The 72,089-nt window shown below is 36.8% G+C and overlaps 1 protein-coding gene and 1 non-coding gene across 8 annotated transcripts; both read left to right on the forward strand.

Annotated features, from left to right (window-relative positions):
- The first annotated feature begins 17,493 nt into the window (after positions 1–17,493).
- LOC148846163 (BTB/POZ domain-containing protein) lies at positions 17,494–55,408 on the forward strand. 7 transcript variants are annotated; one of them, XR_016102561.1, is made up of 9 exons: positions 17,495–17,832; positions 21,177–21,303; positions 43,898–44,414; positions 44,544–44,677; positions 44,799–45,244; positions 45,381–46,544; positions 52,489–52,641; positions 54,647–55,281; positions 55,377–55,408. XR_016102561.1 is itself a non-coding variant. In XM_088956159.1 (8 exons), exons 1-8 carry the CDS (start codon positions 17,732–17,734, stop codon positions 55,092–55,094), a joined length of 3,090 nt encoding a protein of 1,029 aa, XP_088812285.1. In that variant the 5' UTR covers positions 17,495–17,731; the 3' UTR covers positions 55,095–55,408. The 7 variants fall into 7 exon arrangements, 6 of the variants coding, with proteins under 6 accessions (XP_088812286.1, XP_088812291.1, XP_088812285.1 ...); XM_088956159.1 differs by having other exon boundaries at positions 54,647–55,408; XM_088956160.1 differs by lacking the exon at positions 52,489–52,641 and having other exon boundaries at positions 17,494–17,832; positions 54,647–55,408.
- Positions 26,618–26,688, forward strand: TRNAC-GCA (transfer RNA cysteine (anticodon GCA)). The gene has a single exon. It is a non-coding gene; the product is annotated as a tRNA-Cys (tRNA).
- Positions 55,409–72,089: the final 16,681 nt, after the last annotated feature.

The raw sequence follows: 72,089 nt of genomic DNA on the forward strand, positions 1-72,089 counted from the left end.
TCTTTAGTGGGAGCTGTCTTTGGAGTTTTCCTTGGGTGTGAACACCTTCGTTGGGAGTTACTACTACTCCGTATCAGGTATATCCCTCTCCTACCTTTTGGTTTCAGATCTGGTTCGGTTTAGGTTCAAGATTGATCCTTGAAAATGCAAATTTTCTAAAACAGGGAATGTGATTCCCACATGGGAGAGAGAGAAATTTTTGAAATTTCACCCCACCTACCTGCAGGGTTTGGCTATCCATATGATGGATCCCTCATCTCTTTAGTGGTATCAAAGCCTGGCTCAAGTCTTGAACCGAAATAGATCTGATCTGAACCTGTGCAAATGGGCAGAAGGTGTTTTACTTGATTTGCACAAATAATTGATTTTCTGGGAAATCGGTTCCCAGATTAAGGGTGGTTGATCTTAAATTAAATCTTTATAAATCTGAATTATATTTAGAATAGTTCTTTATATTTTTTCTTGATTTATGGGCTATTCGTATGGTGGAGATCGAACTCTTTAATGGTGCAGAAAATCTGCGATTTTGTAGTTCTATTACTTTTGGTCTATAATTAATTATCTTTTTAATTTACAGACTGAATGTATAGGAATTTGATCTGATGTAATATTAATAAAAAATTAGGGTTTTTCTATTTTATTTTTCAAGATCGAAGTTGGATGCGCAGGAGAAGGAGATTTCATAGATGGAGAAATCGCTATTTGTGATTTGCAATTTGTGAAACTGCAAACTGTGATCTAACATTTGTTTTGCAGGTTGCAGTTGTACGAACATCCCTAGTTCTGATTTTTATTTGTCTTTAATCAAAAACTTAATTTTTTAGATCAATTCTTGAATTATTTCTTGAATTAAAAATCAAACCCTAGACCCATTCAAACCAGATTGGACCAAACTGGTTGGACCAAATCTGTGGTTCGATGGGGCTGATCTCAGCCCTAATTTCCCACTCTTGGGTCAAGAGATTGATATTTAAATGCAAGACCTAATTCGGCCCACACCTGTAAGACCCAATTTTAAGATGTTAAAACTACTTAAGCCCACTAACTACAGAAAAGCTATATGGGTCGAACTACTTAATGCTATTCAGCCCATGTACCTAGATACTATTAATCAGTAATATTATGGATTAAATTGGGCTTTAATGATGGACTTTACAAATATTAATTGATTGAATCAATTTTATCCTTGCATGTGAGGTATGGATGTGTGATGTGCAACGTTCGTGGCCCATAAGCACTTGGCCCATGCAAATATGGTAGTGGCTCTTGTGCACACCATGGCTAAATGCACATTATTGCCATGGTGTCCCTAAAGATCATTGGATGATCTCCCTTCTTGGTGGGCCCCACACCTATTGAAGAGGAACTGTGTGGAACCCTAGCCATTTAGGGCCCACCAAAATATGACTTTCTGAAAGTCAATGGGAGCCACTTTGGTTTGACCTAAATTAAACTAGGTCGTAATAACTTTGTTCCCTCCTAAAATATGAGTGCATGTGATAGGGAGATTCATATGATGAACTCTCTAATGGCCTTCCATCATCATTAGCATGAAGATGGGTCCTTCAAATAATGAGGAAACACACCATAAAATTGGGCTATCCATTTGCTGTTAGATCAATTGGAATGTTTCATAAAATGATAGGAGCTTCATAGACCAATGTGGGAGGGGCCTATCCTAAAATGGAAAACTCTCCCTTGGTACCTTGGCGTTCACGAATATGATAGGTGAGCACTCACTGGACAGAAAAAGTTTAACCTAAAACGGCAATGAACCTTGTCTGACAGAGGCCAAAGGGAAAGCTCATACAATGAGTGGATATGATCCTTCACAAACAGGTGGTAGGGTTATGCTGCTGAAATAGTTGGCTCTATGCACCCTATGTGATTTCCCACATTTTTAGAGACAATTCGCAGTCCCTGTCACTAAGATGGGAAGGAAATCTCGAATATGAATAAATGGAAATGGAACATAGATTAAAAGTTATATCTATGTAGATAACATGAATCAAATTAGGTTGTGGACTAATGTTTGCTTTTTATCAGAAATGGCAAACGGACAATTCACAAAGCTGTTGGATAACAACAAACTAAAGGGACCTAACTATGTTGACTAGTACCGTAATCTTATGCTAGTCCTAACCTTTGAAAAACTAGATAAGTTAGCTAAGAACCCTATCCCGGAGCATCCGAGTGATAGGGCTTCTGAGGCATTGATGAGACAAAAAAGAACCATATTTCGATCCAGGGCAAGAAAGAAGGCAATTGGAAGAAAAAAGGGCAATTCCGATGATTTTGCACAATTTTGGCAACAGTCAGTAATCTAAGCATAACTCTCAATTCCGGACTACGAATTGGAAAATTCAAGAGGCATCAGAAAGCTAAAAGAAAGTCCCACAACTTTTATGTTTTGGGTTTTGATAGATACAAAGACGAAACTGGGCACAAAGTTGGAGCAAGTTTGTAGCAAAGCACATTTCACAATAGAAGCCCAATTCGCAGAAGAGCCTTGTAGCAGCCCAAGACATTAAAGCAGCCCAACTCGAATTCAAGAGCTTAGAGTCCCAATTTCGAATGTAACCTCTAGGAAGAGAGTCTTATTAGATTTAATTTTTTGAATGTAATCCTATAAGATAAGAAGATTGGATTAGATTACTAGATAAGAAATATGATAGGATTAGTTCAAAACAAATTAGGACTTTCTAATTTTAAAGATAATCTCCTAAAGGGAGTTGGAGAGAGACCCTCCTCCTAAAGCTATATAAAGGGGGGGTGTGCGGACCAGCTCTAAGATCACTCAAGCATCCAAGAAATCATCAAGCAATTCAAGCTACCAAGAACAGCAGTTCGGCCTACTGAGAAGCAGAGCATGGAGGGATCGAAATTCATGAGCAACTAAGCTTTCTCTTTCTAGTTCAAGGGGGAGGTTCGATTGTGTCATCGTGAGGTTCTGTATTTAATTCAAATCTTGCTTTTTAATTCAAGTATTCATTGGTTATTTGTTCATATTCTCATTGGATGTTAATGTTAATTAGTCTGACAAATTAATTAATGTTGATTTTCCTACTGCTATCCTTGGTTCGATGATCTATAATTGTCACGAATAGTGGTACAAGTAGCAATTAGGTTAATATCTTTCTGTGTCAATTGTTCGTGACAGCCTTTGACCAATGTATTGACATATTTTAACCTAAAGGGAATCGATGGAACAAGATTCGGTAATTGTAGCTATCTCAATTATTGTTATTTTGGTTTAACTGTTTTCACAAAGCTTAATGCTATAACTAACTGATATGGAACGCTATCGTACCCAGTCGATTAGTGATAAGTGTTGATCGAATGCTTGGTTTGGTCAGCTGATTTAGGAACACACAAGGTTTATTATGGCTATCCTAATAAATCTAAGGTTAAATGCTTGAATTGCAAAACCACCAAAGTCTGCCTATGATCGATGGCCAATTGACTAACCCAAACCCTTGGACCAGAATTCGGTAACACTGATTACTTCTTGTTAGTTGAACTTGCTATTGCCTTCTTGTTCATTTAAATTTTAGTTATTGGATTTTCCCACTCAGTTATATTATTCATTCAGCTGAGAGATTATTTTTTTTAGCTCCCTGTGGGATTCGACCTAGTACCACTATTACTACAAATATTTTATTGTGGGACTAGTACTAATTTTGAGGGCTTCGACAACCCGTCAAAATTTTGGCGTCGTTGCCAGGAAGCTACTTTAATTTCTTAGCTTGTTACCTTCTATTTGTGTTAACCTTCTTTGTTTTATGACTCATGCTTCTCAATGAGGTAAACTAGAGTACAACTTCGAAATTGAGAAGACTACCTGTCATTTAAGGAAGGTGGCGAAGCAAAGGAAGAACCGTTCACCTAAAAGGGTGAATTCTGAATTCGACCTACCAACTTGTGATCAGCACATCCTCGAAGAGGAAGAAAGGATGGCTGATAGAGAGAGAATGCTAAGGGAGTTGGTTGCACCAATCATGAATCAACAGCCCCTGTGCATAACATATCCCACTCTCAAGGTAGCCTTTGAACTAAAATCTGGCTTGATTCAATTACTTTCTATTTTTCATGGCTTTCCAGGTGAGGACCCTCATAAACATCTCAAGGAATTCGATGTTGTCTGTTCAAGCATGAAACCACAGGGTATGACCGAGGACCGGGTAAAATTAATAGCTTTTTCATTTACTTTATGAGATAAAGCAAAGGGTTGGTTATATATTCTTCTTCCCGGTTCGATACGTACATGGGATGAGATGAACAAAATATTTTTAGATAAATATTTTCCTGCATCCCAAGCTGCAAACATTAGGAAAGAAATATGTGGAATTCGATAGTTTGGTGGTGAGACATTATACGAATATTGGGAAAGATTTAAACAACTTGTTGTTAGCTGTCCACACCACCAAATATGACCCCTACTCCAATTACTACAATCCGGGGTGGAGGGATCATCCAAATCTAAGCTATGGGAACCAAGGAGGATAGCAAAAATATCAGCCCCAAATTTCAATACCTATCACAGCGCAAGGCCAACCCTCAAATTCAGGTATGTCATTAGATGAAATAGTTAAGGCTCTAGTTACTGACACTCAGCAATTTTAGCAGGAAACAAGAGCCGGCACTCAGAATTTGGGGAACCAAATCAGCCAACTTGCCACTTCCATTAGCAAGTTGGCGGCACTGAACTCCAAAAAACTACCATCACAAACGGTAGTCAACCCAAAGGAGAATGCAAGTGCAGTAGTGTTGAGAAGCAGAAAGGAGTTGCAGCCCCAACTGAGCTCACCATCGAAGGCAGCTAAGGGAGGCAAGGAAGAGGAGAGACATGGGTCAAACGAAGACCCAATTGAGGTAATATCTGACCCCCCTCTCCCTAAGGTTACTAATGTTGTTACACCACCTTTTCCTAGTAGGTTGGAGAAATCCAAGAAAGAGGAATATGAGCAAGAGGTGCTAGAAATCTTTAGGAAGGTGGAGATCAATATCCCTTTGTTAGATGCTATAAAATAGATCCCAAAATATGCAAAATTTTTGAAAGAATTATGCACTAACAAAAGGAGGTTGCGAATTGATGAGAAGGTAAGAGTTGGAGAGAACGTTTCAACCGTGATCAAGAGGACCTTACCAGAAAAGCATGTTGATTCAGGTATGTTCACTCTACCTTGTGTGATTGGCAATAAAAGAATTGAGCGTGCCATGCTAGACTAAGGTGCATCTATCAATGTCATGCCATACTCGATTTATTGTGCCTTGAGATTAGGTCCTTTAAAAGAAACTAGAGTTGTTATTCAATTAGCTTATCGTTCTAATGCCTGCCTAGAAGGGATTGTTGAGGATGTGTTGGTGCAGGTTAACGATTTAATTTTTCCAGTTAATTTCTACATCTTGAAGATGGAGGAGGATACAGTCATAAGTTCAGCCTCACTTCTATTAGGCAGGCCATTCATGAAAACGGCTAAGACCAAAATAGATGTTGATGAGGGTACCATCTCCATCGAGTTTGATGGGGATAGTGTTAAATTTAATATTTTTGAAGCAATGTAGTACCCTAATGAATGTCATTCGATTTGTTCGGTTGACACTATTGATTTAATTGTGCAGGAAATTTTTGAAGAAGATATGAATGAGTAGCTCAGGTTGAGCACACAATTGGATACGAAGGCCCCTATTCCAGATTTGAACCCACCAATGATGGATGAAAGGGGAGAACACCGAAAGCTGCATCCACGAGAATAAGAGAATCCGGTTCATGATTATTAAAAATAGGGAAGTTTGTTTTTCCTTTTTGTGAACCTAGTAATGAGGTACGATCAAGGAGTACATGACTTATCTGAAATCATTTCCAATTAAGCTAGTCCTAAATTCAGGTTTAAGTAAATAGGGTAAATACTTCACCATTGTCACAATTGGTAGGATGGAGCATAAAATGCACCTACCGGTCAAGTAATCTAATGGTAGGATGGAGCATAAAATGCACCTACCAACCAAGTCATCCAATGGTAGGATGGAGCATAAAATGCACCTACCCGCCAAGTCATCTGATAGTAGGACAGAGCATAAAATGCACCTACTAGCTAGCAATTCAAACAGTAGGATGGAGTATAAAATGCACCTACTGACCAAGTAATCCTAAAGTGAGATGGTGCATAAAATGCACTCACTTCTTCATATGAAAGAAAAAGAAAATAAAAAGAGAGAGAATATAAAAAGGTTTTCCCTAATTTACTACCTGGTTTGCAGTAGCAAAAAAATTGGATTGACTAATGAATGAGTCGCGTATGGCTTGGTTGTGTTGATTTAATGGTTCACAATATTTAACCTATAACATTTGGGGAAAAAGATGAAGGAGAGTTGAGTTTAAAAATTGGTAGGAAAGTTAGTTAGTTTTTTTTTATTTTTGTTTGAATTTTGTCTTGCCCGAGGACGGGCAAAGTGTAAGTGTGGGGGGATTTGATGAGACCAAAAAGAGCCCTATTTTTATCCCCTAATATTCACTTTTTTACATTTATTTAACACTTAAATGGACTCGTTACTCTTGTATTTTGATCCAGGGCAAGAAAGAAGGAAATTGGAAGAAAATAGGACAATTCCGATGATTTTGCACAGTTTCGGCAATAGTCAGTAATCTAGGTGTAACTCTCAATTCCGGACTCCGAATTGGACATTCAAGAGGCATCAGAAAGCTAAAAGAAAGTCCCACAACTTTTATGTTTTTGGTTTTGACAGATTTGGTCTGCATCAAAGACGAAACCGGGCCCGAAGTCAGAGAAAGTTTGCAGCAAAGCACATTTCACAACTGAAGCCCAATTCGCAGAAGAGCCTTGTAGCAGCCCAAGATAATAAACCAGCCCAACTCAAATTCAAGAGCTTAGAGTCCCAATTTTGAATGTAACATCCAGGAAGAGAGTTTTATTAGATTTAAATTTTTTAATGTAATCCTATAAAGATAAGAAGAATGGGTTAGATCACTAGAAAAGAGGTAGGATAGGATTAGTTCAAAACATATTAGGACTTTCTAATTTTAAAGATAATCTCCTAAAGGGAGTTGGAGAGAGACCCTCCTCATAAAGCTATATAAAGGGGGGGGGGGGAGTGGACCAGCTCTAGGATCACTCAAGCATCCAAAAAATCATCAAGCAACTCAAGCTACCAAGAAGAGCATATCAGCCTACTGAGAAGCAGAGCATGGAGGGATCGAAATTCATGAGCAACTAAGCTTTCTCTTTCTAGTTCAAGGGAGGAGGTTCGATTGTGTCATCGTGAGGTTCTGTATTTAATTCAAATCCTGCTTTTTAATTCAAGTATTCATTGGTTCTTGTAAATATTCTCATTGGATGTTAATGTTAATTAGTCTAACAAATTAATTAATGTTGATTTTCCTACTGCTATCCTTGGTTCGATGATCTGTAATTGTCACGAATAGTGGTGCAAGTAGCAATTAGGTTAATATCTTTCTGTGTCAATTGTTCGTGACAGTCTTTGACCAATGTATTGACATGTTTTAACCTAAAGGGAATCGATGGAATAAATTTCGATAATTGCAGCTATCTCAATTATTTTTATTTTGGTTTAACTGTTTTCACAAAGCTTAATGCTATAACTAATTGATATGGAACGCTATCGTACCCAGTCGATTAGTGATAAGTGTTGATCGAATGCTTTGTTTGGTCAGCTGATTTAGGAAAACACAAGGTTTATTATGTCCTAATAAATCTAAGGTTAAATGCTTGAATTGCAAGACCACCGAAGTCTATCTATGGTCGATGGCCAATTGACTAACCCGAACCCTTGAACCAGAATTCAGTAAGACTGATTATTTCTTGTTAGTTGTACTTGCTATTGCTTTCTTGTTCTTTTAAATTTTAGTTATTTGATTTTCCCACTCAGTTATATTATTCATTCGGTTGAGATTATTGTTTAACTCCCTATGGGATTCGACCTAGTACCACTATTACTACAAATATTTTATTGTGGGACTAGTACTAATTTTGAGGGCTTCAACAATCTAAAGACAATGTATGAAGAACAGAACCGTTCTACTCGTCAAAAGGTCTTGAAGCAGTTCATGACCGTGCAAATGTCCAAGAACCAGCAGGTTCATGACCATTGTGTTCGGATGATGGGCTATATCAATGAACATGAGGCTCTTGGATCTAGACTGGATCATGTGACCAAGGTAGATGCCATCCTGAATACTCTGCCCTCTACCTTCAATCAGTTCATCATGAATTACAACATGAATAAGCTAAATGTTAACATTCAGGAACTCGACAATATGTTGTAGTGGGCCAAGGAACTGATTAAGAAGGATGAGTCTCTTTCTATGCTTGTTGAAGTTAGAAAATCGGGACTGATTAAGAAGGATGAGCCACTTTCTATGCTTGTTGAAGCTAGCAAATCGGGACTGATTAAGAAGGATGAGCCTCTTTCTATGCTTGTTGAAGCTAGCAAATCGGGCAAGAAAAAGAGGAAGGCTCAGAAAAAGCCTTAGAAGAAAGCTACCAAGTCTAAGAAGCAAAAGAAGGACAGAGCATCAGATGCTTGTCACTTCTACAAGCGGACCGGCCACTGGAAGAGGAGCTGTCCTCAATACCAGGAATCCAAGAAACAAGGTAATTTCGAATCCTGTGTCATAGAAACCAATTTGTTGGTAACTTCGGTTTCCTAGTGTATTGACTTCGAGGCTTTGACTCATGCATATAACTCATTGCAGGGGTTCAGGATAAGCAGAAGACTGAGTGACGGAGAAGTAACTCTTAAATTGGGGACTTCTGCAAGTGTTGCAACTGCGGCTATAAGAACTGTAGAATTAATTTTCAGAGAATGAGCTATTGTACTAAAATATTATCTTTATGTATAGAAATTGAGAAGAAATTTGATTTCTGTTTCAAAATTGTGTGCGGATTGATATTTTGTTTTCTTTAGTAATACAATTACTATCAAAAGAAATAACAAATTCATCACATACGGAGAACTTAACAATGGTCTCTATGTTCTCCTTCCTTCTTTGGATACTAACATAACCGAAACTACGTCAATCGATATCCCCAAGAAAAGAACATGTGATACATTTAATCCCACGTGCCTGTGGCATTACCGACTTGGCAATATTAACATAGATCATATCACAAGGTTGGTAAAAGATGGCCATTTGGATTTTCTAACTGTCGAAGATCTTCCCACTTGTGAACCTTCCCTTCAGGGTAAGATGACGAAACGGCCATTTAACAGTAAGCCTGAAAGATGTACGGGCACACTTGACCTTATACATACTGATGTATGTGGTCCCCCAAGTGTTAGGACACGTAACCAGCACGTTTATTTTATAACATTCACCGATGACTACTCTCGATATGGTTACGTGTACCTAATGAGGCACATGTCTGAATCCTTTAAAAAGTTTAAAGAGTTCAGATAAGAGGTTGAGAAATAGTTAAGGAGAGAAATTAAGACCCTTAGATCAGAGAAGACAACAACAGTAAGACTGCACCATCTTCTACTCTTGCGCCCTCCTCCTGTTTCCGCCATTGCCAATTCATTCTCCATTGTAGGAGCGACCAAGAAGGGTTTTGATATTAGTTTTTGGTGAAAAACTGATCTGAAGTTGTGCTCACATACCCTCCATCGAATTCTTGTTGAAGGATTCGGTTCTTGTGAAGAACCACCTGTTGATTCTGCTCCACCCTACGTTGTGTCATCTTTAGTGGGAGCAGTCTTTGGAGTTTTCCTTGGGTGTGAATACCTTCGTTGGGAGTTACTGCTACTCCATTTCCGGTATATCCCTCTTCTACCTTTTGGTTTTAGATCTGGTTCAATTTAGGTTCAAGATTGTTCCTTGAAAATACATATTTTCTAAAGCGAGGAATGTGATTCCCACATGGGAGAGAGAAAAATTTTTTAAATTTTGCCCCACCTACCTGTAGGGTTTGAATATCCATATGATGGATCTCTCATCCCTTCAGTGACGGTAGCCGTAGATTGAATAGATAGCTTGCAGGAACCCCTCCTGACAAGATCTGGGTGTCCTTCCCTTCTTCAACCCTTGAACCCCTTGAGACACCTTAGCCTTGAACCGGACGAATTCAGATCTACAAAGCACAAAAACAAACAGAAATTAAATCTAAAAGAGTAATGGAATAAAAATAACAAAAAATAAAATAAAGAACATAAAAGGTGGTTGATCAGATCTAGTGGCAGTAGTTGAAGATTGGTTGAACAGCTTGTAGGAACCCCTCCTAACAAAAACTAGGTGTCCTTCCCTTCTATAACCCTTGAACTCCTCAAGAAACCTTAGCGTTGTGAACTGGGTGAATTGACCAACCCCTTCATCAGGGTCCCTGGGGTCCTTTTAATGGAGAAGGGTGGATATAATTAGAATTATAGAGAAAGAGGAGGTGGTAGCTGGGTTTTAACAAAAATATGGGTGCCCTAGGGTTTAGAAAGAAAGGTTAGCATGGTTCTAGGGTATTTCTAAGGCTGAGAAGAAAAGGAGAGGGTGGCAGGGCTGAGATTTAATGGCTAAAAGATGAATGGTGAAGATTAGAGGTTAGGTGGCTCCCTTGAGTTAGAATGCTGAAAAGAAAGTGCCCTAGAATGAATGGTGGAGATTAGAAGGGATGAAAGGTGGAGATTTAGTAGCTAGGGGTGGCTAGGGTTTGTTAAGGAGGAAAAGAATGAGTTAGAAGGCACCCAAGGGTTTGCTAAGGAGAGGGGAGCATGCTAATACAGTACGAGGGGCACCATTCTGGGTTTAGCAGATAGGAGACTCCCTCTTGTACTTAGTTTTTCACAAAAACACCCCATCTCTAAGTTGGACTTCACACCAGATTCCCAAAAACCACATTTCAGCTATGAATCCTCCCAAGTTTTCTACAAGATTTGCACAGAGACCCTCAAAGGTCACAATATTGAATTTAACTGGGAAGATGGCACATTTTGACTATTCTAAAGCCAAAAATACCCCTCAAATGATTCCCTTATGGCATCGAAATACAGAGTTATCAAAAAGCCTCTTATATCTTGGACTTCAACTCCATAGAGATAGATCGAAAAGGATAATAGGATTATCATAATCTATTTACATTGACAAGATTGTCAAAAGATATAGCATGGAGAACTCTAAGAAGTGATCTGTCCCTTTCAGACACGGAGTCACTCTCTCCAAGGGTATGTCTCGCAAGACTCCCGAGGAGATTGAGGGCATGAGAGAGGTTCCCTATGCTTCATCCGTAGGGAGCATCATGTATGTCATGTTGTGCACTCGGCCAGACATTGCTTAGGCTATGAGTGTGGTACGTAGATACCAATCAAACCCATGACAGGAGCACTGAACAATTGTAAAGAACATACTTAAATACCTTCGAAAGACAAAAGAGTTTTGTCTAGTATTGGATGGTAGTTCCACTATAGATCCTAGGGTATACTGATGCCGATTTCCAGTCAGACCCAGATGACAGAAAGTCTACATCTGGTTACATCTTTATGATAGGGACCCATGTAGTTAGATGGAAAAGCAGCAAACAAGGGTCCATAGTAAATTCCACGACCGGGGCCAAGTACATTGCTGCAAGTGAACCTGCCAAAGAAGTAGTATGGATGAAGAAATTCTTTCAAGAAATAGGAGTAGTTCCATCCAGCACATCACCCATTCACTATTGTGTGACAACACTATAGCCATTGCTCAAGTTAAGGAGCCCCAAGCCCACTCAAAGTCGAAGCACATCGAGAGGAAGTACCTTATACTGCGGGAGATTGTTGGTAGAGGAGATGTCCAAATTCAGAAGGTAGCCTCAGTGGAGAATGTGGCAGACCCATTGACAAAGCCACTAACACAGGAAATGTTATAAAAACATGTGGATAGTATGGAACACTGACTTATACCCAATTAGACCTAAGTGCAAGTGGTAGCTGTTAGACAGTGTATGCCCTTAACTCCAATCAGATTAAAGTACATATGACATTTATTATAAATAAATAAAAGTACATAATTGATTCATGTTATATCTGGTATGTTTCTGTGTAATTACCCTTAAACTGGACACTTATGAGACTCGTGTTAGTTTAGAATGTTCTTAGTCGTTAGATAGACTTGGAGAGGTTTATCCTACCAAGGTTGACACCAATGTGTTGCCAAGTCGGTTGGGGTGGCTTGTCTCAGTTACTAGGGTTAGACCCGAAAAACATGTAGTGCGTGTTTGTTAGAAACATTGAACCGGACCAATTTCTAGTAGTGCCCTAGACCTTGGAGACTAATGGGCAAAACTAGAAAGTTACACCTCAACCCTAGACTCGATTATGGTAAAACACTAGATGCTGGATTGGGTTGTCTTTGATATGCCAATCAATGAGATCTTAGTGGGGGTCAATGATAACCCTGCATTTTGATGCCTTAAGGGCATTAATTCAGGGGTATTTTCGGCCTTAGAATAGTCAAAGTATACCATTTTCCCAATTAAAATCAATTATGTGACCTCTAAGGGTCTCTGTGCAAATTATGTAGAAAACTGAGAAGTTTTCTAGACTGAAGTGTAGTTTTTGGGAAGCTGGTGTGAAGACCAGTTGAGAGAGGGGGTGTTTTAGTAAAGTATTGAGGATAGGAGGGCGCATCTTATCTACTAAACCCAGTTGGCGCCCATCCTATTGTATTACCATGCTCCCCTCTCCTTAACAAACCCTAGGGAGCCTTTTTAACCTAATCTTTTCACTCTTAGCAAACCCTAGCTGCCCCTAGGTGTTTAATCTCCACCCTCCACCTTTTTTAATCTCAACTAGTCATTTTAGGGCTCTCCTTTATAACTTTTAAACCCTAGGGCACCACCTATTCTGCTAATCCTCACCATTCAACCCCTCACCTCCAAATCTCAGCCACTCCCTCCATCTTATATCCCAACCATTCAATCTAGGGCACCACCTATTCAATCTAGGGCACGAATAATTACGCCCTAGTTCTTATTTAGGTCAAACCAAAGTTGTTCTCATTGACTTTCTTAAAGTCAGATTCAGATGAACCCTAAACGACTAGGGGTCCACACAATTCTTCTCAGGGAGAAAGATGATGTGGGGCCCATCAAGAAGGGAGATCATCCAATGATCTTAAAGACACCATGGCAATGATGTGCATTCAACCATGGTGTGTGAAAGAACCACTATTGAATTAACATGGGCCAACTGCTTATGGTCCATGTATGTAGCACATCACACATCATACATCACATGCATGAAAAATAACACAATTGATCCAATCAATCTTAATCATCTATAAAACCCTAAATTAGTTAGGTCAAATCAGTATCAACCCATTAGAGCCCGTAACATTATCTAGGTATATGGGTTGATGCAAAAGGCAGTTCGGCCCATATAGTTGAATTAGGGTTGATGTAGTTTTAACTTAATTAAACTGGGTTTTACTAGTTGGGCCGAATTGCACCTTGTAATGGGCCATCAAACCCCTGGTCCAAATCAGTATTTGGGGTTGAGAATAGACCCCTTACTAAACCACAGGCTCGGTCCAACCAATTTGGACCAAACTTGGGTCAAAGTGGCCTACGGTTTGCCGTCCATTGCAAGAACAATTCAAGGATACGATTTGAAAAATAATGATGGTTGATAAAAGACAATCAACAATCAGTCTTAACAGTGGGTTGTTCATGTGGCTGCAAATCTACAAGAAAGAGGTTAGTCATAGTTTGCAGATTTGTTTTCTGTAAATCGCATATTGGAGATCTTCTATCTGTGCAAATGTCTTCTTTTCCTCCACGCGAGCCAACACTTCTTCCAATGAAAAAAATAGAAAAAACCTAATTTCTTTATTAATTTACATCAGATAAATCCTATACATTTCGTCTAAAAAATAAAATATATATATATATATATAGATCGAATTGGATAGAATGATACAACAGGATGCGCAAATTCTTGGTGCCAATAAAAGATTTCGATCTCCACCATGCGAACAACCCATAATTCAAGAAATAAATATTGAGCATTTCTATAATTATTGCAGATAAATAAAAAATTAAATTTCAGATCATTCACCCATAGCTGAGAACCGAATTCTCAGAGAAAACCCTAATCTGCGTAAATCGGGTAGAACCGATTCTACCTATTTGCGTAGGTTCAAATCAAGTCTGATTTTGGTTGAAGAATGTGAACTTGGCTCTGATACCACTGTAGGGATGGGATCATCATATGGATGCCTGAACCTTGTAGGAAGGTTGGACAAATTTTCAAAAATTTTCTCTCTCCCATCTGATGCTCGTATTCCCCAATTTAGAAAATTGCATTTTCAATGTTCGTTCTTGAAACAAAACTAGACCAGATCTGAAACCAAAAGAGGGAGAGGAAAATATCTTATACTGAATTAAAAGAAACTCCCAAGATAGGTGTTCACGCCCAAGGAGGATACCAAATCTGCCTCCACTAAAGATGACACAATGTATGTTGAGGCAGGATCAACAAGAATGGTTCTTCAGCAAGAAGCTGGGATTCTTCACCAAGAATCGAATAGGGTGGTGTGAGCACGACTGTAATTGTTTCTTCACCAAGAAACAATATCAAAAATACTTCTTGATCACTCCAGTAGGTGGAGATCGAATTGGGGTGGCACCAAGAACTAAGGGAGAGAAAAAACTACAGAGAGAATTGTTGTTCCTTTTGTGGAATTATCCCCCTATTTATAATCCTTTCACTATCAGCTTCCTAATTTGATTAGGAATGAGATTTCCTAATCTAACTCTTGTATTTAGATCTAGACTCTCAAGTTGATAAGACTCATCTTATCCAACTACTAATCCCAGTCAGATTATAAACCCAGAATGGCCCATTTTAATTAAACCATTTAAACCCAATTCGAAATGGGCTTTAGGCCCATTAAGTCATATTGCTTACATAACCCATTATGTCCTGGCTAGTATGGTTCTCTTTGTATGGCGTGAGACCCTAGCATTGATCTATACATTGGCCACATGGGTTCGGCCCAACCTTTGTTATAAGGCCTGGCCAAATTCACTATAGATCATAATAAACCCTTGAGTCCATCACCATGGGCTCTTAATGGACCCAACATTTACACTAAATGGTCCTTGGGTCGAGCCATCTTGTAAAGGCCCAAGGACTGTGGGTAGATGCAATATTAGCCCATCGGGTATTACCCTCAATGGTCTTACACTTAACCTCTTAACCCATAATGATCAAACACTGCCCGACAAGAGAGGACCTCTCCCTCGGCTACAAGGTACAGTGTTGCACTCTCTACTCACATGGATCCCTAGAATTAAAACCTTTTGCAAACATTTTGTGAAACCATATCATATAAGTATATCCCTATATAAATGTATTTTGCAAAACAAATTTCAAACACATTTAAAATCCACTACCGGTAGTTTAGGTTCCCATCATAGAGAATGCATTCCTCGATCATTCACTTTGTCCGACAAAGGGGCTGATCCTGTCACTCTGATCACTCACTCAGGTGAATTCTCGGATTGCCTCAACATACCTAGGTTTTGACCTAGTAAAGGATCTCATTGATTGGCATATCAAAGATAGCCCAATCCGACACCTAGTGCAGTACCATAATCTAGTCTAGGGGTCAGGTGTAACATTCCAGTTTTCTCCATCTATCTCCAAGGTCTAGGGCAATATTGGAATTTGGTTCGATTCAAGGTTTCAAGAAAAACCACACTGCATGTACCTCAAGTCTCACCCTGGTAGCTGAGACAAGCCACCCCAACCAATTTGGTGGCACATTAGTGTCAGCCTTGACAGGATAAATCTCCCCAAGTCTATCCAATGGCTGTGAAGATTCTAAACTAACACAAGTCTCATAAGTGTCTAATTTAAGGGTATTACACAGAAACACACCATAATAACATGAATCAATTGTGCACTTTATTCATTTACAATAAATGACAATAAGTACATCAATCTGATTGGACCTAAGGGAATACATTATCTAACAGTCGGGCCGAGTAGTTGAGAGAGCAATGCTAATATGAGCAGAGTAATACCAAGGGTGTTGGAAATTCAAAAGTCTGATATTTTACCTTGAGTGGAGTTACCTTTTTATAGCTGAAGATCTGTGTCCTGGTCGGATGAGGCTTTCGAGGTTGTTGGGATGAGGTTGTCCGCCGAGGTCTTTGGGATAAGGCTCGATCCCTAGCGGAGCTGTCCTCCTTATCTGTATGACTCTCTTTTGTCTTGATCTTGCTTGTCCGATGTAATGGTGCCAACATGGCTGAAGTGATAAGGCGGCATGGAGGTGACACATGGCACCCATGGCCAACTCAACCATAACCCAAACAGTAGCTACAATTTTGACAAATCTGAACCTAAATTTGACAACCATTCCTCTCCATAGTAAAGACTAAGCAAAAGAAGAAATAAAAAAAACTACAAGCATTAGAAAATTTATAGAATAGAAAACAAAAAGAACAAGTCAGAATTTGACCTTAGTTGATTAGTTGATCTATCATTGCTGCTAATGCTCCTCGTCGTCCATGCCAAGTCGTCGACAACAACCACATCTTAGACAAAAACGACCACAATGTGGGCATCAATCTTTGCTGAAAAGTTACTAATAATACTAAACTTTGTGAAGAATGTTGCAGCAGCAAAGGTTTCTCCAACTTGTTCGTTCACCATTTTGCCTATGCAAAGATATTAGCACTAAACTTTGTGAAGGAAAGTTGTAGTAGCAAGATTTCTCAACTCCGGTTTCCATTTTGGCTCTTCAAAGAATACACATAAGAGAAATATAGAACAAGGCAATGATGAGAGTTAGGGACTTTCGATCTTGGGTTTAGAGTTGGATTTTCAAATGAGAAAGGAGATTTCTTGGAGAGTTTGTTGATATTTTAGGGAAGGGGATTTGTTGGAGGATGCCCTATAATTTTGAATGGGAGAGAAGATTTGTTGGAATGTGTGTAGGCTAGAATGGTTTTACCTTTATACCCTTAAACTATTAAAGAAACATAGATACAATGGGGTTATGCATGTAAATTTTTATAATATATTAACATATGTAATTACAATCGGTTCAAATATATATCAGATCGAATCAAATCAAATTTAAATTCGATTTGATTAAATAACTAGTATGAAAATTAAATTCAAATTTGACTATTTATTTGATTCGAATATTCAAATTCGATTCGTTTAAGTCAAATCTCGAATTCGGAATCAAATTTCTGGATACTATTTACATGCTAGTTGTAAGGAGACTGAATCTGCTCCTCACACAGGGTGGCGCCTCACATCGACCTCACACGCACATCCTACCATGCATTGGGAACATCTCCCATACTTCTAAGTTATTATTAGGGAAGAAGTTCCCAATGAGGATGGATGTGCCTGTGAGGCGCCATTTGTGAGGAGCAGATCCCGTTTCAGTTGTAAGCCTTTTTTTTTTTTTTGGGCTGTTTCTTCGACCTCTTTTGATAGCTTTTATGGGGAGCGCCTTTAAAACATCTACCAGCTACGGGGACTCACGATGACTCACGAGTCATTAACAATCGATAATGGGCCATGGCTTGTAGCGACGAAGTCTAGAGGCTACGCCTCGTCCTCGGCTCCTCGCTTCTCTCACATCATATATATGTCAGTATTTGGATATTGGCTCCAAGTGTTTGTCAAAATACCTGAAACACATAACTATAGAACTTTACAGGAAATTCTTTAGGATTTCTTGATCCTCGAGCGAAAAGAAAACGCCATGAAATCATTGAAATATGGAGCGGGGAAGAATAAGGGAGTGAGCAATCACATGCTTACTCTCCATCAACGTCTCCTTCACGCTCTCAACCTTGGAATCAAGTAATTATCTCTTGAACCTTTGTGTTCTTTACAGTTCCTTTTCTCTGAATTTTTTTTCTTCTTTTGCTTCAGAAATCTGTTGACTATATAATGCGGAGTTTGTTGTGACTGATTATATGTCTCTAGTCTTTGTTCTTAATTTTATGGTAGAACAATCTTGGTGCTAAATTGGACAAAGGACAAACTCCAGGCACTCCAGAAACTTCTCCAGGGGCTGGCGACCTCTATTAGGATATACAAGAGGCTAAACAAACCCTGAGCACCAGTCCCGACAAAGCCCAATAACCCTAACCTCGGGTATGGAAAATTCTGGCCTTCTCCTGATTTTTTTTTTTTGGCATATGCACTAGGAAGCATTTAAGGCAGCAAAGAGGATTTCAATCTTCTCCAACGAAAAGCCTGATGACATGAACAGAAGGGATTAGCACCTTCAAACACCCATCTACTTTACTGATCCTAGGTATACATGGGTTTACCATCATACCATGCAGAGAAAAGAAAAAAAAAACTCTAATTTCATACCGAATTGATGTTTTCACATCAAATAATCCAAATAAAAATCGATATAAGTGATGAAATCAAGAGAGAGTTGCAGCAAAGTAGAGAGAAGAAAAAAGAAGAGGAAGATTGGCAAATGAACATCCAACCATTGGTTTCTATTTGAGGCCCCATAAACGTTTTATAATAATTTCTCTAAGTTCCCTCTTAACTCTTATCTCTTAAGAGGAATCTTACAATTTTAAGAGGAAAATGGGTGTTTGTTTCCCCTTATCTCTTATCTCTTAAACATACAACCTTTTGTTTTTCAATGATACCCCCAAAATTCAAACAGAAATTCTCCTATATGAGGTTAAAATGGATATTTGACAATTTTTAGAATTCAGAATTTAGAATTTAGGATTTAGAACAACATTCTCTTCTTTCATAGTTCTGAGGAAAGAAAAGTTCACTAATACCAATATACCTCTTAATGTAATTATTGGACTTCTAGATGTCAGACATTAGAGCAAACGAACAGGGCCTAACTGAAAAATTACAATTACAGTTCTGCCTTTAATAAGTTGAGTGGGACAAAAATTAAATAACTAAAGAAATAACGAGGCCCAGCCCGATAAGAAATAGACAATGTGTAAGGGCATGGACACGCCCAACGCTATTGGTTTACCAAGGTGCCCAGTCCTGGATATGGGAAACCCTTGCCTAGGTTCTGAAAAAACCTGCTAAGCTACCTCCTTAGCATTCATATGTTAATATAAATAGAAAGACTAGTCTCAAGATGGTGACACGTGGTGGACTGCGTGTGAGACCAGGAAAAGCATGTTCTTCAGTACTTGACCTTCCCCATGTCCTTGTCCGTACCCATTTGTGCTGAGCTGGCATAACTAACTGATATGCTTTCTGACAAAAGAAGCCTTGCATCACAAATGATCTGCATGGCAACCTTTTTTATATATAGGGGTGACAGAACACCCTATGGGAGACATTTAGACATTCATCAGTTCCATCAACCTTGTTCTCCTCATCTCGGTGTACACCATCTTCCTCTTCAAGAAACCGTAACTTTCCAGTCTGCAACTTCCTTTCAGTTTTCTCGCAGAACTTCCTGATTCCACTGCTTTCCCCTCCAGAGTTGCAGAGACCTCCATTCCTTGCTCCCAGCAGCCCTAGGTCCCATCACAATGGTGTTCTTGTTCCAACTTTCAGAAATCCAACAACCACTTCCTCACCACCGTCTAAGACAATTAAACAACATTTTAGTTTCATCTATCAACATACATGAATCCTATTTCACCAGAATCAATGAACCATAATCCTGTGATTCTAGGATTCTGATTAAACTGAACTACTGTTAGGAGTTAATTTAGTGAACCATAACTGTTAAGCCCCATATTGTGCATGGCATGATCTGTATGATATCTCAGAAGATCAGGACATTCTGGTTCAAGATCTATTCTTCTTTGTGTACCTTTCTCTATAAAACCCTGACAGCTTATGCTTGATTACATTAAGGGGGCGTTCCTTTTTTGGATTTTGAGAGGGGGGAAAGCTGGTCAATGGGATTTTGGTTTCCATTGACCAAGAATCCCATGTTCATTTTTCAGATTAATGTGGGGACCAGGGAAGGTTTATTTTCCAAGGTACCACTTACTCAGGTAAGTGATACCCATCTCCTAGGTGGATAAATAACTTTCCCACCTAGGAGGAAAGTTGCTAACACTTGAATGGGATGAAAATGTCCCTTTTAATAATGCATTTTTATGACTAAAATGGTCATTACCTTATTTATCTGAGAAATAAAAGAACATGGGTAAATGCACTTACCCAGGTAAGTGTTTCCCTGGAAAAACTTACCTAGATAATTGCATTTACCCGTGTAAGTAACTTACTGAAAAGCGAACAAGGCCTAAGTTGAAGAGGTTGCCTTTAGCCTTTGTATATGTATGTATGTTTGTGCAATTGCTCTTTGGTTTTGTCATCAATTTATTTTCCTTTTCTGGTTTTATTGTTCTTAATCTTATTTTTTTTTATAAGTAAACGTAGTACTTCAGGTCAATATACTGGTTACTTTTTAAGAATGTGGATCTGGGTACATGAAGCCTGTTTCACCATATCCAATGAATCATATTCTCAAGATTCAATGATTCTAATTAAACCGAATTACAGTAAAGAGGTAATTTAGTAAACTATAACTATTGATTCCCATATTGTGCATGAGCTGTACGATATCTTCAAAGAATAAGACATTCTGGATCAAGATCTATTCTTCTTTGTATACCTTTATGGATAGGCTCTGTAAAACCCAGACAGCCTGTACTCAACCACATTAAGTTAAAGAGGTTGCCTTTAACCAATGTGTAACGTGTGTGTTTGTACAATTGCTTGTGGGTTTTGGTTTTATCATCAATATATTTCCCTTTGCTGGTTTCTTAATCTTATTTTAATTTGCTAGGTGTTGGTATGTTTTTGTTAGAGAAAGTAGATTGAGATGGCTTAGTGACGTGCATAGAAGACCATCTACAGAACTTGTTAGAAAAAGTGATCTGTTACAAGTTGAATGGGTTAAAAGAGCTAGGAACAGACTGAAAAGGACTTGGATGGGAAGTAATAAGAAATGATTTAAGCACCTATAATTTAACAATGGATGTGGCATTGAACAGAATGGAATGGGGAAACAGGATTCATATAGCCGACCACATATAGATGGGACAAGGCTTAAATGATGATGATGAGGTGGGGTATGTGTTGGTTGACTTCTAAACTTGAGTGTAGGGTCATTCATCAGCTTTGGACAATACATCTATAATCCCACTTTTTGTTTAATATAATTTGTCTTGCATTGACAGATTTTCTAGTAAAGATGGAAGGAAATGGCTCTGCCTAGATATTGAGATACAGAGACTGGCTATTCGCTCAATCTCTGCCTTCATTGATTGTATTTCTATAGAAACATCACAACATCCACTAGTAAAGGTACTTCATTGTATCCACAGAGAATCACTGAAAATAAATAAATGGCAGGTTTGATCACATTGATCATTACTAAATATTAATTTGTATGGGCAAAGCTTAATGGTTTCTGGTGCTTCAGATTTTCTTCTTTGCATGGAAATGCAATTTTTATTTGTATTTTGTTAGAATTAGTTGACAGGGGCATACTTGTCTTTTTATAGTTGTTATTTCTTTTTGATAGACTTTCTTTAGTTGCTATTTTCTCTTATATATCTGTTTTACTTATCAAGGGGCATTGTTGTTTAGTAAATGTTAATACATATTGGGTTGACATTAAGGAGAGTTTGGTTCGACTTCTCCCTGTTTGTTTACCCTTCTTATTTTTTTATCTTTTCTTTTCACTTTATTTCACTTTTCTGAAGTTGGCACATGGTGTTAGAGCAATAAAATCAACTTGTCATTGTTCATGTCTCTCTTCTTTGTGCCCTAGGAATATTCTCTATTCTTTGTAGGAAGGAAAATGGACTCAAGAGGATTGATCACTCCTTTGGAAAAGAGGCTTTAATACCTCAGGTTGTAGTGTTGTGTGAGTTGGTGGTGGTTTTCTTAGGTCCTTTTTCTATGGTGTCTCGATTTGTGTGGTGAGTGATGCTCAATGTGTGGTGATTTTGTGGTGGTTTGTGGTGTGGTGACATCTTGTGGTATGTGATGTTTCCCTAGTGTTAAGTAGAAGTATGGTGATTCTTGGTGTTTTTTTTTTCCTAAGAGAAATGAGTGCAACAATAGGTGTATACCAGCTGTTTGAAAGTTTGCGTAAGTGATAAACCAGTAATTTTTTCTCACACTCATGGCTTCATCAAGTGGTAACACTAAACCTACTGTAGTTATGCTAGTAGAACTCTGAAACCGACATAAAAGAATTACTCTCTTATGGAGCAACAGTGTTTAGTGTTAGTTTTCGCTACACAGAAGTTCAGACACTACATCTTAGGCCAGAAAGTGAAGTTAAATACTTCATACACTGACCCCCCACTCTTAGGGAGACTTGTAAAATGGATGATGCAGTTAAATAAGTACAACATTGAGTACACCTAGTCAAAGGCAATCAAATGCCAAGCTGTTGTAGACCTCCAAGCTGCCTTCCCAACCAAGGACAATTTCCCCATCTTTGAAAAGGTACTTGGAGAACATTCATCAAAAAAAAAAAAAAAAGGTACTTGGAGAACTCCCGATCATAGCAGTAGTAGAAGATGGAGAATAGATCCTGACATTCGACGGGAGTAGCACAAACTCCTCCGTAGGAGCCGGAGTTACATTGACTTCACTTGTTGAAGATACTTCAACTTATTCATTTAAATTACAGTTCCCCTGCTCACATAACATTGCCAAGTATGAGGAGCCATCTTCTTTACCCGTACACTAGTAATCAGAACTGTGACCACAACAGCAAGAGGAACCAGAACTACTGACTGCACCGGCTCCGTATCTTCTTTCTCCCCAACCTCAGACGAAGGATCTGGGAGATCCTAGGCATCACCCTCAATAGATTGCTCCTGTGCCTAGGGCGCGGGGATGTCAGAAATGGGCACTAAATAATCAATTGGCCCCTGTACTGTTGACCAAAAAGATCGAGGCACCCTTGTTGCCCTGCGCCTCTTCTGGGGAGTGGGATGTCTGCTCTCGTCCCCTTCAACAGTAAGGCGCTTACCCTTACAGTCAGCACTGAAGACCCCCTGCCTCCGCAGCAACCTAAACCACCCGAGGGGCATCAGATTGAGAAAAGGCCTCTTCTTCCTGCTCAGTTGCATGACCTGGTGGCTGGGCCATCACATGACGAGGGCGGGGATTAGCAACCATGAATAGTTGCATCTCGCAAAAAAGGGAACACAAATAACTAAGGCGGACAGATTTACAAACTTCAACTCTCTTGAAATCAGCTAGAGGGAAGTGTGAAATACTAGGAAAGTGAGGAAACACCAAGTCATTCCGACGAGTCCAGAAGACATCTTCACCTCCCGACTGCAAAAATTGCGAACCCATGTCTCGTCATAACCAAACTGATGGAGAAGACGGTCAGGACGATAGGCTGCCACTTGTGCCTCTCTGGCACAATCAAGATAAGCAAGAACCCTGGGCTAGAGAATAAGGCGTGCGATGCGAGTGAGAGCATGGTTGGCATCGACGACACATTGCTAATCACCATCTTCGGGGACATTAACCCCAACACAGAATGGCATAGAATGACGGATGAGCCGAGCTTACAGTCGTAGAACAAAGCCTTCGTGAGAAGATAGCTTCAACTCAATTTTAGCAACACCAAACTGCTTTCCCCTCTTGGCACGAGCCACCGCTTCCCACGACAAACATCCAGAGTTGCATCTTCAGTTTGATCCCCATCCAGGGTTGCCATGGTGACAGTCAGAGGAAACAATCGACGAGGCGTGACACTAAGCGGGAAACTCTCACAGATGAACATAAACAAAAAAGGGGCAAAGACGTATGAACACCGACGCTTACAAGTTGGATCCATTATCTGATGCACGGTGTTGTCCATTTGGTCAAAGAGATAACCCAAGAACATAGATGCCAACGACAACTGATGACCATCGGCTACAAGAACAAAAAGGGGAACCAACACCGTCCGGAGGTCGTAGTCTGGATTACTGGGAAATAAAAACTGAGACACAACATATAGAATGAAGGCTGCAAGATGACACTGACTATCCCCCTTTTGAACCATGATGTCGTTTGTGCCCTTGCTCTCGAACCAGTATGCAATCAACACTTCCAAGGACCATTTCCCACGATCCGTAGACTTGTCGATCTGGCATTTGAAAATATGGATCTCCTCTGACAGCTCTAAATTCAATTCAGATAGGCTGCTAGGGATAGACTCTACATATTGAAGAGGTTGGGAAGACATGGCTCCCCCCAACGAAAGAGCAGCAACATCTTCGATGGTGATGCCGAACTCACCGAAAGCACCAATGAACGTGTGAATACGGCAGCACCAATGAGAAAGGAGAGGTTTCATGTAACTAACCCCTTCCATGGAACAATTGACGAAGTGAAGAAGTCCGGCACTACGAAGCAATCGACAAAACATCAGGCTGTCCAGTATATAACGCACCTAATCTAAATAGTTCATTGGTGGCTTTGAATCATTCGTCCTTGGTTCATGACACCAGTGTCGGTTCGAGAAAGAGAGAGAGAGCAGAGAGAAAGACAAAAGTCTAGATGTGCTAGGGTTGATCATCTGATCGAACCAACCCAAAAAAGATGTTTATATATTAAACTTATGTGAATGGATAAGATTGCCCTTACAAAGAGAATAAAAAGAATCTGTACACTAAATTACACACCTATTAAAGTACAAGAAAGAAAAAATAAAGTATAATTATAAAACTACCCTTTAGTAGTTCTTCTACACTCCCCTCAAATTGATGTTGGGCTAGAAGCATTAGTTTGTCAACAAGGAAATTGTGTCGAGCTTTGGTCATGGCTTTGGTGAAGAGATCTGCAAGCTATAGACCCGAGGAAACATGTGGGAGAGAGATGCGACCCACGTGTAGGAGGTCATGGATGAAGTGAAAATCCACCTCAATATGTTTAGTTCTCTCATGAAATATAGGGTTGGTTGCAATCTTGATGGCACTCATGTTGTCCGCAAATAGAGGAATAGCAGATGAATGATCAATATTCATGTCATGAAGGAGTGCCTTAAGCCAGATTATTTCACTGTAGACTGAAGACATGGCTCTGTACTCAGCTTCAGTAGATGACTTGGAAACCGTTTGTTGTTTCTTGCATTTCCAAGAAATCAAAGAATCACCAAGGAATATACACCAGCTAGTAATAGAGCGACGAGTGTCTGGACAACCGGCCTAGTCAGCATTTGCATAAGCTCGGAGCCGTGTAGATGAAGAGGATGAGAAAAATAGGCCATATGATAGTTTACTCCGTACATAACGAATAATTCGGAGAACTGCCGAATAGTGAGGTGACGGGGAGCTGAAACAAACTGACTCACAATATGAATCGCATAGGAGATGTCATGTCTAGTCATGGTTAGGTAGATAAGGCTACCTACAAGTTGTCTATACAGGGTAGCATCAAGAAGAAGATCACCCTCATCTTTACTCAACTTATAGTTAAGCTCCAGAGGAGTATCCACATGTTTAGAATCAGTCAAGTGAGCAAGAGGCACCAAATCAGAAGCATATTTATGTTGGTTGACAAAGTAAGAAAGTATGTGATTGGTCCAAGATCTTTCATTTTGAAGGAGTTACTAAGCAGGAGTATGAGATTGGTAATACCATCCACATCATCTCCAGTAATAAGGATGTCATCAACATAGACCAAAAGAAGAGTCAGTCCCTGAGCCCGCTTGAGAGTGAAGAGAGAGAGTCTGAAGCGCTCTGCTGAAAACCAGCTTCCAACACTACTGTAGGGAAGCGATCAAATCAAGCTCGTGGAGCTTGTTTAAGGCCATATAAAGATTTCTTCAATTTACACACCAAATGAGGATTGTCATAGTAGCTGGGAGGTGGTTTCATATAAATTGTCTCCTGTAACTCTCCATGGAGGAAGGGATTCTTAACGTCCATCTGATGAACTATCCACTGTTTGGGGTAGTAATGGATAGTAGTAAACGGATTGTTGTCATTTTGGCAACGAATGCAAAAGTTTCATCATAGTCAATTCCATACTCTTGCTTGTAGCCTTGAGCAACCAAACGGGCCTTATATCTGTCCAGAGTACCATCAGATTTGAGATTTATAGTGTAAACCCACCGACTACCAATTATGAAGGCATCTGGAGGAGGAGAGACGAGATCCCATGTGTCATTTTCCAATAAAGCCTGAACCTTTGATCCATAGCTTCTTTCCAATGCTTAACTTCTACGACCTGGCTATAAGACTTAGGAATATCTGTGGATGACAAAACAGCTGAGAAGGGGCTATGACTTGAAAAGAAACCATGGCGATTAGGTGGAGAATTTGCACTTATAGTGATGGTGGATGGAGAGGAATGACCAAACACTGTTGCTTGAGGTGGAGGAGGCATAGGCAATGGGCGAACTGGATGCTTCTCGAAGTACATCTGAAGAGGCGGAAGAGAAGGAGAATCACCTATAGATCCAAAATCATGTAGAACAAAGATGGATGGAGCAGGTAATTTACACATGTTCAAAGAATGAGAGATTCTCAAGTAGGTAATTTACACATATGTTCAGTAATCTCTGTTCTTCCTCCATTTATCAATTGGATTCAATAAAAAAAAGGTTCAGTAATCCCTCAAAAAGGAAATATTTCTATCTATTTTGTATCGTTTTGGCGGCATGGCCGAGTGGTAAGGCGGGGGATTGCAAATCCCTTTTCCCCAATTCAAATCCGGGTGTCGCCTGATTCAAAGAGGGGGCAAGGTCCAGTTGAGTTTGCTTCGTTTATTGTTTAGTTCAGTCTTAATTTAGGGTTTATTTTGTAAAATGAAATTTCAATAAAAAAGGAGTCTCTGTCTCGTTACCGAGGGCCTCGTTTCAAAAAAAAATACGCCATTTGGGGACTTTACCGGGACTAACTAGTAAAAGGCACAAGATCTCTGGGACTGAATGCCATGTTGTTTAATATAGGTTTGAAACTCACCATCCTCACCATCATAATACTCTCCCCCTGAATCTGACCTCAAAATATTTATGGTGTTTTTAAATTGGGTCATTACCATAGCATGAAAGTTTTTAAACATGGAGAAGACTTCTGATTTCTTTCGAAGAAAGTAAACCCATGTGTAACGAGTACAATCATCAAGGAATAATACAAAGTACTTATAACCCAAGCGTGAAATGACTGGAGACGACCACACATCACTATGAATGAGATAAAAAGGTGTAGATGCATGTTCAATAGAGGATGGAAAGGGTAAAACATGACTTTTACTATAGCAGTAAGTTAAACAAGATTTATCAATATTCTTAACTGAAGAAGTATTCAAAGGCAAACAACCAAAGGAAAACAAATAACCCAAATTCTTAGCATGAGTGTGACCCAAACATCTATGCCATAAATGCCACACATTATTACATGAAGAATAGAAGACCAAGGAAAAACAAAAGCAAACAAGAATCCGATGAAGATCTCTTATTCTCGAATTCCAAAGCAAATAGCCTCCCAAGCCTATGCCCCTTCCCCTTCAGTTCCCCAGTGCACTGGTCCTGAATGAAACAATCATCATGAATAAATAAAACATTATTACCATCATCAACAAGTTGTCCAACAGATATTAAACTAGTAGTCAATTTAGGGACAAAGAAAGTTTTGGGAAGATGAAAGTGTTTGGTCTTAGAGGTGGATAAGAACAAATCATTACAACCATATATAGGTAAAGAATCACCATTGGCAGTAATGATATGGTTGTCAAAGGATCTAGGTTTAGGAGATTGACCAAAGGAGGCCCCCGTCATGTAATTTGAGGCCCCTGAATCAATAATCCACATATGACATGGAGATGAACACATAAAAGCAGACTTACCAGCCAGACCAAAAGCAGAAAAGCAGAAGAAATAGCTGAGGACTTAAGCTCACGGATCCTTTCTTCAGTTAGATTTCCCTAGGCATCTGATTTGTGGGTTGATGATGAGGTGGCAGCATCAGCAGTAGCAGATTCGGTTGAGGCTTGATAAGCCTTAAGGTGTCCTTCCTTAGGAGGCTTGGTTGGACATTCCACTATGATATGTCCTTGCTGTTTGCAGTAAGTACAAAAGTTCTTCTTGTAGTTGGATGCCACATGACCAAATTCTTTGCATTCATAGCATTGCAACTTCGGGAAGTCTTTCTTACCCTTCTGTTTGGTGGCTAAGAACACAGTATCAATCCCATGTTCATTTTTTTTATCATGTGCGAATAAAGTAAGAAGACGTGTTTCCTCCCATAACAACTCTCAAAGAATTGTATCTAGTTCAGGGACTGGTTCTCTATTGAGAATGTTGGATCGTAGAGTTTCATAGTCAGGCTTGAGATGCATCAAGAAATGCATGGTCTTTCTCTTAGTGAGATGTTTCTTCATGGTCTTCACACAACAATCTATAGAAAGATCCCCAAAGTGAGCCAGTTCATATTCAGTCCAAAGGTTTATAAATCCTGCATAGTATTCCTAAATCCTCTTCTCCCCTTGAACATAGGAGAAGATATCGATTTTGATATGATATTATCTAGACATGTTCGATTGCTGATATACCTTTTCTAGGTATTCGAACATGTCATGGGCAGATTTGAGACCTCTCATCGGGATACTGACATCCATTGAGATAGACCCAAGGATCCATGATGTGACCTGAGCATTTTTGGTTCTCCACCGTTTCAGCCCTATGACATCACTTGCGTCGGGCATGGGAGTGGGACCGTCAATGTAAACCCACATGCCTTTCCCTTCAACAAAGTATTGAAAATGAAATTTCTAGAGAGCATAGTTGCTCCCATCAAACTTGACGGAAATAAATTCACTCTTTTCCAAAGCCATATTGAACAGTAAATAAGTAAAGATAGATCTAGTCGAGCAGCAAGGAAGTAATAAAGCTATGAGAATCAAAGAAACTGATAACAAAAGCCTCTTACAGTCACCAAAAATCGTCAAAGTTTCAGTAGATGATGAAAACTTGAAACACAGCCCAAAAAAGGAAAGTCTGGGTGCAGCCGCCCAGAAGAGATGTATAGATCTCTCTCAAATCTTCTCAAATCTCAATGAAATTTTCAGAATATGATGAGAGGGCCTAGGCGACACTTCCTTTCAAATCTCACTGCAAACTAAAGTCGTATGAAAGAGATCTAATAAAATCTCTCTCCTTGGATGCACAAAACAGAGAAAACTAATCTCTGGATAGATCAAAACAATCTAGATTGAGTCGGCAGTAACAACAAATGTCACACTGATCAAAGAGAGAAGAAAAGAATCAGAGAGTAGCCTGCTCTGATACCATGTCAGTTCGAGAAAGAGAGAGAGATCAGAGAGAAAGACAAAAGTCCAGATTTGTTAGGGTTGATCAGTTTGATCAAACCAACCCAAAAAAGATGTTTATATATTAAACTTATGTGAATGGACAAGATTATCCTTATAAAGAGAATAAAAAGAATCTGTACACTAAAGTACACACCTATCAAAGTACAAGAAAGAAAAAATAAAGTATAATTACAAAACTACCCTTCAGTAGTTCTTCGACAACCGGAAGGATACAAAACGCTCCAAGCGACTGTATAAGCACATCAATTCCTTCCCCTCCATAGCATCAAACTCACCATCTTTTCCCCTCGACACTGGCATGGGGGGCCAAAAACCTTTTCCACTGTCAGCCATTCTTGTGGACTCATGCCCAGAAAGAAGATCCACAGTGTCAACAACTCTTACAAAATCGACAAACGGATACTCGGATTTCACAGACTTCTTTTGTGCACGAGGAATCATTACTGGAAAAGCATAGGTGTTGAGGAAAATGAAGAAGAGAAAACAGAGAGAGATCACATAGACACAAAGGCAATAATAGAATCAGAGCAAGAAGCCAAAGGAAAGCATAAGAAGCAACTGCACAGAGTCCTCTTATAGAAGCTTTACACAAAGCAGGCAGTCCAAATGATGCCGTGGAAAACTGAACGGAATGATTATCAGTCACCCGCCGTCACTCAACCAAAAAAGTTGGAACATAAGAATTATGATATTACCCTTAAAAGGGCAGGACACTTGATAGTCCAATGTAAAAGGACCGCCGCATCATCAGGCTGCCATTTCAACCAAATAACACACAATCCCGAGCCACATGCGACCCATAGCACATAAATGTGATTCGACAGTTATACGTGAGGAATGATGAAGATCATGCCACACATATAACAGTCAACCTCACCGCTATCTCATAACACAAGAATGGAAAGAACCATTACATCAACTAACAGATTCTTATAGGAACTAGAGAGCTGCGAATTGAGCATGCCCACCAACACAAAGGGGGCTTGAAAGCCCTGCCTAGATAACCAAATTCATCAATGTATTTCATGATGAAAATTCTCTGCCAAAGACAGGGGGCTGGATATCAAAACCACAATCTCAATTGTCTTTGGCAAAGCATTTTCTATTAAGAAATAGGGGGGGCTAAAAATCAAATTACCAGTTTACCACTACAAAATGCCCTGACAAAGAGTCTCCTGTCAATAATAGAGGGACTGGAAAGCAAATCATCGGCCTATAAGTGCCTTTTAATAAACTACTTTCTATCGGGATGCAAGGGGGTTGAGAACTTCACCAAATGATAAAATATTGAGATGCCTCTCGATAGAAAGCACTCCACTAAAAGACAGGGGGGCTGAGTATACCAACACAATCAACCCTAATGACCAAATAATCAATGCCAAATTCCTAAGAAAGCGGAAGATGAACTCAAAGCAACCGCCCCTGCTTGTCGCCCAAATAACACCAAGATATATCAAAACAGAAATGCTTATTGATAAGCTCACACTTACCAATAAGCAAGGAGGCTAAGAATCTACCCAAGTTAAAAATTTCTCATTTGTCGTACTCCACCATGCATCCTTAGCCAAGCATGGGAACAATTACTAGACCCAATACAGCAAGAGTACACCCCAAGCCAGGGAACCCATTTACTGTAAGCCATGAGAAATCACAGAAACAAGGTGCCACGACACCCACAGTTCTCTGTTTCCCTCACTCTGTCACAGACCTTTGAAGCGAACCTCGATGACACAAATGCTTATTGGTAAGCTCCCACTTACCAATAAGCAGGGGGGCTAATTGTAGGTACATGTTGATCACCACAACTGTAATAGCATAGAAGGTGCTAAATCAATGCCACCAAGATACCCATGATGAATCCACGACTTCGCACAAATCTGTGATGATCTCAATACCTAAAACAAGCTTGCGATGAGCTCAAATCCTGGAATGAGCTCGCGATGAGCTCAGGCCACCATGGACCTACAAAAGACCTAAATCTAGGGCGCCGAAAAAGAACCCGAAGTCACCAAAGATCTGCTTTGAGTACAAGGTCATTGCGAGCCCGCGATGAGCTCAGAGCCATTGCGAACCTACGATAAGCTCACGACCATCGCATCTTTGAGATGAACAAAGAAACACGTGATTTACCAACATCACTCGTGATAGGACGCTCAATAGAATTAAGAGAGGCATGTAAGATTAATATTGACGTCATCCGTGCCATGTCAGTTTAAGAGACTCGCAAAATGAAGTAGCATACGTGTATTATGAGCATCCTCAGACGAAAGAAAATCTCGTCCTTGAGATATTTTATAAGACACGTGGCAAAACCCTAGTGGTGTCCCCTTGACAAATGACACCGAATTGAAGATTCCCTTTCCTAGTGAGAATAAAACACTTTTGGCTCATTCCCTTTAGGACCTCGGGATCTCTCCCTATAAAAGGAGGCTTGACTCGTAACGAAAACAACATTTTGTCAATCATAGCTTTTAACTTACTCTATTATGCCTTCAGCCTTCCTCCTTCAAGGAGACCCCGTACGTAGCCTTACCACCACACTTACAAATTGATTCCTTTTCTTTTTAACTATGTTCATCATTCTTGCACATATTCTTGTTTTTCTTTACAAAAAGCACACACTCACCTTTACATGACACAAGACATATTGCATCAATTGTACTAACCTTTGCAGGAAGAAGTATCCAAGCACATAGCACAACAAACAAGTGTCGGAAGGGCTAGGATCCATCATATGGATGGCCGAACCATGCTAGATGGTTGGACGAAATTTCAAAAATTTCTTAACCCTTCTAGGAATCGAATTCGCTATGTTTTGAAAAATTGCATTTTCAGGATTGGTGTTGCATTGAATCGGAACAGATTTGAAACTAATCAAAGAGGGAGATTTATACCTGATATGGATACCACACATACAGATCCCAAGGTGGAAGTTCACGTCCAAATCAGTCCTAAAGCCAGCCTCCATTGAAGATGGATAGTGTATAGGTGAAGCTGATTCAACAACACAGTTTTCAGCAAAGTTACAACCCAACTGCTTGGATCGAACTGGGGAAGGTGATCCTAAAATTCTTCTAAATTTTTCTTACAAAAATTGGAAGAAAACCGATCTCCATTCAGTCCTTGAAAGCCTAAGTCGTGATAGGGTTTCTTGGAAGACAAAAGAGAAGAAGATAGAACAAGAAAGAGTGATATTTTAGTCTGGTTCGCTATCTTCTTCTTTTATCTCTTTATGGAACACTTTTCCTAATCGAATTAAGAGATTATCCAAATCTAATTTGGATATGGACTTGATTAAGAGATAAGCATTATTCTCGTAAAATGATGGGTGCTCTATACCCATTTCCAAACCCAAATTCGACCTAGAGCACATGACAAATTAAGCTGTCATGTGACAACTTACTTAATCTTATTAATTATGAGCCTTAGGCCCATTTCCTTCAAAGGCTCACGACTCAAGATGTTGCATGGCTAACTTAGGCATGATTTGTATGGCGTGAGACCCCACAATGACCTCACGTAAGTCCCCATGGGTTTAGCCCAACCTCTGTAAAAAGGCTTGGCCGAATTCACTATTAAACGTAGTGAACCCCTGAGCACTTCACTTTGGCTCAATATGGGCCCAACATTTACGCTTAAATGATTTTTGAATTCGGCCATCCTATGAAGATCTAAGGATAATGGATTTAAGTGGGATAAAGCCCATTAGATAATCAGCCCTGCTAACTCTGTAATGATCTCTAACACTTAACTTCTCGGCCCATAATGATTACAATACTACCATACAGGGAAGGACCTCTCCCCTGACTGTAAGATATAGTGTCACACTTTCTATTTGGATGGATCCCAGGAATTAAAACCTTTTGCAAACATTTTTCATAAAACATAATACATATATATATATATATATATATATATATATATATGTATATATACATTGCATTGCAAAACCAAATCTCAAACACAGTTGAAATCAACTATTGGTAGTTTAGGTTTTCATCAAACAGATCATAAGCCCTATCATTCACTTTGTCCGACAAAGGGGCTGATCCTATCACTATAATCACCCACTCAGATGATTCTCAGACTGCCCCAACATACCCAGGTTTTGACCCTTGATGGATCTCACTGATAAGTATATCAAAGACAACCCAATCCAACACCTAGTGCAGTACCATAATCATGTTTAAGGGTTATGTGTAACTTTCCAGTTTTTGTCTATCAATCTCTAAGGTTTGGGGCATAACTTGAAAATGGTCCAAGTTTAGTGTTTCATCCAAACACACGCTGCATGTGTTTTGGGTCTAATCCTAACAGCTAAGGCAAACTGCCCCAACTTTTTTGGCAGCATATCAGTGTCAACCTTGGCAGGATAAACTCCCCAAGTCTATCTAGCGACTAAGACATTCTAAACCAATACGAGTCTCATGAGTGTCCAATTTAAGAGGTAATTTCATAAAAACATACCAATATCAATATGAAACAATAATATACTTTTATTCATTTACAATAAATGTATCTGTACATCAATTTGATTGGAGATAAGGGCATACACTATCTAACAAGAAGTCCAGCTACATCGCATTGTACACACTATTCAACCAATGACACAATAACATTAAAGCCCTGGGTAACCAGCCCCAGGCACCACTAAAAGCCTTGGGTAACCAGCCCCAGGCACCACTTAAAGCCCTAGGTAATCAGCCCGAGGCGTAACTTAAAGCCCTGGGTAACCAGCCCCAAGCACCACTTAAAGCCCTAGGTAACCAGTCCCAAGCATTAACATCTTATTCCATCTTACTCTATAGATAAAAACATAGCGACCACAAAATTCGACATGATCAATCAATCACAATTGAGTTTATTGCCAGTAACAGACAACACTTTCGACCCCATGGCAAACCTAACGACAACAACATTCTCCCAATTGAGTTTCAACCTTTCAAAAACACTAATCTAATGGCATAACTACGGTTTCTTCATAACAAAGAACATTGCGAAGACTGGGATGGCAAGTTATCTCCCCCAATCAGAGAAAGACAACTACACTATTCACAAAGGCACCCAATGCTTATCGTAGATGTTGCGATGATAAACTCATCCATTGTGGCATCACTGACACCTAATTGCATGCGATTAAAATATTGTCATAACAAAGCACAAGGTTACAAGATGTACTCACATCAATTAATAATGTGATGGCACTCTCAATGCCTCATTTGATTAGTTCTTATGTCATAGTGTAAGTAGGAGGTGGTCAAGCTAAGGAGATGGTCTCCTTGAAGTACAGAGGAAGACTGAGAGCGGGGAATCAACAGAAGGGTTAGGGTAGAGGGAGTGATGAGACGACATGAGCAGGGAATCCAATGATAAGGTTAATTAATGGTTGAATGAATGAATTTTGTTATGAGGGGGATCCCTATTTATACGGAATGGTCCCAAGATCCCGAAATGAAGGAGCCAAAAGCATATGTTTTCTGTTAGAAAAGAGTATTAGATTTGTTGTTGGCCATTAAGGACCGTTGCTAGGGTTTTGCCACGTGTTCTATGGGATCTCTTGAAGGTTGACTTTCCTTTCACCTGAAGATCCTCATAATCCACGTGTACTACCGCCTTTCGCATCTAACTTAACTGACGTGGCGTTAGTGACGTCATTACATAGCGGGCAACTTTTTATTAAACCTACGTGGCACCCGGTCACGCATGTAACTTAAAATTACACGTGCAACCGGTATTCGGGCTTGGTTTTGGCGAACCGCGGTTCCGCAACGGTTCATGGTTTATAGTAAGACTGCGTTTCTCCAAGGTTCATCGCAAAACTGCATGTATTTGAGGTTTATCGTAGGGTCGCGCATGTATAACGTTAATCGCAGGTTTAACTAAAACCTGTTTTAGGCTTGTACCAAGCACAAATCCGTTGCGATCATGCGATGAACCATGTGTTCATCGCAAGCGTGCGATACATTATAAGTTCATCACATGCGATCGATGACCTGCAGACCAGTTGCAAGCGACTATATGTTATCAGTAGGCGATCAAGACTATAATCAGCCTTGAATCCTAATGGATTTCAGATTAGAAAAGGTAGAAGAAAAGTAAGGAAAAGAAGAAAAGGGAGGAGAAGAACAGGAGAACACAAGGGTTTGAAAGGAGGGACAGATTCTGAAAAATGATCTGCCGCCGCCACTCTCTTAGTATTTATAGGTTATGTTCAGTACATAGAGGTAAGGACAGATCTGCCCTTAATACTTACATGACAAACTGAAATAAATAACAATTGAAATAACAAGATGACCACCAACTAACACTAACATGATTGAAACAAATAATTGCACATACTGTTCTACGAATACAGTGGGGACCATAGCTGTGGGGCCCACATCAGTGTTCTCTACACCCCCTCAAGTTGGGAATATATATTTATCATTCCCAACTTGGACAGGTCTGCCTCTAACTTCTTCCTTGGTACAAGTTAGGATAACTGCGAGCTACATATTGGATGTGATATATGGGAGACACATTTCCTGTGATGAGACCCTCTCTCGGACAAAATGTCGATCAACTTCGCTATGCTTAGTTCTGTCATACTACACCGGATTGTGAGCTATATTAATAGCCGCCTGATTATCACAATACAACATCAAGGGTTTCTCATAATCAATACCCAGCTCTTTAAGTAGTGATCTCAGCAATAGGATTTCAGCCACTCTGTTAGCCATTGACCTGTATTCAGCTTCGACACTAGAGTAGGAAACAACACTTTGTTTCTTACTCCTCCAAAAGACAAGGTTACCTCCCACAAGGGCACAATATCCAGAGGTAGACATCCTGTCATCAACACTCCCAGCCCAATCAGCATCTATATAGACTTCTACCTTCATGTGATTATCGTTCTTGAACAGTATACCCCTACCCGGGCATCTCTTCAAGTATGCTAATATTCTCTCTACTGCAAGAAGATGAGTAGTTCTAGGGGAATGCATGTACTGGCTGACAACACTAACTGCATAACTGATATCTGGCCGAGTGAGGTAGAGATATAGGAGCTTTCCAACCAACCGTTGGAACATAACTTTTTCTTCAAGAGGCTCCCTGCCCTCTGCACTGATCTTGTGATTCTGTTCAATGGGTGTATCAGCAGACCCAAACATTAGTATGTACAATATCGAAAGAATTATTACTCCTTTTATTACTCAAATATTAAGATGTTCTACAATGTTCGACAAACTCACTCAAATATGCACTTTTATTCATTTACAATAAACTCATAAAGTACATCATTTTATTGAAGCTAAGGGCATACAAAACTGTCTAACAGGAGACACCCGCGGGACCCTCGACAAGCAACCATGACAAGAAATTCGACAAGATGGCAACCCAACTCGACACTATTCGCACCAAAATCAAAGAATTAAAAGAGGGTAGAATGGATGCCTCATCAAGACAAATCACCTTGGAAAAGACCGCTTTCACAATTCCATTTTTGTGCCATTTAGATGGAACATAGGTCAATGATACTACTTGGCACCCACTTCAAATCACTGAATAGCCTAGCACTCTCTTTCATTCTTTTTCTTTTCTTTAAGAAAGGTAAAGTATATTTCTTAAAAAAAAACAAAATCCTATATTGTTCACTTAGGGATACACTGGCTATTCATGTGAAGAGTCACATTGATGTATTATATTTCTGTAGTTCATGTTGTATTGTATCTCCTAGTTTTTTTCTTGTTGTTTTCTTCTTTAGCCCTACAAGGGCTTTTCTGTAAATATCATTATTTCATTGATATATTTAAGGCTCTTGGGGTGGGATCGAACTCATTCAGTTTACACCCCAGAATTCTGTCTTCTTCTCTGGTATGAACTGCCCTATAATTTGTAATTCTTCCTTGCTCATTCATTGGTCTCACAAGGGCTACTGTTTTCTGGGTGCTTCGACTGAAGACAGGGCTGTACTGTTCAACCCTAACCCTAGTTCTCTGTTCTGCGATTCCAGCAAGAGAAGTCTTCCTGGAACTCTCTTGGATAGCATCTGTTTGGAGAGAAACTTGATTGATTGTGTTGCCCAGGCTTGTTTTACTCACTCAGAAAATATCTTTGGGATTTGACAAGTTTTGGAGGTGTTCTGGTCTACTCTCCCGGGCAGCAATAGTTTTGGTCTTCTCTCCAAGGCGACAACAATTTTCTTCTTCCTTCTATGGACTGGTTTATTCCCAAATAGCCATACAAGCTTTGAACATTATTTCTGGTTACTTTTGCTTAAGACTGAGGAGTTTCAACAAATATACTTTTTTTTTCTCTTCAACCTGCTCATCTAAAATCTTTTGGTGGTCGTCTTGAACTGCACAGAGTAATTCCCTCTCTGGAAAACTTCTCATTTCACGTTGGTGAATCTCTATTGTCCTAATCGACTATTTCAGGTGGGGGTGATAAAGCATAAAGTCATCAAAATAGCCATGTAGTCTGGAAGGTTATGTTAAAACTGGTTGCCACTCTCTCAACAAAGGGTTTCTCTGAGTTAAACAATCGCTTGCCAGAGGTGGAAGCAGCAATCGTGCTTAAGGAGGGTTTGTTGGCGACCCTGACTGCGGAGTTAACCCAATTATAGGAGGAACGTCTCCAACTTGTGAACACACGGGATCAGAGGCAGCGCTTGAACAGGGTTCTTTTGATACGGCAATCATGGAACAAATGAATTGTCCTTGTCTATTATAACATCCATAGCCAATGTAACATTTGTACAGGAATATGAATGAAATCGATATTTGTTAATGTCTTTACCTTCTTTTTATTGATTGCTTGTGGCTTTAGTTTGTTTGCAATGTGTTTATTGGATCTGTCGTGCAATTTATGGTATTGCTATTTGTAGAGTATGCGTCTTGACGGTTTAATGTTTTCAGACGTTGGTCGAAGTCTGAACTTTAGTGTTGGGCAAGGTATAGTGTTCAGTCCCCCCATTACGTCGCTACTTTCATCTTTGGTAGGGAAAATTCATTAGCATGCTGTTATGGATGCATTCGTGAGGAAGAAGTACCGCCGCAGGCAGCAACAGTAATGTGGGACCCTCATCATTACTCCCCTCCTAGACTACGAGCTTGTCCTCAAGCTCGAATTCAGGATGGGTGTCTTGAAACACAGTCAAAGGAATCCCGGATAGGTGGAATGATTTTGCCCTCCTGGATCGGGTTCCAATGAAGAGGGTTCATCCTCAGACAGCTGCAGTGAGATACCAAGATTTGACCATGCATAGCTGCATTCTTTGCCGCGGGAAACTGCAGCCTTAAGGTACTTCTGAGATATCTTGAACTGTAGAGTACAAAGATTGTGAAGGCCAAGCTGGTGCCACTGAACAACGTAATCTGGATCCTCTTTTATTGCATGCTTTAGTGCGTACAGAGCTCGTTGAGCCTTGTGAACCATGGCAAGTCCTGCCCATTGTAATCCGAAGCTCAATTGTTGCAGAGTCCCCTTCTCTGAGTATTGAAGCCATTTCATTCGCAACCCATGAAAGTTGTTCAGTGGGATCCTAAGACCTTTCTGCATCCTTGATACGATGAAGCGCAACAGCATATCGAGTTGACATGCAATTAGGCTCCAGTTTTGCTGCCTTCTCCAGGCACTTTCCAGCACTTCTATGTCCGACAAGAGAGGACCTCTCCCTCGGCTGCAAGGAATAGTGTTGCACTCTCTGCTTGTGTGGATCCCGGGAATTAAAACCTTCTTGCAAACATTTTAGAAACCATAATATATATACTTTTATATCTCATATAAAATATATTTTGCAAAACGAATCTCAACGATTGAAATCGGCTGCCGGTAGTCTTGGTTTCCATCAGTGAGAGCGCATCCCCGATCATTACCTTTGTCCGACAAAGGGGCTGATCCTGTCACTATGAACACCCACTCAAATGAATTCTCAGACTGTCCCAACATACCCAAGTTTTGACCCCCGCTAAGGATCTCACTGAATGGTATATTAAAGACAGCCTAATCCAACACTTAGTGCAGTATCATAATTGAGTCTAGGGGTCGGGTGTAACTTTCCTGTTTTGCCCATCAATCTCCAAGGTCCAGGGCAATGCTGGAAATCTGGTCCAGTTCATAGATTCAATTAATCCTACACTGTATGTGCCTAGGGTATCACCCTGGCAGCTGAGACAGGCCACCCCAACCGACTTGGTGGCACCACCGTGTCAACTTTGTCAGGATAGGTCTCCCCAGACCGACCCACTGGCTGTGAACATTCTAAACTAACACGAGTCTCATTAAGTGTCCAGTTTAAGGGTAATACACAGAAACATACCAAGGGATCATGAATCAAATATGCACTTTTATTCATTTACAATAAATTCATAAAGTACATCATTTTGATTGAAGCTAAGGGCATACAAAATTCTCTAACACCAACCTGATTACAACCATGAATCTAGCTCGCGCCTTCGAACGAAAGATGCAGCTCAACCGCGAAACCTTCAGTATGGGGCGGCCTCCATCCGCATGGGCATCCCCGGAACTACTCAGAATGGCTCCATCTTCAACAGCCAACCAAGAATGGAAACCACTGACGAGCCACAATTCCAGATCAGCATTTAGTGAGGGGAGCAGCGTTGTTGCACCCCTATTAAGTACTTGTCAGGGCTGAGATGGCGAAACGCAGGGCGAGGGGACAGTGTTTTAATTGTGATGAGCTCTACTCAGCAGGGCACTAGTGCAAGAGACTTTTCTGCCTCCTGGTGGAACAAGAGGGCGAAGAGGATGAACCCCCTTCATTGGAGCCCGATCTAGGAGGGCAAAATCATTCCACCTATCCGGGATTCCTTTGATTGTGTTTCAAGACACTCATCCCGAATTTCTTTGATTGTGGGCGCTGGCAGTAGCAACAGTAATTTAGTGTAGCAACAGCAGTAATTTAGTATTCTCAGCAAGAGCAATTTAGTGTTCTCATCCTATCTTATCTATTCAGTATTCTTACCTTATCTGCTTTCAGTAGTAAGGATTAGTAGGAGTCTTATCTATTTAGTGTTCTTATCTTATCAGTTCAGTAGTATGGATTAATAGGGAGACTTATCTTATCAGTTCAGTAGGATAGATTAAGGGAGTCTTATCTTATCTTCTCTTATCAGTAGGATAGATTAAGGAAGTCTTATCTTATCTTATCAATTCAGTCTTATCTTATAAGTTAATAGGATAGAATAGTAGATTAGCAAGGAGTCCTCCTAAAAGTAGGTTTCTACCTCTTGTAATCTCCTATTTAAGGAGCTGATATTATTCAATAAAGGTATCGAAAATTTCAGTCAAGAAAGAGTGCAAGGAGAGTTAGGTGATCTCTTGGACAAATCACCATTAGGGCGCCAAGATAGGTTCATCAAGAGCAGGGAGGAACAAGGGAAAACAGGAGGTTTTCCCCATGGACCGACCCGTGACGAGATTCTATTCCCGGGCCCATAACAACTTGGTATTAGAGCAAGGCGTCATGGGTGACCTTGAGCGATTGACGTATAGGGTTCATGATCTGGAGCACAGACTCTTGGAAAACAGCAAGGAGGTGTGCGAGATCAAGGGCGACGTCCGAGAATTAAGGCGCTTGATGGAGTTGTACTTTTCTAGCAAGGAAAGGAACCCGGAAGGGGCTGCAACCACAACTGGATCCAAGACTATCAACAGCCGATTTCAATCGTTGAGACTTGTTTTGCAAAATATATTTTATGAGATATAAAAGTGTATATATTATGGTTTCTAAAATGTTTGCAAAAGGTTTTAATTCCCAGGATCCATATAAGAGAGAGTGCAACACTGTTCCTTGTAACTGAGGGAGTGGTCTTCTCTTGTCGGGCAGTTTATGATCATTATGGGCTGAGAGGTTAAGTGTAAGACCATTGAGGATTATACCTGATGGGCTAATCTTGCATCTGCCCACAGTCCCTGGGTATTACAAGGTGGCTTGGCCCAGGGACCACTTAGGGTAAGTGTTGGGCCCATAGAGACCATGAGATGGTTTTCAGGGGGTGCATTGTCCATAATAGTGTATTCGGCCAGGCCTTGTAACAAAGGCTGGGCCGAACCCATGTGGCTGATGTGTAGATCAATGTTAGGGTCCCACGCCATACAAGGAAGCCCAACTGGGCAGCAGTTTGGAAGGCTAAGTGAATACATAACCTTAAATGGGCCTTAAGCCCATTTCGAACTGGGCTGATTTGATTACTCACTTAAAAGGGAGAATTCTGAGATGGATCAGCTGATAGAATTGGGCCCAGACCCTATCCACTTAGAGAGTCCAAGGTCTAAATAAGATTTAGATCTGGAAGCCTCCTAATCAGATTAAGAGATGGCTGATCTGATCTGCAGATAAGATAAGGGTTATCCCTTATCACTTAAAGGGACTTCTAATCCAAATATGATTTGGATCTCCAACTCCTAATGGGATTAGGAGCTGATCCCTTTAAGATTATAAAAGGAAGAGTGGGCGGCAGCCTTTAGACATGCAATTCACAGATCCTTGTCTTCAGAGCTGAGATTACTAGAAGAGAGAATTCTGCACCCTGCAAATACTCTCTTGCCGCCTCCTTCCTGTAGCTGCCGCCTCCAGCAGTTCGATCTCTAGTTCTTGGGAGAAATCAAGATTTGATCTTGATACCAATCTTTTGGAGAAAAGATTGGTGGGAGTTGTATTCATAAGCCGTACAGTTGATTCTTGCGAAGGGTCAATTTCTTTTGGAAGAACATTGCTGATTCTGCTCCACCCTGCACTGCGCCATCTTCAGTGGGAGCAGATTTTGGATCCTTCCTTGGGCGTGAACACCTCCATTGGGAGATACTGCTTCTCTGTATCAGGTATTATCTCTCCCTACTCCTTTTGGTTCAGATCTGGTTTAGTTTATGGTTCAAAATTGATCATTGAAAATATGATTTTCTAAATAGGGAATTCGATTCCTAGTTGAACGGTGAGAAAAATTTTTGAAATTCGCCCCCCTTATTCCGCAATCTTTGGTCATCCATGTGATGGATATCCTATCCCTTCATCTCCCTAGTCCATGGTGGTAGAGGGTTGTTCTGGGAGTATCTTGACATTGGGGGGTCTACTGTTTGAACTTGGTGGTTGTTAAGATGATCGTGGAGATTGTCCACTTGAACCGAAGGGACAAATCGGTGTGTTGGGCCACCCTGATGGTTATTTGCATGGTGATCTTTGCTACCACCCAAGTTTCCTCGAGGGTCTATGGTGTGATGGCTTGTGTGGCAATCAATGTTGGTGTGAGAGTTGATATGACTTTTGGCCTTAGAGTTGAAGTTGTTCTTGTTCTGACTCCCAAGATGATGACTCAAAGATTGTTGGTCAGCAGTCCTTCGGCCAAGGCGGTCCTCAGTATTGGTGGGTCAACCATTAGGGTGTTGATTGCCTACTGGTTGTTGGCAAGGAGAGCAACACAATCCATCAGTAACTTGAATTGCTCTTGGGTAACATGAGCTTGGGGTGTCGGGGGAGAGTTCTGTCTCGAAGGAGAGTGGATCTCTAACCTAGAGTTATCAGCATGAGTGTCTTGTCTATGGTGTGCCGATACAATTGTATATCATTCTCACAGATGGCACCAATTGATGTTATCGGATTTGAAAACAAGGGTAAAGCAGGAACTTTTGGAGTTGAGATTGACTTAGGGTTCCACTTATAGGCACGAAAAGATGTCAGAGGCCTCTGTGGTCCTAGGGGTAGAGATTTTGATAGTTTAGTTAGCTGAGGTAGTTGGAAATCCGAGGTGCGAGGTGATGGCTAAAGCAAGAGTAATAGGGTGCATAAGAGAGAGATACCTATTGTTTCCTGTCCTACTTATAGGTGGTGCATTAATGAATGCAACATTGATGGGGCTTTGTAATAGCTACTCATGTTGCATCTCAACACTTCGGCACCTCGACTTTCCAACTACCTTGACTAACTTAGTTGTTAAAGTCTCTGCCCCGAGGACCACACCCCGAGGCCTTTGGCATCTTCTCATGCCAATTGGTGGAATCCTCAGCCAATCTCAACTCCCAAAGTTCTTGAGTTACCCTCTACCAAATCTAGTAATGTCAAATTACATTTAGAATAGTAAGCCGGTCATCGAATTGAAGAATCTCCATTTTCTTAGGAAAATATTTACAAAAATTTCCAATGGTTTTAGTAAAATACAAAGAAGGATTTGATGATATTCTGAAATTTTAAGAATTAAATGTTTAATTTATCATTGGTGTTTTGAAATATTTACAAAATATTGGTGATATGAAGAAATAAGAGATTCTTTGAATCTTTGTATACTTAGTAAAATGGTGAGAGGTTTTGGAAAAAAAATTGCTGAATCTTGCTAAGCAAACCATGGTTGACTTTTTCTGCTTTTGTCAAAGATATATAACATGTCAAATGAAAAAGAAAGCATTGTACAATCTGTTTCATTGATCTAGATTGAAGGAATTTCAGTTACTTCAAGGCAGTGGGATACAAATTTGCATTTTTCTCACTTGGCTAAGTGTGATTTTGCATTACAGTATTTTTACCTTGCTTTAGGAAATTCATATTTCGTAGTTATAACAGCTAGGTTTCTAACTATTTACCTTTGTATATCCTTTCTTTTTTCAGGATTCTATTCCTCATATACTGGTTGCATTGGAAGGAATTCTTCTTTCCAGAAATGATACTGTATTGGGAATGACAGTGAATGTTATAGTGAAGTTGGTTGATGTTTTAGGAGATTCTATACTTAAGTATAATGTTATAGAGCTTGTTCATCCTTTATCATCCTTGCTATCTATCATACAATCAACAACTGCAGTTTCATGTGTCACAGCTTTGAACCGGATCCTTTCAAAGCTGACTCCATGGAGGCTCAAAAGGCAACAGGAAATCTGGAAAATCTTGAAAAGTACAAATACAGTTGATCATATTGTACGTGGTTTAGAGGATTTTCTTCTTGGGACTAAATCACTTGAATATTTCCAAGAAATGGCATCTCTTTTGAGTACAATTTTATGGCGATGGCCTTCTTCCAGGTATTCTGTTTGGAGCAATGGTACATTGCTGGAAGGGTTGGGGGATACTTCTTTAAAGCATAATTCTTCTGTGAAAGTTACTATTTTGCAGCTTTATTCTGCAATAGGTACCTTTTTCTTCCCTCGTAGTACACTTCTTTTCTTCGTGTTTCTAAATAATTAGGTTGCATGTACTATTTTTCTTTTCTTTTTCCTCTGCATCTTGACCTAAAATGAATGCTAAATTTGTTTATCAGCTTTATGTGGTAATGGGACCACAAAGCTTCTTGAAAATGGAGAAGCCCCTCTACTAATGATGGTGCAGTGTATGGGCAACTCACGTCCTTATTCTGTTCGTATAGAGGCATTTAAGCTTGTGCAATGTTTAGTGGTAACGACTTTTTCTGCTGCAAGCCATACTATTTGGTTATTCATTTTTTTCATTCAGAAATGACTCTAGTATTATAGTTTCTCTTCTTATGTTTTCCCCTTTTCCCTTTTATTGTGCATAGAGATCTGAAAAAAGCTGCCTTGCATTAATGAGATTGTATGGCAAGTCTATTGTCAAAGCCATACTTAATACAATGCATGACTGGAGCTTATGTTCTGGAAAGGTTGCTACTAATGAGGTTGCTCTACTGGTTGAGGCATGCCATTTGGCTTTGATAACCCGTTGGGCAGGGGATCACCATTTTTATTTTTGGAAGTTTGGAGTTCATCAAATTATTCTCGATCTTCTTCTAAGCAATTTCCGCAAAAGCAAGCAAAATCAGCATTTCTTCTTCCTCAAAGAACTATTAAGTACAGCACGCAAGGGCCTTGATGCAAATTGTCTTCTAATTTTAAGGCCTTACATTTGGGATATTCTTGGATGGCTTGCAATTCACTTTGCAGAAGATTATAACCCTCAGATGCATGAAGTTAAACATTACCTTGATTTGCTTATTGCTTGTGCATGGTAATGTGTAAAGTTTTCATCCCCATTTTTCTTACTTTTTTGTATTGTTCAAGGTCACTATGGTTTATTAATTATATTAAGCATCTGTTTGTTGCCTATTACTATTTTTGTTAACAATTCTCATTTGTGTTGGAAGCTTGGCCTGTGTGGATTCAATTCACAAAGGGCGCCAAGTTTTGCAAAATGATCTGTTGTACACATCCAAGCATGAACCGGCATTGAGAGCAGTTCTTTTGATGGTTTATTCTCCATGTAAATACATTGCCTCTCAGACACGGCATGTCTTATCTGAACTACTAATGCCAAATGAGGAGGATTTGGAATACTTACTTGATGCTTTAAGGTCTACCACCAGCAAAGACAAGTTCTTTGTATCTGATAATCATCAAATTGTGATTAATTTGATGGGGTTGGCATGTTATTCATCCTTGCCAATCTGTCAAAATATTATCATTAAAAATGAAGGTATAGTAGTGTTACACAGTGTTATAAGATGGTGCTGCAACAATCAAGTCCATATTAGAAGGTCAAGCATTGCTTCTCATCTATATCATACATCCGAGGAGACAATTTGTTGCTGGACTCATAATGACGACTGGGAGGGTGCGGATATACTTCTGTTTTTTAGCTTGTGGGTGTTATCTGAGTTGATTCCAAACTTGAGTTTTGCAAGAAATCATAAAGAAGTAACCTCTGCTTGGGTGGTTGATGTCTTGGTGTTAGAAAAATTTGAAATTCAAATGTTAATGGATAAGCTTCTGAAGATTTGCAGTGATACGTCTAGTCCTGGACCTAAATGGTTTGCCACATATATCCTAAGCTATTTTGGCATTTATGGTTTTCCAAGTGGACTTGGAAGAAGAATTGCAAAAGCACTGGATGAGACAGAACTTGCTGACATGGAACTTATACCTGCAAATGGAGAGCCTCAAAATGTGCATACTGCCATTATAATGGCTAGGTGTCCTTCATTGTTGCCTCCTAATGATCTGCCTCTTAATGAAAGAACAGATGATGAATGCGCTGCAAGGAAATGCCCTGGGAATTTCTCTGGAAATTTTAGGAAAAAAATCCGGTTATCTTCTCATGTTGATTTTCAAGCGTTAACGAAATTGTTGGCATTTGTTTATAGTGGATTTACAGAAGTTGGCAATGATCTTGTGAAGAACTTGAAGTTACTTGCTAGACGTTGTAATGTACAATTGCTATCAGATATGCTTTCTAAACGGCGTCCCAAGTGGGGAAATCCTTTCCCTTGCTATGATCTCACTCCTCTTCTACCTTCAGGACATTATTTCTCGTAAGGAACCCAAATTTAATATTCACCAAGGAAATCCAAATGTTTCATTCCATGTCAATGTTTGTGTTAATGTGTTTGACATTGGTCCAGTGTCTTCCTATGCATTTGATGTTTTTCTGTTATTTACAGGTGTTTTGACTTCCATTTATGTGTGTTTGCACATGTTTTCTTGCATGAATGTGCACCTTCATCTTGTGTACACATATTTGTTGAAGCTATGTTAGCATGTTTCTTACCTGTAAGCCTATTAATGGAGAGGCTTCACTGTTTACCTTTTGTCTTTCAAATAATTAGCTATTGTATAGATGTGGGCAATCCAGCTAGGGCTTAAATATTCAATTCAGTTAGTTAGTATATAATAGATGATGAAGTTGATGGTAACAAAGAGCAATCCAATTTAACTGTTTTCCCTTGGTAGAGTTTACTAAACAGGGGTATTTCAGTCTTTTCCATATAAGTAATGTATTAGTTATATATGCCTTCTGTCTAGACAGGGGCATTTCTGTCTTTGTATACTTATTTACCAAGTTAAATATATGGTCAACTGGGTTAGACTTTTTGCCTTCTCAGTTCGACACTATTCTCCTTATTCTTCTTCTCTTCTCTTCTCTCTCTTCTCAGTTCGGCTGAATACCAACATGGTATCAGAGTGCCACTAATAAAAGTCAACTGCAGCTATCTTCTCTCTTCCTTCTTCTTTCTTTTCTGTTTTTTTTGTTTTTTTTTTTTTTTTGGTGTGAGAAATCTGGGTTAGAGGACTGCGACGAAACCCAGGCTTCTGTGGCAACATCTAGGGTTTCAGTGGGTTAACTTCTGGTGACAGTGGACGACTGCAGCAGTTCGAGTGAACAAGAAAATTTTTTTTGTGTGTGTGGACTGCTGTCACTATGCGTGACAGCTGTGGTAGTCGAGTAGGTGCAGTAGTTGTGGTCTGAACCCTCTAATGAGCAGTTTCAAGAGGGATTCTCTGTGTTTTTAAATCTACTTGTTCGCAGATCAGTGGTGTTCAAAGTGGCCGAATGCATACTAGGGCAAGCTCATGGTGACTATAAGTGTGCTGGTGTGGTAGTTGAAGAACAGTAGTGCAGTGGTTGGGACCTCTTTTTTTTGTGTGTGACGGGCAGAACCAGTTTCATAGATTGAAATGGCATCTATGGGTGATTCGAGTGTGATGATCTCCTCTGATTTTTTAAGTGTCCAGATAACCTCTACCAAACTCAATGGTGAAAACTATGTTCCGTGGGCCAAGTCGGTGGAAGTATTTCTGAAGGCTAAGAAGAAAGTGAAACATGTACAGGAGGAGAAACCGAGTGCTGAATCCTCGGGTTTTAGTGACTGGGAGCAAGAGGATGCTTAGATCATGATGTGGTTGTGGAACAGTATGGAACCTGAAGTCGGTGTTAACTTCATGTTTTTAGATACAATAAAGGATATATGGGAACATGCCAAGAAACTCTATTATGGACAAGACAACACTACGAGGGTTTATTAGTTTTATCAAGAATACTTTAGTTTGCAGTAGGGAAATCAAACCCTTGAAGAATATTGTGCCAGTATGAAAGATCTTTGAAATAAACTTAATGTCTATTATCCCTTGACACCGGATGTCAAAATTCAGCAGCAACAAAATGAACAACTAGATGTTACACGGTTCTTGGTGGGACTGAAAAGCAGAGTATGAACCTGTCAGAGCACATATATTGGGGGGATTTGCTCTCCCTACCCTAGAAGAAGTGTTTGCTCGTCTCCGTAGGATATCTCTTAGCCCCACAGAGAGTAACATAACTTCCGATAGATCAGCACTGGTTAGCACTCGAGGTGGTTCTTATGGGCATAGAGGAGGTGGTCGTACAGTTAAAGGAGGTTGTGGTAACCCTATGGGTGGTCGTAGTAGTGGAAGAGATTGTGATTCGGGGGGAGGCCGTGGCAGAGGAAGGAGGAGCACAACAAGGAAGTGCACACACTGTGGGAGAGGACACACGGTTAGCTTTTGTTATGATTTACATGGTCCACCATCTTCTACAGTCACAACTACTTCTGGGAAGTAGATGATGAGTATTCCCAGAGAGGAGTATGAGAGATTTCTTTAGGCCACTTCACATCAGAACACCATCACCCTTGCTCATTTGGTATAGCTTGCTTAGCATCCAAACCTCCACCCTGGATAATTGACTCTGGAGCCTCTAATCACATAAACGGGACTCCAGATGTGTTTTCCTCCCTTTCTCCAACCTCTACACCAAATAATGTTACCCTTTCCAATGGATCTACTTCCCCCATCTATGGTGTTGGTAATGTTACCACAACAACTCTCTCTGTCTTTTGTTTTATACGTTCCCAAGTTTCCTTTTAATCTTATGTCTGTTAGTAAGCTAACCAAATCCCTCAATTGTTCTATCACATTTTACCCTTCCTCTTGTGTTTTTCAGGATCTAACGATGGGGAAGAAGATTGGTGGAGGGCATGAAGCTGGCGGACTGTATTATCTTGATGGTGGACGCTCTACAGTTGCACTTCAAACCTCCTTAACTCATTTTCAGTGGCATTGTAGACTCGGCTATCCATCTCTTAAAGCTTTCAAGCTTCTTGTTCCGTCATTGAGTCGTCTGTCGTCTTTGCAGTGTGAGTCGTGTTAGTATGGGAAACACCATCGGGTTTCCTTCAGTGCTCGTGTTGATAGTCGTATGTTGAGTCCTTTCGGTTTAGTTCATTCAGATGTTTGGGGTCCAATTAGAATTGAGTCGTACAATGGTTACAAATATTTTGTTATCTTTGTTGATGACTGTTCAAGAATGACATGGCTTTATTTAATGAAAGAAAGAAGTGAATTATTTTCCATTTTCCAAAAATTTCATGCTGAAGTGTGTACCCAATTTGGTGTTTCACTTAAAATTCTTCGTTCTGACAATGGTAGAGAGTTTTTTTTTCTTCATTTCAGTAGTACCTGGAACAACATGGTATAATTCATCAGACATCTTGTGCCCACATCCCTCAGCAAAATAGGGTGGCTGAGAGGAAGAACCGACATCTACTTGAAACAGCTCGGTCTCTTCTTCATCATATGTATGTTCTGAAACATTTTCTCATTAATTGCATGCCCACACTCATTCTTGATGGTCGTTCTCCGTTCTCTATCTTATTTCCTACTTTGTCTCCATACCCCCTAACTCCTAGGATCTTTGGGTGTGTATGCTTTGTTCAGAATCTTGGTCCTGGTTTAGACAAGTTGGATGCTCGCTCCATTAAATATATCTTCCTCGGTTACTCTAGGACCTAGAAAGGGTATAAATGCTACAATCCTATTACATGGAAATCCTTTGTTTGTCCTGGTGTTACATTTTTTGAATCGGTGCCCTACGTCTCTGGTTCTGATATCTCTCCTTTGCCTACAAAGATTCCTCATCCTCTTCCAGTTGATAATTCCATTTTGGTGGTTCCCATTATGCCTGAGTCTCCACCTTTCCCATTGCAGGAGCGTACTGAAAGACCACCAATTTGTCAAGTGTATACTCATCGACAGAGACTAGCACCTCCACCACCTTTTATTCCAGTGGAAAATCCTTCTCCTTCCACAACTGAAATGGCTTCTGATCTTGACCTTCCTATTGCATTGCAGAAAGGTAAACGTAGTTGCACGCTACACCCTATATCCAATTATGTTTCTGTATCTCACCTTTCTGCTTCCCATCGCCAGTTTATTACCCTGTTGTCCTCTGTATCCATACCTAAGGATGTTCAGGAGGCTCTTACCTAGCCAAGGTGGCGAAAAGCTATGGAAGAGGAACTCTCTGCTCTTCATCACCAATCATACATGGGAACTCACCAATCTTCCCCCAGGTAAGTATGTTGTTGGTTGTAAATGGGTGTATGCTGTTAAGTATCTACCAGATGGGAGAGTGGAACGCCTGAAAGCCCATTTAGTTGCAAAAGGGTACTCTCAACTTTATGGCGTAGACTATGTCAAAACCTTTTCTCGAGTTGCAAAGATTGGCTCCGTACTTGTGTTGATTTCCTTAGCTGTCATGCATGATTGGCCTCTATTTCAGCTTGATATTAAAAATGCCTCCATGGTAATCTTCTAGAGTAAGTGTACATGGAGCAACCACCAGGGTTTGTTGCTCAGAGGGAGGATGGTAAGGTGTGTAAGCTCAAGAAGGCGACTTATGAGCTCAAACAATCTCCCCGTGCTTGGTTTGGAAAATTTAGTGAGGTGGTGAAGGAGTTTGGAATGAGACAATGTCAAGTTGATCATTCAGTATTTAGCTATGACTCTGTGGCAGGGAAGATCTTGCTAGTAGTTTATGTGGATGACATAGTCATAACTGGCAGTGATAGAGTTGGGATTGATAGATTGAAGACTTTCCTACAAGATCACTTTCAGACAAAAGAACTTGGAAAGTTGAAGTATTTCTTATGTGTAGAAGTTGCTAGATCAAAGCAATGCATAAACCTCTATCAACTGAAATATGTCCTTGACCTATTGGAAGAAACAAGGTTACTAGGTGCTAAACCAGTTAAAACTCTTATGGAACTGAATGTGAAGTTGGGAAGTGACACAGGTGAATTGTTTGATAATCCTGTAAGGTATAGAAGGCTAGTGGGAAAATTGAATTATCTAACTATCACTAGGCTTGATGTCTGATTTGCTATCGTCGTGGTAAGCTAGTTTATGCAGAGTCCTTGGGTATGTCACTGGGATGCAGCTCTTAGGATTGTGCGGTATTTGAAGGGGGCTCCAGGTCGTGGGTTACTGTACAAGCTAGGAGGTGATCTTGAAATAGTTGGATACACTAACGGAGATTGAGATGTCTCTGTATTAGACAGAAGATCCACTACAGGTTATTGCACATTTCTTGGAGGAAATCTTGTGACATGGAAGAGCAAGAAGCAGACTGTGGTAGCAAGGAGTAGTGCAGAAGCAGAATATAGGACCATGGCACACACTGCATGTGAACTAGTGTGGTTGAAGAATCTATTGCAGGAAATCGGGTTCTCAATAAGAAAACCCATGAAACTATACTGTGACAATCAGGCTGCAATTCACATTTCATCCAACCCAGTTTTCCATGAGAGAACTAAACACATAGAGGTAGATTGTCACTTTGTAAGGGAAAAGGTCATCGATGGTATGACAAGGACAGAGAATGTGAGAGCAGGTGATCAATGGGCAGATTTGTTCACAAAAGGGTTGAGTTTAGGAAGACTGAGCTGCATATGTAACAAGTTGGGATTATATGATATATATTCTCCAGCTTGAGGGGGAGTATTAGAGTGACTAAACAGGGGTATTTCAGTCTTTTTCATATAAGTAATGCATTAGTTATATGCCTTCTGTCTGGACAGGGGCATTTCTGTCTTTGTATACTTATTTACCAAGTTCGACTGGGTTAGACTTTTTGCCTTCTCAGTTCGACACTATTCTCCTTCTCCTTCTTCTTCTTCTTCTTCTTCTTCTTCTTCTTCTTCTTCTTCTTCTTCTCAGTTTGTCTGAATACTAACACCCCTCTTAGGTGGACATTGGCTGGGTTCTTAGTGAAGTGCAACAGTGTTGACCCTTTATTATTTCATTCATTTATTGCCCTTCCCTCCCTTCTCTCTTGTTCTTCCATTTTTTTTTGATAGTTTGCTTTCTTTGTTTCTCTGTCTTCTTTTTTATTTTATTTTATTTTAATTGTCCCTTTTTGGTTGCTAAGAGATAAATTATTTTGTCCATTGGTTATAATAGATTCAGTCCTTGAGTACGGCCAATTGAACTTGGGTAGATTAGTCCTGATCTATGAGATGGCACATTTAGTGGATTATGGATCATGCTTTTCTGGTCAACACATTCTGAAATTAGGTTTTTATCATTTTTCTTTCTTGTGTTCAAGATAATGCCTTTGACATCTGTTGATCAATCAAAGGAAGAACATAAAAGGTTTAATATAATTACTTCTGACTACAGGGACATCGTTTTGGAAGCTAAGGTTACAGAAGTGGCAAAGTCAACTTGCAATGTTTGCTCACTTTTATTACCACATGTGCATGCCCATAAAGTCATCTTGTGGTCAAGTTGTGATTATCTCCGTGCCTTATTTCAATCAGGAATGCAGGAGAGGTGCTACATTGACTTTCTCTTTCAGTATTTAGTAGTAGAAATTCTAAGGTCATTGTATTGTTACCATGCTTTTACTGATAATCAGTGAAGCAAGTGATGGGATTTATTTACTTTAATCTATATTAGCAATGTCATGCAGTTTTCACTGCTTCTATTATCGCACTATCCATAACTAGATACTCTTTTTTGATTAGTAACCATTAAGTTTTATTAATTTTAGAAGAAAAATGACTTACATACAATACATGCCAAGTATCTCAAGTTTAGCAGGATAGAATTCGCCACCTAACTTGTTCATTTACTCTTTATATTCAATACACAATTGAGCTTAAAACAATTGAGCGATATTTATCCATTGTTTGGCCATTGCATCAATCAAAAAGTTTGCTGATCTTTGAATCTAATGGAAAGTGGTTCCGAAAACCCTAGTAAAGGGAATTGGTCATATAGTTACATTGAAGAGCAAGAAGCTGTATGTGGTGGCTAAGAGTTTTGCTGAAGAGAAGCTTAGGGACATGGACCATACTAGTTGTGAAATGTGGTTTAAGCACCTACAATGCTATTTTGTGACAAATGACAACCAAGCAACTGTGCATATTGCTTCCTACTAGGCATTTCCATAAGAGGACAAAACATATTGAAGTTGATTTCCATTTTGAGAGTTAAAAAGAATGGAGATATGTCCACTCCATATGTAAAGTTCGAAGATCATGATGATTTTAGTCATGAAAACCTTGAGATAAAATAGGATGGGTTATATTTGTAACCTATGCAAGGTTCAAAACTTCAACATGATATGGGTTATATTATCCTATCCAGAGTACAGCTGTTTAGCATGGTCCCAAATTTCTTTAGTAGTGTCTAGGAACACCAAATTCACACTAATATGGGGTTCTGTACTGTTTCAAAGACATGTCATAATCTGTGCATTTTATTGCATCCAATCACTATATCCAGTAGTACTTTAATCTTGTTTGTTGTCCTTAATATACTTCAAGTTACCCATGGTAGTTAGATTCACTTCAACAGGTTTTGCCCGGGGTATGTAATTTGCATTATTAAGCTTCATAGTAGTCATCTGGATAGCCATAAAGTCTGGATGGATCACTACACTAGATTTAGCTTCACTTCCCAATGAGGTCATAACACAGATTAATTCTGAACTGTTTTCAACTTAATTCCACCAGAAACCAAATCAAATCAACAAAGGAAAATGCTAAACAGTAAGTTTCGAAGCCCAAAGAGTCTTCTATGTGTTTAGGACTGTATGGTGTTTACGACTGACCAGATCAATCAATATTGCTCCGATACCTTGTGATCATACCTGAAATCAATCTTAGACAATGTGAAGATAAGGAAAAAGTTCAGAGAATGATTAGAAGAGAAGAGAATAGAAGAAAAGAGTTGGGAGATGCTGATCAAGAGAGAGAGAGAGAGAGAGAGAGAGAGAGATGTCTTAACAAACCTCAACTACCATCCTATTTTATTAATTTTATAATGAAACATGAAATGACAACACTACCCTCTTTAAGTAAATAAAAAAAATTAAAAGACAAATTACATATGTATCCCTGGCCGCACTAACACATGGGAAGAATATTCACTCTATCAAATATATTATGCCTGACCTTCTTCAAAAAATGTTGGTTCTAGAAATCATAATAAATTTATAATATCTTCTGTAGCTTAATGCCCTTTATATTCCAATTTCAGTTGTATCTTGTATTCATTTTGCACTGACTAGAAATTTCGTTCCTTTTTTGGTGCATCTTTGTGTTGAAGTGGATGGCGATGAAGTTATCAAGACCAATCAAACTAGTAAATGTTATCATTTTTCCAACTATAAAGAAAAATTAAGTAAAAAATTGTGACTATTCCTTGATTGAGATCTTGATTTCTTGCATGAAATAATTCAACTTTGGTTGTTATGCTGGCCTTTTAAAGTCTATGTTGGTGACTTCCTCCTCTGTTCTATTTCCAACTTTTTTTCTTTTGTTGCCTGCAGTCAATCACAAACCATAAAGGTTCCAGTTGGTTGGGAAGCATTGGTGAAACTTGTTAATTGGTTCTATTTAGATGAGCTGCCAAAATCCAGTTTATGCTGCTTATTTGATAATATGGATGTTGATCAGCAGATAAATGAGCTTGAGCCATATATAGAACTTTATTGGCTTGCGGAATTCTGGTTCTTGGAAGAAGTTCAGAAGAGCAGCTTGGGAGTGGTTATATCTTGCCTAAGTTCTAATAGGCACTTGTCTGTTAAAGTCATTCAAATTGCTGCCAATTTGTCTCTATGGAAGATGGCTGAAGCTGCTGCAAGTTACTTGGCCCCTTTATATCCTCAACTGCGTAACTCTGGTGAACTTGAGAGCTTGGATGAAGAGTTGGTTGATTTGGTGCGTTCTTCCCATGTTCGCCTTTCTCAAGAGGGTGTTTCTGATAAGTTGGAATGAGCATGATAACTTGCAAGTAGTGAGAAGAAAGCTTTGTAATACCATCCTAACAGAAGTTTCCCTTTTATCCTCATTCCATTATCTGTCAGAGATTGAAAATGCAAGGAACTTGCTTCAACTGACTGGAATTTTTTGAAATTATTTTCTAAAAGGGTGAACAGTAGTCTTTTTAGATGGATGAGGCATGGTACTGTTTCAAAGCTAATATTTCTATTATCTTGTTTCTCCATGCAGTTTTGAGAATACATATTTAAAACTTATTTAACTGATCTCTTATTGCAGGACTTAATGAAAATATGGAAAGAAAGTTCTAGAAGAATGTTAGCAATTTATTGAAATAAATACCATGTCAACCCTCTATTTCTTGACTCTGCTTCATCTTTTCCTAACTGTCTTCTATTCATCTCAACTTGGCCTTAATCAGGTCGACTACATGAATATTACCTTTCCATTATTCTCTATCAAGAACCGTGTTTTCTTCCTCTATCATCTGTTTTATCTAGTTTGTCTGTTCATGTATATGAGTTGTAATTTACTTTGGGAAGTAGGATTGGAGTCTTGTGGGAATGGCAATAAACATGTAAAAGGGAGTACACATACTGATAAGTGGAAGGCCACTTGTAAGATGCATGTTGGAATTGTGTTCAACTCTCAATTGTTTACTGTGGAGAAGAATACCATGTTCACATTTGGAATGTGCATGTTGTAGTTAATTATCTTGTAGAAAAAAAAAAAAAACAAATGTAAATTCATCATCCTATGAACTGTTAAGAGTTATTAAAATTCTCTTTTGTTTTTCTTTTACAGTTTGGTTTTATGATGCCCAGATATGAACTGTTAAGAGTTATTAAAATTGGTTTGAATGTATTTATCTATTTTATTCATTTTTTGCATCTTTTCTTCTTTTCTTTTGTTTTAAAAATATAAAACAGTAATCATTGCTTAACTTGATTGGATTAATAAAGTTAAACATTGTTAGAGAGAGACCTTTGGGCTTTGGTTTTCCAAGGCCTCTTATTTTTATCCATATTATTACATTTAAAAAAGATATTTAAGAGAGATAGAGACCTTCGGGTTTTCCAAAGCTTCTTATTTTAATGCATAAAAAACGGCCAAAACCGTTGGACGGTTCAAATGGTTTGACCACCTGAGTTACCAGTTTGTTGACCAAATCAACGACTTTTGGTTAAATAATGGTTCTACATAAAGCAGAACCAATCACCTGACCGGTTCTTGATTTTTTTGGTCAGTCCGGTTTTGAAAATCATGTTATAAATCAAATAATATAAATAATTTGAAGTTAAACAATCAAAAAATTATTAATTTACAAATATTCTAAACTTTCACTAAAAATAAATATTAACAGAACATAGTAAATATTAAAAATGAGTATCAATTCCACTTCAAAATCCAACCTAATAAACACTAATAAAAATAAGAAATTTAAATATAAAAATATTAATTGATAGTTTTAATAAAATTATTTGATAACTTAAGAGTTGAAATCTTAATAAATGCTAATAAAAAATATTAATTGATTGTTTTAAAATACCAACAATTAATTAAAAATCCAAAAAATTCTAACAAAATTAAACATAATTAAAAAAATATTGAAAATTAGCAATATTTTATATTAATAAGGGTATTCACTTAAAATAATTAGAAACTACAATTAATAGTATTTTATTATTAAAAAATACAAAAAATTATTAAAAAAAACCATAAATTATTGAAAAATATTGAAAATTAACAATATTTTAAATTAATTAGGGTATTTACTTAAAAAAATAAAAGTTACAGTTAACAGTATTTTATTATTAAAAAATAACAAAAATTATTAAAAAAACCAAGCCATAAATTAATGAAAATCATTGAAATTTAGTTGTAACTATCTATCTATCTATCTATCTATCTATATATATACACATTTAAAAAAGACATTTAAGAGAGATAGAGACCTTTGGGTTTTAATGCATGTTATTGTTTTATTTAAAAGAGAGATAGAGAGAGAGAGAGAGGGAGAATAAAATAATATAAATCAATGTTTTCAAAACCAAACTAGACAAGGAACCGGCCAGAGGTCTGGTTCCCGGGGTGAACGGTTTGACCATTCGAACAAAAAGGAAGTCCTGTTCTTACAAGAAAATAAAAAAAAGATAAAAAACAGCAAAAACCATTGGATGTTTCAAATGGTTTGACCGCCCTAGTCAGCGGTTTGCTCACCAAATCAACGATTTTTTGTGAAATAACGATTATGGGTAAAGCGGAACCAATCACCTGGCTGGTTCCAGATTTTTCCGATCGGTCCGGTTTTGAAAACCATGATATAAATCAAATAATATAAATACATTGATGTTAAACAATCAAAAAATTATGAATCTAAAAATCCACTAAACTTTCACTAAAAGTAAGTATTTACAAAACATAATAAATATTAAAAATGAGGTTCAATTCCACTTAAGAATCCAACTTAATAAGCACTAATAAAAATAAGAAATTTAAATATAAAAATTTTAAGTGATAGTTTTAATAATATTATTAGATAACTTATGAGTTGAAATCTTATTAAACGTTTAAAAAAATATTATTAATTCATAGTTTTAAAATACCAACAATTAATTAAAAATCCAAAAAACTTTGAAACTTAAACATAATTAAAAATTATTGAAAACTAACAATATTGTATATTATTTAGGGTATTTACTTAAAAAAATTTAAAACTACAATTATTAGTATTTTATTATTAAAAAATACCAAAAAAATTAATAAAAACTAAGCCTTAAATTATTGAAAAATATTGAAGTTTATCTATCTATCTATCTATCTATCTATAGCTAGCTAGCTAGCTAGCTATATATATATATATATATATATATATATATATATATATATATATATATATATAATCTCTTTTCTCCATTTTTTGCATTTGTTCTTATTTTCTTTTGTTTTAAAAATATAAAACAATAATCATTGATTATCTTGATTGGATTAATAAAGCTAAACATTATTAGAGAGAGAACTTTGGGTTTTTCAAGGCATCATATTTTAAAGCATGGTATTGTTATATTTAAGAGAGAGAGAGAGAGAGAAAATAGTAATAATATAAATCAATGTTTTTACAACCGAATTCGACAACGAACCAGTTAGAGGTCTGGTTCCCTAGGTGCATTTGTTCTTATTTTCTTTTGTTTTAAAAATATAAAACAATAATTATTGATTATTTTGATTGGATTAATAAAGCTAAACATTATTAGAGGGAGACCTTTGGGTTTTCCAAGGCCTCTTTTTTTAATGCATATTATTATTACATTTAAGATAGAGAACTTTGGGGTTTTCAAGGCATTATATTTTAAAGCATGGTATTGTTATATTTAGGAGAGAGAGAGAGAAAATAGTAATAATATAAATCAATGTTTTTACAACCGAATTCGACAACGAACCAGTTAGAGGTCTGGTTCCCTAGGCAAATGGTTTGACCGTTCAAATAGAACGGACGTACCGTTCTGATAAGAAAATTAAAAGAAATAAAATATGGCCAAAACCGTTGGACGGTTCAAATGGTTTGACTGCCCAAGCCACCGGTTTACTGACCAAATCAACGATTTTTTGTGAAATAACGGTTATGGGTAAAACAAAACCAATCACTTGACCGGTTCCTAATTATTCTGGTCGGTCCGGTTTTGAAAACCATGATATAAATAAAAAAATATAAATAGGTTGAGGTTAAACAATAAAAAAATTATTAATTTAAAAATCCACTAAACTTTCACTAAAAATAAATATTTACAAAACATAGTACATATTAAAAAGAAGTTTCAATTCCACTTAAAAATCCAACTTAATAAGCACTAATAAAAATAAAATATAAAAATATTAATTGATAGTTTTAATAATATTATTAGATAACTTATGTGTTGAAATCTTAATAAACGCTCATAAAAAATATTAAATGATAGTTTTAAAATACCAACAATTAATTAAAAATCCAAAAAATTTTGAAAAACTTAAATATATATAAAAAATTGAAAATTAACAATATTTTATATTAATTAGGGTATTTACTTAAAATAAATAAAAACTACAGTTAATAGTATTTTATTATTAAAAAATTCCAAAAATTATTAAAAAACCATGCCATTAATTATTGAAAAATATTGAAATTTAGCTATATCTATCTATCTATCTATCTATCTGTTTATCTATATATATATATATATATTTAAAAATTTAAAGCAGTAATCATTGCTTATCTTGATTGGATTAATAAAGTTAAACAATATTAGACAGAGACTTTTGGGTTTTCTAGGCCCTCTTTTTTTAATGGATTAATAAAGTTAATCAATATTAGACAGAGACTTTTGGGTTTTCTAGGCCCTCTTTTTTTAATGCATGTTATTATTAAATTTAAAAAAGACATTTAAGAGAGAGAGAGACCTTCGGGTTTTTCAAGGCTTCATATTTTAATGCATTTTTTTGTTATATTTAAAAGAGTGAGTGAGAGAGACAGAGAGAATAGTAATAATATAAATCAATGTTTTTAATACGAAACTTCACCGTTCGAACAGAATAGACGTCCCGTTCTGACAAGAAAATTTTAAAAAATAAACAACGGCCAAAACCGTTGGACGATTCAAATGGTTTGACCGCCCGAGTCAGCGGTGTGTCGATCAAATCAACGATTTTTGGTGAACGGTTATGGGTAAAACGGAACCAATCACCTTACCTGTTCTTGATTATTCTAGACTTCTAGTTGATCCGGTTTTGAAATCCATCATATAAATAAATTAATATAAATAGGTTGAGGTTAAACAATCAAAAAGTTATTAATTTAAAAATCCATTAAACTTTAACTAAAATTAAATATTTACAAAAGATGGTAAATATTAAAAGCGTGTTTCAATTCCACTTAAAAATCCAATGTAATAAACACTAATAAAAATAAGAAATTTAAATATAAAAATATTAATTGATAGTTTTAATAATATTATTAGATAATTTATGGTTTGAAATCTTAATAAACGCTTATAAAAAATATTAAATGATAGTTTTAAAATACCAACAATTAATTAAAGTCTGAAAAATTTTGAAAAACTTAAACATAATTAAAAAATATTGAAAATTAACAATATTTTATATAAATTAGTGTATTTACTTAAAATAATTAAGAACTATAGTTAATTGTACTTTATTATTAAAAAATACCAACAATTATTAAAAGAGAGAGTGTTAATAGTAATAATATAAATCAATGTTTTTAAAACTGAATTGGACAACGAACTGATCAGAGGTCTAGTTCCCAGGGCGAACGGTTTGACGTTCGAACAGAACGGATGTCCTGTTCTAATAAGAAAATTAAAAGAAATAAAAAATGGCCAAAACTGTTGGACGGTTCAAATGGTAACTACCCAAGTCAACGGTTTACTAACCGAATCAACGATTTTTTGTGAAATAACGGTTAAGGGTAAAATGGAACCAATCACTTGACCGGTTCCTGATTATTCTGGTTTGTCCGGCTTTGAAAACCATGATATAAATCAAATAATATAAATAGGTTGATGCTAAACAAAGAAAAAATTATTAATTTAAAAATCCACTAAACTTTTACCAAAAATAAATATTTACAAAACATAGTATATATTAAAAACGAGTTTCAATTCCACTTGAAAATCCAACTTAATAAGCACTAATAAAAATTAGAAATTTAAATATAGAAATACTAATTGATAGTTTTAATAATATTATTCGATAACTTATGAGTTAAAATCTTAATAAATGCTTATAGAAAATATTAAATGATAGTTTTAAAATACCAACATTTAATTAAAAATTCAAAAAATTTTGAAAAACTTAAACATATTTAAAAAAATAAAAAATTAACAATATTTTTTGTTAATTAGGGTATTTACTTAAAATAACTAAAAACTACAGTTAATAGTATTTTATTATTAAAAATACCAAAAATTATTAAAAAAGAACCAAGCCATAAATTATTAAAATAAACTGAAATTTCTCTCTCTCTCTCTCTCTCTCTCTCTCTCTCTATCTATCTATCTATCTATCTATCTATCTATCTATATATATATATTAAAATTGGTCTGTCAATGTCAGCATGTCTCTCATTTGAAAGAAGGTATTTATCAATTTTCTCCATTTTTTGTTTTTTTTTTCTTATTTTCTTGTTTTAAAAATATAAAACAGTAATAATTGCTTACTTGATTGGATTAATAAAGTTAAACAGTATTAGAGAGACTTTTGGGTTTTCCAAGGCCTCTTTTTTTAATGCATGTTATTGTTAAATTTAAAAAAGACATATAAGAGAGATAGAGACCTTCGGTTTTTTCAAGGCTTCATATTTTAATGCATGTTATTGCTATATTTAAAAGAGAGTGAATGAAAGAGAGAGAATAGTAATAATATAAATCAATGTTTTTAAAACCAAACTGGACAATGAATTGGTCAAAGGTCTGGTTCTCGGGGTGAACGGTTTGACCATTTGAACAGATCAGACATCTCATTTTGACAAGAAAATTATAAAAAATAAAAAACGGCCAAAACCGTTGGATGGTTCAAATGGTTTGATCGCCCGAGTCAGCGGTTTGCTGATTATATCAACAATTTTTGGTGAAATAATGGTTATGGGTAAAATGGAACTAATCACTTGACCGGTTCTTGATTTTTTTGGTCGGTCTAGTTTTGAAAACCATGATATAAATAAAATAATATAAATATGTTGAGGTTAAACAATCATAAAATTATAAATTTAAAAATTCACTAAATTTTCATATATATGTATGTATATATCTATATATGTTAAACAATGAAAAAAAAATATTAATTTAAAAATACACTAAACTTTTACTAAAAGTAAATATTTACAAAACATAGTATATATTAAAAACGAGTTTCGATTCCACTGAAAAATCCAACTTATTAAGCAATTAAGCACTAATAAAAATTAGAAATTTAAATATAGAAATATTTATTGATAGTTTTAATAATATTATTCGATAACTTATTAGTTAAAATCCTAATAAATGCTTATAGAAAATATTAAATGATAGTTTTAAAATACCAGCAATTAATTAAAAATTCAAAAAAATTTGAAAAACTTGAACATATTTAAACAAAAAATAAAAAATTAACAATATTTTATGTTAATTAGGGTATTTACTTAAAATAACTAAAAACTACAGTTAATAGTATTTTATTATTAAAAAAATACCAAATATTATTAAAAAAGAACCAAGCCATAAATTATTGAAATATATTGAAATTTCTCTCTCTCTCTCTCTCTCTCTCTCTCTTTATATATATATATATATATATATATATATATAAATTGGTATGTCAATGTCAACATGTCTCTCGTTTGAAAGAAGGTATTTATCAATTTTCTCCATTTTTTGCTTTTTTTCTTATTTTCTAGTTTTAAAAATATAAAAGAGTAATCATTGCTTACTTGATTGGATTAATAAAGTTAAACAGTATTAGAGAGACTTTTGGGTTTTCCAATGCCTCTTTTTTTAATGCATGTTATTGTTATATTTGAAAGAGAGTGAATGAGAGAGAGAGAGAATAGTAATAATATAAATCAATGCTTTTAAAACCGATTGGACAATGAACCGGTCAAAGGTTTGGTTCTCGGGGTGAACGGTTTGATCGTTTGAACAGAACAGACGTCCCGTTTTGACAAGAAAATTATAAAAAATAAAAAACGGTGAAAACCGTTGGACGGTTCAAATGGTTTGATTGCCCGAGTCAGTGGTTTGCTGACCATATCAACGATTTTTGGTGAAATAACGGTTATGGGTAAAACGGAACTAATCACTTGACCGGTTCTTGATTTTTCTGGTCGGTGTAGTTTTGAAAACCATGATATAAATAAAATAATATAAATATGTTGAGGTTAAACAATCATAAAATCATAAATTTAAAAATTCACTAAATTTTCATATATATGTATGTATGTATGTATATATCTATATATGTTAAATAATGAAAAAATTATTAATTTAAAAATCCACTAAACTTTTACTAAAAATAAATATTTACAAAATATAGTATATATTAAAAACGAGTTTCAATTCCACTTAAAAATCCTACTTAATAAGCACTAATAAAAAAATTAGAAATTTAAATATAAAAATATTAATTGATAGTTTTAATAATATTTTTTGATAACTTATGAGTTAAAATCCTAATAAATGCTTATATAAAATATTAAATGATAGTTTTAAAATACCAACAATTAATTAAAAATTCAAAAAAATTTGAAAAACTTAAACATATTTAAAAAAATAAAAAATTAACAATATTTTATGTTAATTAGGGTATTTACTTAAAATAACTAAAAACTACAATTAATAGTATTTTATTATTAAAAAATACCAAAAACTATTAAGAAAGAACCAAGCCATAAATTATTGAAATATATTGAAATATTTATCTCTCTCTCTCTCTCTTTATATATATATATATATATATATATTAAAATTGGTCTGTCAATGTCAGCATGTCTCTCCTTTGAGAGAAGGTATTTTATCAATTTTCTCCATTTTTTGCTTTTTTTCTTGTTTTCTTGTTTTAAAAATATAAAACAGTAATCATTGCTTACTTGATTGGATTAATAAAGTTAAACAGCATTAGAGAGAGACTTTTGGGCTTTCCAATGCCTCTTTTTTTAATGCATGTTATTGTTAAATTTAAAAAAGACATTTAAGAGAGATAGAGACCTTCGGGTTTTTCAAGGTTTCATATTTTAATGCATGTTATTGTTATATTTAAAAGAGAGTGAATGAGAGAGAGAATAGTAATAATATAAATCAATGTTTTTAAAACCCAACTGGACAATGAACCGGTCAAAGGTCTAGTTCTCGGGGCGAATGGTTTGACCATTTGAGCAGAACAGACATCCTGTTCTGACAAGAAAATTATAAAAAATAAAAAACGGCCAAAATCGTTGGACGGTTCAAATGGTTTGATCACCCGAGTCAACGGTTTGCTAACCATATCAACGATTGGTGAAATAACGGTTACGGGTAAAACGGAACTAATCACTTGACCGGTTCTTGATTTTTCTGGACGGTCAGGGTTTTAAAAACCATGATATAAATAAAATAATATAAATATGTTGAGGTTAAACAATCATAAAATTATAAATTAAAAAATTCACTAAATTTTCATATATATGTATGTATGTCCATGTATATATATATATATATAAATTGGTCTGTCCATGTCAGCATTTCACTCCGTTGAGAGAAGGTATTTATCTATTTGCTCAATTTTTTGTATTTTTTCTTATTTTATTTTATTTTAAAAATATAAAACAATTATCATTGCTTATCTTGATTGGATTAATAAAATTAAACACTTTTAGAGAGACCATTGGGGTTTTCAAGGCCTCTTATTTTAATGCATGTTATTATTATTTTTAAAAAAGATATTGAGAGAGATACAAACCATTGGGTTTTCGAAGGTCTCTTATTTTAATCCATATTTTTATTTTATTTAAAAGAGAGTGAGAGAATAGTAATAATATAAATCAATGTTTTCAAAATTGAATCGGACAACGAACCGGTCAGAGGTCCGGTTCTCGGGGCGAACGGTCCGACCGTTCAAACTGAACGGGCGGCCCGTTCTAACAAAAAAATTAAAAATATAAAAACGGCTAAAACTGTATGATGGTTCAAATGGTTTGACCTCCCGTATCAGCAGTTTGCTAACAAAATCAACGATTTTTGGTGAAATAACGGTACTTGGGTAAAATAGAACCATTCACCTGACCAGTTCCTGATTTTTTCAGTACAATCCGGTTTTGAAAACCATGATATAAATCAAATAATATAAATAGGTTGAGGTTAAACAATCAGAAAATTATTACTTTAAAAATCCACTACACTTTCACTAAAAGTAAATATTAACAAAACTTGGTAGATATTAAAAATGCGTTTCAATTCCACATAAATATCCAACTTAATAAACACTAAAAAAATAAGAAATTTAAATATAAAAATATTAATTGATAGTTTTAAAATACCAACAATTAATTAGAAATCCAAAATTTTGAAAAACTTAAAAACATAATTAAAAAATTTTGAAAATTAACAATATTTTATATTAATATGGGTATTTACTTAAAATAATTAAAAACTAGAATTCATAATATTTTATTATTAAAAAATACCAAAAATTATATATATATATATATATATATATATTATTAAAATTGGTTTGTTCATGTTAGCATGACACAACTTTGAGAGAAGGTATTTATCTATTTTCTCAATTTTTTGTATTTTCTCTTATTTTCTTTTATTTTAAAAATATAAAACTATAATCATTGCTTATCTTGATTGGATAAATAAAGTTAAACACTATTATAGAGAGAGTCCATTGGGTTTTCCAAGGCCTCTTACTTTAATGCATGTTGTTATTATATTTAAAAGACTGTGTGTGTGTGAGAGAGAGAGAGAGAGAGCGAGAGAATAGTGATAATATAAATCAATGTTTTTAAAATCGAATCAGACAACAAATCGGTTAGAGGTCTGGTTCTTGGGTCAAACGATCCGATTCGAATCGAATAGACGACTTGTTCTGACAAAAAAATAAAAAATACAAAAATGGCCAAAATTGTTGGATGGTTCAAATTGTTTGACCTCCGAGTCAACGGTTTGCTGACCAAATCAATGATTTTTGGTGAAATAACGGTTCTGGGGTAAAGCAAAACCATTCACTTGGTCGATTCCCGATTTTTTGAGTTTGATCCGATTTTGAAAATCATGACATAAATCAAATAATATAAATATGTTGAGGTTAAACAATGCAAAAATTATTTCTTTAAAAATCCTCTTAACTTTCACTAAAAATAAATGTTAACAAAACTTAGTAAATATTAAAAATGAGTTTCAATTTCACTTAAAAATCTAACTTAATAAACACGAATAAAAATAAGAAATTTAAATATAAAAATATTAATTGATAGTTTTAATAATATTATTACATAACTTATGAGTTGAAACCTTAATAAACGCTAATAAAAAAATATTAATTGATAGTTTTAAAATACCAACAATTAGTTAAAATACCAAAAAAGTTTGAAAAACTTAAACATAATTAAAAAAATATTGAAAATTATCAATATTGTATATTAATATGGGTATTTACTTAAAATAATAAAAAAACTACAATTCATAGTATCTTATAATTAAATAATACCTAAAATTATTAAAAACAATACCCAAGCCATAAATTATTGAAAAATATATATTAAAATTGGTCTATTTATTTCAGCATGCCACTCCTTTGAGTGAAGGTATTTATCTATTTGCTCAATTTTTTGTATTTTTTCTTATTTTGTTTTATTTAAAAATTATAAAATAATAATCATTGCTTATCTTGATTGGATTAATAAAGTTAAACACTATTAGAGAGAGACCTTTGAGGTTTTCCAAGGCCTCTTATTTTAACGCATGTTATTATTACATTTAAAAAAGATATTTAAGAGATACAAACCATTGGGTTTTCATAGGCCTCTTATTTTAATCCATATTATTATATTTAAAAGGAGTGAGAAAGAGAGCGAGATAATAGTAATACTATAAATTAATGTTTTCAAAACCGAATCGGACAACGAACCATTCAGAGGTCCGGTTCTCGGGGTGAATGGTCTGACCGTTCGAACCAAACGGGCAGCCCGTTCCAACAAAAAAAATTAAAAATATAAAAATGCCCAAAACTGTATGACGGTTCAAATGGTTTGACCTCCTGTGTCAGCGGTTTGTTGACCAAATCAACGATTTTAGTAGAAAATATTACTTTAAAAATCCAATAAATCAAATAATATAAATAGGTTGAGGTTAAACAATAAAAAATTTATTACTTTAAAAATCCACTACACTTTCACTAAAAGTAAATATTAACAAAACTTAGTAGAAGTTAAAAATGTGTTTCAATTCCACTTAAAAATCCAACTTAATAAACACTAAGAAAATAAGAAATTTAAATATAAAAATATTAATTGTTAGTTTTAATAGTATTATTAGATAACTTATGAGTTGAAACCTTAGTAAATGCTAATAAAAAATATTAATTGATAGTTTTAAAATACCGACAATTAATTAAAAATCCAAAATATTCTGAAAAACTTAAACACAATTAAAATTTTTTGAAAATTAACATTATTTTATATTAATATGGGTATTTACTTAAAATAATTAAAAACTAGAATTCATAATACTTTATTATGAAAAAATACCAAAAAGTATTAAAAAAAATACCCAAGCCATAAATTTTTGAGAAATATACTATATATATATATATATATTAAAATTGGTATGTCCATGTCAGCATGTCACTCCTTTGAGAGAAGAGAATGTGAATATTGTATCTCTAAAGGCTGCCGCCCCCTCCTCCTTTTATAAGCTTAAAGGGATCAACTCCTAATCCCATTAGGAGTTGTTGATCCAAATCATATTTGGATCAGAATTCCCTTTAAGTGATTAGGGTAAACCCTTATCTTATCTGCAGATTAGATCACCCTTTTTCTAATCCCATTAGGAAATTTCTAATCACATGGGCTCCTAATGGGCCCAACACTTACCCTAAGTGGTCCCTGGGCCAAGCCACCTTGTAACACCTAGGGACTGTGGGCAGATGCAAGATTAGCCCATCAGGTATTACCCTCAATGGTCTTACACTTAACCGCTCTGACCATAATGACCAAACACTGCCCGACAAGAGATGACCTCTTCTTCAGCTGCAAGGAATAGTGCTGCACTCTCTACTCACATGGATCCCGAGAATTAAAACCCTTTTGCAAATGTTTAGAAACCGTAATATATATATGTATATCAGTATATAAATATATTTTGCAAAACAAAATTTCAACATTTGAAATCGGTTGCCGGCAGTCTTGGTTTCCATCAGAGAGAGTGCATCCCCGATCATTATCTTTGTCCAACAAAGGGGCTGATCCTGTCACTTTGATCGCCCACTTAGATGAATTCTCGGACTGTCCCAACATACCCAGGTTTTGACCCCCGCTAAGAATCTCACTGATTGGCATATCAAAGATAACCCAATCCGACACCTAGTGCAGTATCATAATCGAGTCTAGGGGTCAGGTGTAATTTTCCAGTTTTGCCCATCAGTCTCCAAGGTCTAGGGAAATACTGGAAATTTGGTCCGGTTCAAAGATTAAATTAATCCTACATTGCATGTGCCTTGGGTGTCACCCTGGCGGCGGATACAGGCCACCACAACATTTGGCAGCACACCAGTGTCAACCTTGGCAGGATAATTCTCCCCAGACTTATCCAATGGCTATGAACATTCTAAACTAACACGAGTATCATAAGTGTCCAGTTTAATGGTATTACACAGAAACACACCACAGGAACATGAATCAAATATGTACTTTATTCATTTACAATAAATTCATAATGTACATCATTCTGATTGGTGCTAAGGGCATACAACTGTCTAACACATGGTGGTAGTGTCTGATTGGTCAAATAAGGTTTGGATGATGGAGATTTATGAAAGGTGAGATTTTAATCAATAAGATTATGGGGCTGTTGGAAGGGTTTGATTATGGGGCTGTTGGAAGGGTTTGATTGTGTTAGGCATGTACATATTACAGGTTTTAGGTTCAAGGAGCATCGTAGTGTTAAACACATCGAAATGGAGTCTCTGATGGATAATTGGCTAAATCCAAGAATTTAGGGTTAAAATTTTGTGTGATTAGTTGTTTGAGGATTTTGTTTCACGTGATGGATTTTGATCAGGGATCAGGTATGGTGATGTGGCATAATCTAGACCATCAAAATGGAATCATGTAGATTTAGTAGTGGATTTGTGGGCATTTGGGCTAAACTTTGGTTTTTAGGATCTTGGCATGTTTTAAAGTGATTGGTGGAGTTTGATCGAGCATCTAGATTGTAGGAGATTCATTAAAGAAGGGACCGAACAAAAATTGGGTAATAACAACTACCCCTCTTTGTTGGAGGTAGTGAGCTGCTGAATAACAAAGAAAAAAGAAGCACCTAGAGGATTTTGTGAGGGCAAGAGGTTAGGGGAGGAGATTTTGTTGCTGGAATTTTGATCAAGGTCGAAGTTGATATAGTGTAATACCCTCCCCTAGAAGGTGTAGTACCATCCCAGGCCTTGGCGGGTAAATGCAACCATTACACAAACATTAAAGTGGTGTCATCCTAGAAGAAGTCATTGATAATTTTTTTCTTTGTTGACTGGATTTGAATTTGATGATTTGAATATTTATGACTTTGGGAAACTTGGTTTTGAAATTTATCATCTAATGAATTTTTGTATTTGATGAGTCTTATTCTCAATTTTTGGTAACTTGGATGATTTGATTTAACTTGATTTTTGATATTTGGTAACTTCTGTTGATCATTTTAATTTGATAATTTCGAGGTTTGTTGTTTAATGAATTTGATTTGATAATTTCAAACTTGATATCTTGGATATTTGGTTAATTTGTTATTTGATAACCTAGATGAATTTGATTATTTGATTTTGATTTTTGATATTTGATATTTTGGTGTTTGATGATTTAATGAATTGGATATTTATGATATTTTTGATGTTTGATGTTTGATATTTGATGATTTGATGATTTGATATTTTATAATTTTGATATTTGATGAATTTGATATTTGATTTTGATTTGATGTTTATTGAATTTGCTATTGGATTTTTGATGATTTGATAATTTGATATTTGACGAATTTGATAATTTGATATTTGATATTTGATGACTTTGATATTTAATATTTGACGATCTGATGATTTGATTATTTTGATATTTGAGGATTCAATTTTGATTTGATATTTGATATTTGATTATTCAAAGATTTGATAATTTTGATATTTGATGAATTTGACATTTGATATTCAATATTTGATGAATTTGATATTTGATTATTCGATGATTTGATAATTTTGATAATTGATGAATTTGATGATTTGATTTTGATGTTTTACATTTGATATTTGATGTTTGATATTTGATATTTGATATTTGATGAATTTGATGACTTTGATATTTTATGAATTGATCTTGATATTTGATAATTTTGATATTTGATGAATTTGATGATTTGATTTTGATATTTGATATTTGACGATTTGACGATTTGATTTTGATTTGATAAATTCAATGAATTTGATTATTTGATAATCTTGATGTTTGATGAATTTGATAATTTGATTTTGATATTTGATGAATTTGATTATTTGATGATTTGATATTTTATAATTTTGATATTTGATGAATTTGATATTTGATTATTTGGTTATTTGATAATTTTGATATTTGATGAATTTGATGACTTTGATATTTGATGAATTTGATGATTTTGATATTTGATGATTAAATGATTTGATTTTGATTTGATAAATTTGATGAATTTGATATTTGATGAACTTGATTATTTGATAATCTTGATATTTGGTGAATTTGATAATTTGGTTTTGATATTTGATGATTTAATATTTTATAATTTTGATATTTGATGAATTTGATAATTTGATTTTGATATTTGATGAATTTGATGACTTTGATATTTGATGAATTGATTTTAATATTTGTTGAATTTGATAATTTTGATATTTTATGAATTTGATGATTTGATATTTGATATTTGACTACTTGATTTTGATTTGATATTTGATTATTCGATGACTTAATAATTTTGATATGAATGAATTTGATGAATTTGATAATTTGATTTTGATATTTTGATTTTGCTTTGATAATTTGATAACTTTTGATGAATTTGATATTTTTGATCTTTGATCATGGTAATTGATTTTTTTTAATTTTATTATCATCGCTCTTCTTTTTTTTTTTGGAAGAAAGTTGCGAGTGCATAACGTTAGAAGAGGGGCAAGGTCATGGTTAACTTTGTCCTGTCGTGAGCCCTTAAATAACCTTGATCTAACTTCAGTTCCGCTGTAATTCTTAGAATTAGGAGGTGTATCAAACACTGAAGTAAGCTACTAGCGATAGGATTCCTCGACCTACTAATAAGCTAGACACTTTTCTCTCTTTTCTTTTCACCCTTTTTAGCCCTCAGTGCCATGATCTAGGTTTTCACCGAGCCTCGGTATCGCCTAATTGTTGCGTACCGGAGACATTACTGGTTTTCATCCGGGCCGACAAATTTGGATCTTGCCATGACTTGATGCTTTTCTCAAAGTGCCCTTTCGGGTTTTCACTCTGCCCTTTCAAGCCGTGTGACTACTTGCTATTTCTCTCCCCTCACTCCTCCCATCATTGCCATAAGGGGATGGGGATATGCTTTCTTTGTCATCTGATTCCATGTTCCTATTTTTATCTTTGATTAGGGAGGTCTTAGTACTATGATGAAATGTGGCTAAGGCTCAAGGGTATGTGAGGCACTAGCACAACTTGGCTCATGGGTTATCAGGAAGCTAAAATTCTTAAGACCTTCTTGATTTTTTCCTTTTCTTCATTTCCTTTTCCTTTTTTTTTTTTTTTTGCTTCTGCCTTTACTTCCTCCTTCCCTACTTATTTTGCATTATCTTCGAGGAGTGCTATTATTTGCATATTGGGACATTTAAGGAAAAGGTCACAAAGTTCAATCGTCTAACTACTGAATTATTACAATTGTGCTAGTCAAAAGGAAAGGTAATAAACAAAAAATGGCCTAAGATGGCCTCCCTTCATTTCATTGACAGAAATTGATACATGGAATGTATAACAATTTAAGCATAGTACATTTTCACTTGATCTAAGTTGACTGGCTCTGGGAGGTCTTCATCATCCATTCTGATGAGTATTAGTGCTCCTCCAGATAACCTCTTTTTAACAATGTAAGGGTCATAGGTGGGAGTGAACTTGCCCCTTGTTTTCGGCTAATTCGAAATGGTTTTTCTGAGCACTAATTCACCCGGCTACACGTCTCAGGGTCATTGATGAGACTGAAAAGAACCCTATTTTTGTCC

Source organism: Nelumbo lutea, chromosome 7 (genome assembly GCF_056320005.1).
Source record: "Nelumbo lutea isolate HS-2025 chromosome 7, American lotus-T2T, whole genome shotgun sequence".
In the NCBI taxonomy this organism is placed as follows: domain Eukaryota; kingdom Viridiplantae; phylum Streptophyta; class Magnoliopsida; order Proteales; family Nelumbonaceae; genus Nelumbo; species Nelumbo lutea.

Excerpts from the sequence above, each read along its gene's own strand:
- LOC148846163 (XM_088956159.1), top strand. The coding sequence starts at position 17,732 with ATGAAATCATTGAAATATGGAGCGGGGAAGAATAAGGGAGTGAGCAAT. Across the intron at positions 44,678-44,798 it reads AGCTTGTGCAATGTTTAGTG|AGATCTGAAAAAAGCTGCCT; the intron begins GTAACGACTTTT and ends TATTGTGCATAG. Across the intron at positions 46,545-52,488 it reads CCTTCAGGACATTATTTCTC|GGACATCGTTTTGGAAGCTA; the intron begins GTAAGGAACCCA and ends TTCTGACTACAG.